Source organism: Cygnus olor, chromosome 23 (assembly GCF_009769625.2).
Source record: "Cygnus olor isolate bCygOlo1 chromosome 23, bCygOlo1.pri.v2, whole genome shotgun sequence".
NCBI lineage: Eukaryota > Metazoa > Chordata > Aves > Anseriformes > Anatidae > Cygnus > Cygnus olor.
The window spans coordinates 5,061,873-5,133,726 of NC_049191.1; the positions used below are offsets into that span (position 1 = coordinate 5,061,873).

Sequence of the window (71,854 nt, forward strand, 5' to 3'; positions counted from 1 at the left end):
GGGGGAGAGGGCAGGGGACCTGGTGAGCGGGGACATCATGGCCTTGGGGCCAGAGCCAAACCCAATGGGTGCCCCACCAAAACCCACCTCATTCCTCTCTGCAGTGTTCCCCGGGGCATTAGGTGCTCATGGGGTGTCACATTTGTCTCGCTGACAGCTGGCGTCACCATCAAAAGTTAATCAGCTGGAAATAAATGAATAATGATTATAAACCCCTGCCAATATCTATTAACCAGGCTATTTATACTTTTTTTTTTTTTTTTTTTTTTTTTTTTTTTTTTAGTGTTCCTCTTATCTTACAAAGAAGAGGGGGGGAAACAGCAAGGAAGATAAAAGCGTTGAGTAAATCCCGCATGGCTGGGTTACACTATTGGACCTGAGGATTTCGGTGCTGTGGAGCAGACATCTGCTTCATGCTCCAGGCTGATAGCAAGCACCGGCAGCTTTATCGCTAGTTTAGTTTCCAGGTAAATATTTTCCAAGTGCAAGAAGGGTCTTTCAAAGCTGTGCACATGCACACGCACACATGACATGCACAAATAATCTGCTTCTGCAAGATTTGTGCCGGAGTCAGGCTGGACAGAATTGGGGGGGGGGGGGGGTCTCCTAAGAATCGTTAGCAAGCTGCAGGATGATCAATAGTGCTGATGGAGGCACGGTGGGTTTCTGTAGTCTGGAGTTTATGGTTTTGTCATAAATAGAAATAATTGATTGTCAATTAGTGAACGTGGTTGGAAAGGGCTTTGCAGGTTCTCTATGGGCATTTGTTTTGTTTAATTTATCCTATACAGCAAAGTTAGAGCCACACAGGGAATCTGTCATAATACTGTGGTCAGACAAGAAGGTGATGCTATCAGAGGTGGTGGCACCTCCCTGCAACCACCCCAAGCTCTGCTAAAGAGCCGTGGGTATCGGAGCAGCTGAGCTTGGGGTGGGACGGTTCCTGGTGGCTGCAAGCACCTCCCCACAGACCATGTCTGAGGGACATCTCGGTGGCCCAGGGTGGGTGGGTGGCCATGGTGGTCCTGCTGCAGACCTTCATCCCTGCCATCCTGTGCTGGGAGGGGATGTCGTGCCTCCACTGGTGGCACAGGGCTGGCAGTTGGCTTCCTTTCTCTTCCCTAATTCTCATCTGGCAGGGATTTTTTTTGCACTTCTATCCTCTTTTTGGGGTGGTAAAAGGGGGCAACGGCTCCCCCTGACCTATAAAACCTCCCTGGACCACTCTCCAGCTGCTTTGGTGACCCTCCCTGCACATCCTGGGCCACTCTGGGAGATGGGACTTATCGTAGGCTCCTGTGGCCATCTTCAGCTTTAGCACTTTTCATAAGCAAAGCCCCATTTCTTAAACGTCGAGTGCAGCTTACTGTATTTTCACATAAATATCAACGGGATCTTGTCTGTTAAAATCCCATCTATTTGAGCATATAATTTTCCTGGAGTCAGAATCTATTAGTAAAATCTCACTCCGTGTGACAAGATAACAGAATCCTCAAATTAAACAGGGTTTCCACAATTACAGCTTCCCCCTTTCTTTCCCAGTATTAACACCATGAACGCTACTGTCAGACGAGATAAGATCTGAATTCTCTCCTGACAAGGCAAATGTTATCAGAGATCAGTTAATTACACCCTGGGTTTCAACAGAGGCAAATAAACCCCCTGCGGGTTCGTGTGAGCACTGCTGCCTTCCCACCAGCCTCTCGCTGGGCCACCAGGCACACGTTGCTCACCGCCCCTCCATCACCGCCGTGCTGAGGAAATGGGGTCTGCATTTTCAACCTGGTGTCAGCCCTTCCCTGGGGCTGGAGGAGGGCCCCACAGAAGGTCACGGACACTGAGGACAGCTGATTCAGGCACAGTTTGCAGGAAAGGACTCGCAAGCAGAGGTTGGTTGTGTTGGGAGGGATGCCCCGTGGCTCTGCAACGAGAACCGGGGAGTAACAGGGGCTCAGCAAGCAAAAAAACTTTGGTGAGAGCTGGGCTCAGCAAAGGTCTCATCCCAAGGTGGAAGATCCTTGGCTGACTTTGCTCTCTGTCTTAGCGAGGCTCTGGGATGCCCTAAGACCTGAAGCAAACACTCAGGTGCATTGTGCATTGCATTTAATTTTTGCCATCTGAATTGCACGCGGCTGTCTAAAATTGCCACCTAGACTCGTGCTGTGCTGATCAGAGAGCGATGTTTCTTTAGAGGGTTGTTGCACCCATCCCAAAGCAGCGCATGACTTGCTCTGTGAAGGTACCTCTCCCTGATGGTGCTGGTGGGACAGATCCTGCTCTCGCTGCTCCGGGCGGTGGCTGGGAGGAGAGGTGCTGGGTCTGACCGCAGCACCAAGCGAGGGAAGCGCTGGTCTACGACGCTTTGAGGCCAACTCTGCTGTGCAGAGTGGGTTTGCTGAGGGATTAAGCAGTGCTTATTCAGCCCCATATACAAATGCAATGTCTTTTCAGCATGCTGAATTTCATTCCGAGTTTACCTTGGTGTAATCCAGTAGTTACTTTATAAATGTTATAAATACTTTATAAACTCTATAAGTGGTATAAACTTTGGGTAAAATAACTGCCTTCTCCTGAACTCTGCAAGCTCTCCAGCTTTTCTGACTCTAACTTCTTTCTCTTTAGAATGTCTCGCTCTGAATTTTCTTTCTCCAGCTCAGTATATGCCTCTTAGCCTGCTTTCAGGAAGGAAGACCAATTATTCCTATTTTAAAAAATTGATTCCTTACAGAAATTGGCATAATGGACTCATGCCTTCTTAAATTCTGCAGCTGGCTCTCAGACTGTGTGAGTTTTTTTTTCTTCCCTTTCTTTGTATTTGTAAATGAAGTGTTTACACCTTATTTGGAGAGCAGCCTGTGTTGCATGAGCAATGTTTTGTAGGTCGGTGGGAGTTAGCATGGTTTTGTATTCAGGCCGTCTACTGCAGGTGGACGGGACACTCACTGCTGCTGCACACCAGGGGACTGCTGGGATCACGAGAAACCTACTGCCAAGGGCTGCCAGCCATGGCTTGTTATTCAATCCAAAGCAAGAAAAAAGGAGCAAATTCAGAAAATTAGATAGAAAATGAGAGGTTGTAGATATCGGCGCTCACTGTGTTAAGATTCGTGGTCTCTCCTGCATGATAACCGCTGTGAATTACTTATTTTTTGCTTAAACTCAGGTACAACCGATAGTGGTGTGAATGCAGCACATCATGGGGATTTACACCAGTTGAGGATATGGCCCAAATCATCTTGTCGCACTGGGGAACGGCTTTGTTGCTTCTCTCCTTATCGCCAAAGTCGTGCCCGTCTCTATCAGCCCCGTCCTTTCTCCTGTTCTGTTCCCTTCTGTCCTGCAAACGTATGCAGGGTGTTCCTGCGAATGGCAGGGTTTACTCAACCGCTGATAACTCCAATCTAGTCTAACAAAGAAGTAAATGCACAATGACATCTCTTGCGCAGAGAGCTGTCATAAAGTGTGGCTGGCAATCCAAGTGGTATAAATGCTCTTTCGATTAAGTGCCTCATTGAGGTAAGTTGATGATGCTCCATTAGGCTGAAGTGATAGACTTCTAGTTCTCGACACAATCGGTGGGGAGAGGGATTTGGTGCTGGAGCAGGCAGTGCAACACTCGTGCTCTCTGCACGTTCCTGCAATTCTCTTTACTCCTGGCTGATCTGATCTATTGCAGCTTTGCCATTTCTGCACCGTGGGTCAGAGAGAGGTGATATCTCAGCAACGTGATGGGACTAGCAGGGACACAGCACAAGGAAGGAAGGAAGGAAGGAAGGAAGGAAGGAAGACAGCTAATGTATGGATGCAGGGTGCAGCAATAGCTTAGGAGAGGTCTCCAGCTTCCCGTCGAGGTTTCAGTGTCCCTGTGGTTAAGCTTTGTCCCAAGGAGGTCCTCCAGCTCTGCACTAGGACTATTTTCTGTACAACCAAGCCCTGTCCAAGTCAAGCAAGAAATTAAAATTCCCATTGTTTACAGGGGAGCCAGCAGCATGAGAGTGAGTGAAAGATGGTTGTGCCCCCACTATTAATTACTTCAGTTTTACTTGCAGTTGGTGACAGTTATTGCCATGCCTGCTGGGACACAGGATGATCTCCATCCATCAAGGACCTGATAGTGGTACATGCTGGGAAAGGCACCACTGCTGATTTCTCTCTTCCATTTCTTGCAGAGAACGCTTTCTGTCCCTTATTAAAGAGAGGAAAACGTGAGAACAAAATTGCAATATGTAAAATGCTTGTTACTTGCATTTTCCAGCTGGCTGGGGTTTCCTGATGGGCTGTTTGTGGGGCATCCGTTACTGTTATCCACTACAGTCCTTCAGATAGCTATTATTATTTTTGTTACTTCCCTGTTGGACACGAAGGTATCAACTTTCCCGCCCACCTTGATAAAATAGGATGCAATTGCTTTCATGGTTAACAAGTCCCAAGCAAGACCTATACCGGCACGGCTTGTGCGACAGCGACAGTTTCTTGGCTAGTTGGTGGCTCCGAGGGCTATACGCAGGCAAAGCCATCGCTTCTGCTTTAGAGTGATGTAATTTACATTGAGGCATTAGAAGCAGCCGTAAAAAAGCAGCACTTAACTTCAAGGAAGAACACAGGGATAGGGACGTAAAACAGGTTTAGGTTTTATTTGCTTGCGGAAAGCAGAAGAGGCCGGTCACGGTCATTATTTGGCTGTGGAGTACCTCGCAGATCCGTTCCCTGGGAATCCTGCCCAGAATTTGCACCAAACTCTCTAACTATGCACTCGACCAGGACTTCCATCATGTCAAACTTGTCAAAAGCGGGTAATGCAGATGAAACACTTAAAAAGAATCTCATTTTCAGGACAAGCTGATCACTCTTTCCTTGAAAATAAAGCCCTTGTAAAAGATCTTAATTTAAGCAGCCAACGATTAAGCTGCCCAGAAAGATTGCCTGCATTTGCCGGTGAATTTACAGGCATTTAGCACGTCGCACAAGGCTGGTAATGGTGTGTCACCACGCTCCCATCAGGCTGAAAAATACCATGGGAGTGACAAAAATGAGACCACAGGGCAGGATGAAATGTGTTGAGGACTGGGAATCCCAGCGATGGACCCTTGCAAAAAGGAGGCATGCCCCAGTGCCACTGAGGCCAAGAGTGTTTGGATAGTGTTATTTTTGGGTGCTGGCTGATAGGTGAGCATCACCATTTATGGAAGAAGCCACTTTGGGAAAGATCACTATAAAACTAGAGGAAATAAGTCTTGAAGATGGCTAGAGAGCTCACGTACTGTCAGGGTGGATTTAATGACCTTAAGTATTGCTCTTCACCTGTAGATGAGGACCTTGGTCTGGTCTTAGGGGGAACAGACTCCTTGCATGACCTTGGCAGAGGTTATATCTCTGTCCTGCTCCCAGAAATTTAATGCTCCCAGTCTAGAAGGGAAACTGAATTTGAGCTGTTTTGGAGAACCGTGAGCAATAGGTGAGCTGGGGCTGGTCCAGCTGGAAGGGTGTCATTTTTTTCAGAAGGGCATAATGTCACTGCAGACTGAGGGCTGGGGGACAAGCTTGTATAACAGTGGAAAGCAAGGAGATAAAAGGAGTAATCAGAGGAAGAAATCAAGCAAACAGAGCCCATTTCCTTGAGGCATTTGAGCTCCTGGTCAACCCCAGTATCAGCATTCAGCAGGAAGCCTCATTTATATATTACTTATTTTTGGCTTAAAAAGAAACATTCTCTTGTTTGACAGCTTCTGCCCGGATTTTTATGCCATTTTCTTTTCTTTTCCCTGCATTTCTTTATTTATTTGGGTATCTTAACAGAGGCTCTTTGTCTCCATTTGCTTTTGTAGGGGCTTCGGGGCATGACCTTGGCAGCAGCACTTCTGTTGGTGGGAGCTGGGATGGCCCCGGGCTGGGCACGGGTTCTGCCTTGCCCCTGCCTCCCCTTGGCTCTGATCCGTCTGGTGCATCGCAGCACTTTGTATCATAGCCTCGCTGTCGAGGGATACTTTGTGCTGTTGATGTGTTAGAGGTAGAATTGAGCATGTTGGTAGCTGTCCCTGGAGGATAACTTTTCATTATTGATGTGGAAAGTGGAAAATAAAATAGACTATTACACTTTTTATCTTCAGGGAACATTTTTTTTTTCTCCCCATCCCCCCTTCAGATATGAGAGCATTTCAATTCAGAGAATCATTCTGAGTACAATGAAGAGAAGTCAATTCTGAGAGCAGCAGGAACATTTATTTACAGTGCAGGTGACTTGCAACATGTCTCTACCATATATGCTTTTATTATTCCCTGACAATCCTTGAGACAGGACGTCTTGTACCTGGAGTGCCACAGCTGTGCTGCTCTTTACAGTCATTAAACCTGACTTTGAAGTCGTAAGAAAAACCCAATTCCTCAAGTTCAAATAGGCCTGCAGAAATGGCACATAAAGGAAGTTAAACAACATTCCTTGGGTTGAACTGCGAGCCAGAGAAGGATCAAAGGACAGCAGGGAAGAAAATACAAAAAATCTTGCTGAAAGTGTGTCAGAAGGGCTCCCTGCCTGTCCTCCACCCGCTCCAGCTGCTGTGTCATGCGAGGAAAAGCATCCTCTGATCCTCCGACGCCTTGCAGATGGCACAGCCCCTGGGCAGCTGTGCACAGCTGGCAGGCAGTGGTGCTAGCGTTTGCCAGCTAGCTGGCCAAGTGGAAAATGGGTATTTGTAGGTACAAGCCCTTTGATTTTCCACTGGGAGAAGAACACAGGCAAAGATGGGAGCGTAAATCAGAGCTCACTGATACGGATCCAAGAAGGCTTCCAGATCAATATTTAAAAGAGTAAGCTAGCAAAGGAAAACCGCGTTTCCTTGCTATCCATCAGCTCTGCACACAAGTCCTTATCTCATCTATCTGCTGCCTCCTCCCAGGCTTCTCTTTCCAAATCTGCAGCACCATCTAGCCCTCTAATCATTTCGGGGTCTTCTACAAGGGAAGAATCAGGGCTTTTGGCATCCAACAGTGAGACCACTTCGCACTACTTACTCATGTACAGGAGGCCTGGGAATGAAATGAGGATAAGAGATGCTGGCAGTGTGTTGCTCCGGCACAGAAGGGTCACTACTAGCACAGCTGGTGGAATTTACTGCAATCCACTGGGAAAGACTGGGCAATGGATTATGACCAAGTTGGTTAAAAGGGTTCCCCCAGCTTTGCCTGGAATTTCCTACACTCCTAGCAGGCAGCTGAGATTTCCTCCTTGCACCCTGGTAGCTCCAGGTAAGGAACTGCTAGTCATTCTCCTGTTTGCTTTAGTAATTGCTGAAGTCAGGAAAAGAAAACATTTGGATGTTATTAAAAGGGTCACTGCATTGTTAAATGTCAGCACTGGCTGGAACAGCTACAGCTGTTTTAGCCTTTTGGGAAAATCACCCTTGGTGTCAGAGCTACTGTCCCTCTGCTGAACTGGGGTGTTGCTACCTACAGTAATATTACAGCAGAAAAAAACACCTCTAAAATCTACTCAAAAATGAAGGATATGTGAACCTAGCAGGCAGCTTTCATTTTACACAGTTTGCCTTTGCCTACTGGGCCAGGGATTTGTAGCTGAAATGCCATCAGTACTTGCTAGGCTCTTATCTCTCTGGTGTGCTGAGATAGCACCTGATTGCCATAGTATCTGAGCATCTAACTGCCTGTGATGTATTCATCCCCGTAGCGAGCCTGGGGATAGGTGAGTGCTATTATCTTCCTTGTACAGACTGGGAATGCTTCACTATGGCCTAGATCCTCACTTCGAGGTACAGCGATATTGAGAACAATATTTATTTATTAAAAATGTAATTGTTTGTGGTTGGATGGGCATGAAATTCATCTCACCTACCTTCATATAGCTGTCTCCATAGGTGCTGGCTGTCAGTCCTTGTGTACCTGGAGAGAATGGAGCACTTCTAAGGTGTGGAGCAGCTCAGTCAGTTGTGGTTACCCAAAACAGCCCACATGAATATTGGGCTGTGTCTACCATCAAGGTAGGACTGACATCTACCTTAAAAATACCTAAAGCTGGGTAAGATGAATGCCTTTGACATTACTTGAAGTAACAATTAGAGGTATTCCTTGGAGATTTTAGGTCTAAGTGACTTACTTAGAGCAGGTTGATGGCCAGAGTTAACTCCTTGCAGACAGTAGATCCCTTGCCGCTAGGCTGTCATAGAATCCCAGAATCATTAAGGCTGGAAAAGCCCTCCAAGATCATCTGGTCCAACCGTCCCCCTACCACCACCATCACCCACTAACCCATGTCCCTAAGCACCACGTCCAACCTTTCCTTGAACACCCCCAGGGACGGTGACTCCACCACCTCCCTGGGCAACCCGTCCCAATGCCCAATTGTCCTTCATGACCGCGGTGCCTGCTCAGATGGGATGAGTTGCTCTTTGGAAGTATGTTTTCATACCATTGTCTGATAAAGAGTAGCTTAATTTAGAGGCCTAACTTTAAGGTGGGAAGTTTACTTTAATTAGATAGCAAGCTCAACTTACACATGTTCTTCTCTTCCTAGAGGTCACTCCTCATGCTATCAAGTTCATGGTGGCCTCTTCTTGCAAGTGTTTTTGGGCACTGTTCTGACACAAGAATAGTGAAGGACAGCTGTGTGATGGTGGGTGGAGGGTTCATTTGTGCAGATGTGTGCGGTGCGTATTTGTATGAGAACTTTGATGTCATTCAGGCAAGCTTTCCCAGGCAGCAAACTTCATATTTATGTGCAAATGAGGAGACAGTCACACCGAACTGGAGGCAGAGGATGTTAATGAATGTTCTTCTAGGCTTTAAGGAAAAGATATTGCCCAATGCTGTGGAAAATTAAAATTTGTTTCTAATATGTATGGTAAATTTAATGCTAAAGACCAAAGATAAATGGGAAGGGAGTTTAATCCGAGCTGACCCCATTTTTGCTGGAATGTCATTTGCTATGGTTTTTGCTCCCTCTCTGAAAGCAAGACACACACTAATTAGTTCTCGCATTCTGCACATAAATTATTGCTCCCAAACATTTAAAGTAGAAAGTAAGGGATGCTGGGAAAGGCACTGAGGGAACTGTCCCAAATCCACAGAGGGTTTGCGTGTAATCATAAATCGAAGGAGTGATGCTGTAAGGGCCACTAACAGCTGTCAGGAGGAAGCTGATGGCCTCTGAGTGTGTTTAATGGCTTGTTGAGGTTGCTGCTGACAGATGTGGTAGCAATAGGATAAATGGGATTAAATTCACTTCAGGATGGAAAGATCTCCCTAACTAAAGAGGATCTGAACTGTACAGGGCTTGGCGGGTCTTAAGGTTCCTTGAGATGGACCCAACTTGCAGCTTTTCAAAACTTTTCTTGTATCCCATACACACAGATACAAGGATCCCTTTTTGCATTCACTCGTATGATCACCTAAACCGATCCAGCTATCTGAAAGGGTGACTTGCAAAACTATCTTGCAGAGCATAAGATGAAACCAGACCCCTTCTAGGCTTTATACTTAGCAGAACAGATTCAGAAATGACATGGATTAGGAAGTTGCCTAGAAAAAGATTGGAGTTTGAGCTTTATCTTCCTTAAATAGTTCCTGATGGCATTCAAGAAAGTTGTTCTGACACCCTGGGTTTTCAGACCTCTGCTGAGAGCCAGGGGACAGGTTCTTCTGAGGCACTGAACTTGCACAGCTCAGTAAAATGCAAAGGGCAGCTAAAACTGAACTCCAAATGGCATCTCAAACATCGATGCACTGCATCCAAAACAGCGCGCCCGGCACCGAACCACCGCATCTGTCGCACCAACCTTCTACCACCTGTTCCCTTGTCAGCCGTTCAGTTCTCCTGGCCGGTGAGATGGAGATGAGCCTGTCTTCGTCTGACGGGGGCTTGACGGAAACTCGCCAGCAGATGATCAAAGGTTAGAGTTCAGCTGAAAGGCCTTAAAACTTGTCACAGGGAGGTTCGGGGCCCTCTGTGTCCTGTCGATGGAATTTCATTAGCTTGTAACTGTGACAGGTTATAATCAACCTGTCCAATTTTAATCTCTTCAGCAGCTATGCTGCAGATTTTTAATTTTTAATTTTTTAAATCATTTGCTTTATTTAAATTGTGAATGTGCCCTGCTGAAAGAGAAGCCTCCCTAGCACCTTTCCTCCAAGCAGCTGGAGAAATTCCCCCCACAGTTGGCCAGCAAGTGACGTGTTGAAATGTTGGTGCAGAAGAGACAGGTGTTAAGGGAAGGTGGCTCACCACAAAGGGTTAATTACTCTTTCGTGGACTACCTGCCAGAAATGGCATTAAACAGTCAGGCTGTTTAATATCTCACAGGAGCTACAAAGTGTAAGCTTGCTTTAGCCCCTGATGCAAAATTTGTCGCTCTAGGAGCTAGAAAAAGGTTGGCTGTGCTTGGCAAGAAGGACCCTGTCCCAGGAGAGCTCTCAGCTGGAGCACAAACCCTTGCAGAGAACACAGGAACCCCACTCAGGCACAGGAGGTGTTTCAAGGACTTCACTGGGGCCACTGGGCGAAGGGACAGGAAACCTCAGGCACCCCAATTTCATGAGTGAGACATCACATTTCAGTTAAAAATAGCTTTAGAACTAATTAGAATTGCTTTCTCTCCTCCATATGACTTTTTGGGGAGACTATGCTTTGGGAAGACTTTTTGGTCATTTTTGCTTGCTTGTCCTTCCTCTGTGGCCATCCTACAAGCAGATATTTTTAAGCAGCCATGCGAGTCTAGGTCTAACTATTGCATGACTTTTCCTCCCTGGAAAGAAAAGACGATAAATCCAGTAGTGCTTTGGTGCAACGTGTCCCCACTTGAGCTCAGCCCCCTGCTCACTGAGGTGAGAGCAGAGGGGCTGGGGGATGAGGGCAGTGACCAAGCCCCAGCTGCCCACGACCTCTGCGTGCATCCCCTTGGTGCCAGTTGCTCATAAATCCCCTTGGTGTCCTGGCGAGAAGTGCCAGCTCTCCGGGACACAGCTTTGCAAGTGATGATCTGGAACTGTCCATCATCATTACAGTGCTTTGCTTCCAAAACCCAGTCTGACGGAAGCATTTTGTTCTGGGGGCAAGGAGATGATCTGAGAGGACATCTCCTCGGGGCTCACCGTGGCTGTTCCCATCCCTGGTGTGGCGAAGCTGGATTGCGCTCTATGCAAATGGAAGTGAATAATTCAGCATTCCCCCCTTTTTGGAAGACATTTGCTGGCTGCGGGAGGTGGAGGCACGCGGGATGTACCAGGACACTGCTTCAAATGGCAGAGAGAGCAAGGGAAACCAGCACGACCCTACGGTTTTTATACCAGTATAATTACCTCTTCTGGGCATGCAGGATATTTTTAGCTTGCTTGCCTGAGGAAATTAAGCTCATATGATCATGTAATGAACGCGTGTGCATTTCTGCATGTTTATTTTGACCTTAATAATTTTTGAACCCATTGGCGCTTTCAAGCAGATTTGATGGGGGAGGAAAAGCAGTCTTGGATACAAATAAGTTTTTATACATACTGTGAAAACTGGCCAGGTGAAGGAGAGAGAGCCTGTAAATGCTCCAACTCAGCATTTATTGCCCGAAAAACAGGCCGCAGTGTGGGCTTCTGCCTTACCAGCCATCAAAGACTCCACACCAGGGGAGAGGATTTAGAAAAATCCATTCAAACTGCAGGAAAAGATGTGATCGGAGCCCGCAATCAAGCATGAAATGCAGATCTTAGGGAAAGCAGGCTTTGTTATTTCTGGTGCTGATGGGACTGCATCTTAACTGCTTATTAGTTGTACCAGCACAAAGGCAAGCGTGGATTTGGTTAGAAGGTAGAAAGTCGGTGCTCAGCAGCACAGCATGCTCCTCTTCCCCTAATAAGTGCATTTTTGTCAACGAGGCTGCTTTCTGCACTCAGGGAGTTAATGCTGCTCCACTTTGGGGCATAAATAGGGCTTAAAGGCCCTGAGTGCCTCACGTGGAGACTTCAGCTGGGGTGAACCAAAACAGCCGCTGGATTTGGTTCTCTGCGGTACTAGCAGTGACACAGAATAGGGCTGGAGAAGGGACTTCTTGTGGCAAAACTCTGCAAATCCTCTGTGCTGTTCTTCCTCGGAGACTGCAATGGAGCCAGGCTGCTGCCTCCAGCATAGGTTACAGACCGGGCGTGCTCAGCTCCTGGGAGCTTTCCAGAGCAACACCTCCCCAAATTCGTTACCTCAGGACCAAACCCCACGGCCACCAGGCTTCTCCCCCAGGTTTGTCTCAAGAGGCATATCCATGATAAGTAACGTGTTCTTCAAACATGCATGGGAGCACTCTTATAATTAATGCAGTCTTAATTCCATCCAGCATAATCCACATCGAAGTTTAATACAGTTTTGCAAATCCTTCGGAAATTCTGGCTTTTGCTTAATTCAGATTAATTCACCGGAGAGTCCCTGCATGGACAAGCCTTCAGAGAAGCCTGGCAGCAGCCGAGGTTTGGCAAGTTTTACTCACAGGGACAAAGTGGTTGGAGTTGGCCAAGAGGGGTTTTGTTTACCCTCTTTCATGCCACAGTGCATACTCCTGGCTAAGTGCTGGGCAAGCAACAGTACAGCTGCATGCGATCCCTGCCAGCCTCCCCATCCTCACATCCAGCCCCGATTAAAGCATCAGCCCCCACCTGAGATAACTGGGTTGTTTGGCTGCCCAAAACCCCCAGAGCAGCTGGGGTATGGGAAATGATGCTGCGCTCTCAGCATGGCGAGCCAATCCGCCCAGCAAAGCCACGAGCCCTCCGAGGGGACAAAGCTGCCATAAAACCCAATGTCTGCATCTTGCTAGAGGGGATTTCATGGAGAGATGCTGCAGGTCCCAACCCAGAAACAATGGCATCTCCAAAGAAACAAGCCCCTCTGCAGGGCAAGGTTTCTTTTCCCAAGGCTCACCTCTCCCAGGTCTGCGAGATGATCGGTGATACCTTTACAGCTTTACGGAGTGCCTTTAATTAACGGCCCTGCAAGGCTCTGTAAGTCTGTGTTAGCACAGCACTATGCATCCTAACAAAACAGCCCGAGAGCCCATAAACACATCTTTTCCCATCAGCTTGCCAGCTTATAGCAGCTGGAATTAAACTGATGCCAACACAATGACTCCGAGATCATTAAAGCTTTCCCAGACAAAAGGACTATATCTCAAGGGTCTACTTGCCATAAACAAGCTGGGTGAAAACAGCAGGAAATATTGAGGAATAATATCCTTGTGAACAAAGTCCTGCTCTGCTGAAACGTGCCAGAGGGAATTGGGGCAGATGGCTGAACAAATCCTCCACAGGGCTGTAAACCAACGCAGCCTGGGTATGGGGCTGGGGGCGGCGTTGTGCGAAGATGGGCTCAACACCTGCAGCTTCCAGTGGTTTCTGGAGAAAAAAAACACCAAAAAACAGCTTCTGCAGGTGCACAGGACTCTGGAAACACCATAGCATCCTGACTTAGCTGGTGCTTATACCGAGGCAATGGTGGGGGGGCCCACATGTAGTCAGTAGGAGAGGGGAAGCAGAAGCCATGGACAGCGGCTCCCCATCATCCTAGGACCTTCCGGAGCTACCAGGTGCTCAGATCAAGGCACAAAACCCCATGGATGTGATATGCATTAGCATCATTGCTTTCCAAAGTGAAATTCAGAGTACATTTCTTCATGTTGAGTCCCTGAGTGGGTGGGGATAGGACCAAGGTGCTCAGAGGTGAAGTTGCTTGGAATGAAACTGGAAGAGATGTAAAAAATGGGGAGGAAGTCCCAGACTTCAACACCATATCCAACATAGAGTTTATTTGTCACATCAAGTGTTGTGCTCCTGTTGGGTTGCTGATCCACTTTGAAATGTTGTTTGCTTTCTCCAAGAAGGTTGAATCCTAAATGACAAATGTAATCACAAAACATAATGTGAAAAAATCATTTTGAAAACACAAAACAAATGTGATTTTGGGGTCTTGTCCAGCATTTTCATCTGCCAAAACAGTTGAATCCATCCTGATGTGAATCCAATGAAGAGTTCCCATCCCTAATGCCAACTTTTGGGAGAGGCTTTTGATAAGCAAATTACAGATTGATGTCTGCTGCATCTACCATGCCCTGCCTGAGAACTCCTGAAATTGGGGAAAAGTTTTTGTATTCAAAACTCAACAAACGATGTTCTCGGTCAGCTATGGTGATGCCTGTAAGTTGGATGTGCAATTCCCACTGCGGATTTAGGTTCGCCTACATTGTCCTTGCCTACTCCCCAACTTCAACACCTCTTTTAAGATGGAGAAATCCTCTCCCTGGAGGTGCTGTTGAACCATGCATCCCAGTAGCCGTCTATATGGCAGACTACCCAGGCTCTTCATGCCCTGAGCCACTTGGGTATGTGGCAGTACCACACAAGTGCTGCCACAGAGGGTGGCTCACCCAAGCTACGCACAGCTGCAGAGAGTCCAGGCATTTTCCTAATGGCTCGGCTAATTCTGCAGTGCCCAGCACATGAAGGACCTGCCTGCTTCCTCCATGGCTCCAAAGAGTGAATTAAACGATACGATGAAACATATTACATTTGCATCTGGCTCAAAGGGAACATAACAGCATTAGGCAGCCCTGGTGCTCATTAAATGCCTCTGACTAGAAGGATGTAATGAACCAGTTTTATTACAATAGTAATTTCTTCCTATCACATTTGGTGGTTATATATTCATGGGGGATGCAGGGAAGGGAGGTAGATCAGTACAGACTGGTGCATTAAGATATATTGCATGTGGAAAAGTTGACACCAGAGCATGTGGCTGACAGATAGGAGAGAGGCAAGCAGACAGCAGAATATCCCCAAGTCCATTATAACTCCATCAAACTGACCTTTACAAAATATATATGAGAACAATAAAAAGGGACCTTCCTGGCTTTGGATGCAGCAGTGGCACCGAAGGTGGTTTAATGCCCTGTGTGCTCCTCATCTCCCAGCACCTCGGTGTCCTGGGCTGACCGGGGGGGCTGCACATCCTGCGGGGTGTTCGGGCATTGCAGAGCTTCTGGATGCTGCAGGACCATGCAGGAAGAGCCAGCAGCATGGCACCAATCCTGCCAGGAGCCATGGCAGGGGATGCTGCATGCATGGGATGCTGCAGGCACAGATGGAGGCACTCACGGCTCTCCCCTCCAAGTCCAGGCTGTAACCAAGGTAAGTTTTCTAAATTTGTACAAAGAGAAAATCCATGATTAATAGTAGCTCTAATAAATGGCTAATCAATTTATATAGGTTGCTATAGAGTCCAATAAATCAAAACCAGGTTGCTTATAACCATGGCTTATAGCCATCTTATAATACCTTCCACTGATGTGCTTATAATAATCTGTAACATCCGCTACTGCTGTCGGTAACTCATTTAAAACACCCGTTAGTATTTTTTTAACCTGCTAAAAGCACAGGGTGAGTAAATATTCCTCAATACCTGTAAGCCACGTGACCTTTCATGGTTGCAAATCTGGGGCTGAATCAATGCCCATCAAAGGCGAGAAAGGACTGCTGTGGCCTGCAAAAGGAACTGGAAACATGCTATAATCACAGGAAAGGTGACACTGAGACAGACTCAAGTCCTTTCTTGTCTGAGAGGCCAGAAGAGGATGCCTCGGAGGAAGGGCATTGCAAAGAGGGCAGCCAGATTGCCCTGCTCCATTTCTCCACCTTGCAGCAATTACAGAGCTGGTGTTTGCAGGGAGCTGAAGGTTGTATTCAGGTCCTCGAGGCCAACAGCCGTGGGTGCATTTATCCCTTGTGAAGGTGCCTTACCCCTGCTTTTGCAGGATTGCAGAGTGGTTGAGCCTGGAGCCCAACTGCTCCAGCCCTCACTCAAGCAGAGCCACCTTGCTTTAGGTGATTAAAGCGTCACCCTTTCATCTATTTTGCCTCTGACCCTGCAGCTATACATTCCATTTTGTAATCACAGAGCACGGGAAAAGCACAATTAAGTTAACATTTATCCAACTAGACACATACAGACACACGGAAATGTCTTTCTCAGAACCCCGATTTGGCCATGAGCGCCGGGAGCGGTGGCATTTTGCAGCCCAGACACTGCAGCTGGGTGCAGCTGCCCCCGGGAAGCCTGGGGCTGTGTGCCCAGCCTGCGAGGACAGCCCTTTTCCAAGGGAGAAATAGGAGCTTAGCATCAAATTCAGCCCTTAGAGGACCTACACCAGAATTTCTGTTCTTCTCCAGCACCTCTGTTTTCAAAGCCTTCATGACAGCAGAGAATAATGAGAAATTAAAAAACCTGTGAGCCTGGGTGTTTTAAGAGCCCACAGCCAGTAGGTTTTGCATTTTTGCTATTCCAACATATATACATTTTTTTTCTTTCTGATTTGACTCATGCAACTCTTTGGAAGAAGCCCCATCTGCTAAATATAGCCTGGAACCTGTAGCTGCCTGGAAAGAGGAGTGTGGTGATTTCTGAAAAACTCAAGCCTATAAAAGCTGACACACAGCCCCTCACACTCTGTAAAAACCATCTCCTGGTGGATTTATTAGTCTTAAGCAACAGCAGTTGGTCTGAAAAGAAAATGTATTTAACCTTTCTTTTTAATTGTCGCACTGTTAACCTGTCAGTTCTACATGGGGCTGTTAATAATTCTGCTTTAAACGTCTCAAAAGGAACTTTCATGTTTAAATATTAAACATTAAAACTTGGGTACAGTTAGAAAAGAATTGATACAGCACTTTTGGTAGTAATGTGTCTCAATCCAAAGTCTGCTGGAGTGCCTGGGAATTGTCACGCTGAATTAAACAGGCCCAGACATGGGGTAGGCTGCAAATCCAGATCCTGGGGGCAAATCCTGGGAGCTTTAAGCAGGGTGAATAATAGGGGCTTAGCCTCGAAAAGGACCGAGTTGTACCTTTAGAGCTGGTCTTCATCTGCACCTTAAGGTAAAATGCTCAGTGAGGGGGAGAGAATTAATTAATTGGGCTCAGCTAACGAAAATTTAACTAGCTGCAGCAAAATAGAAGTGAAAGCACAAAGTAACAGGGCTCTAAAGGAGGTTTTAGCTTGGAATCAGCTCCAAGTTTCTTCACAGCCATGTGTCATGCATTAAAGGCCATATTGTTTTTGTCTTCACTCTGATTTTAATCTTTTTTTTTTTTTTTTTTCCAAGTATGTTTTGAGATCTACCCTGACTCATCCCAGTTTGTTTCCGTGTCGGCCAGCCCACAGAGCGGGAAGTGCCAGCATGGGCAGGAGGGGACAGGGACCTTCACAGCCTGCTTTGAGGGGGGGATGGAGCAGCCATACGGGATCCACCAAACCTCTCAGATGGCCACAGGCACAGCGAGCTGCTGCCTGCAACACCCCAGCAATGCCCTACAGCCTGGTGGGTCAGACCTTGGGCATAAATCCCTCCAGAGGCTGCAAACTGCAGCCAAGGAGGGGATTTAGGCTCTTACTGGGTCACTGCCAGAGCTGGCTGTGTCCAGGGCTTCCCCCTCGCTGACACTGGGGGCTGAGGCTTTCTAGATCCCCTTGTGGACAGTCCCCCCTAGAAGGATTAAGCATTAAAAGGGCTGGAGAGATGGAGCGTGTAACTTGGGCACCGGCTGGGAAAACAGGGTTACAGCTCCTTAAACCCAGGCGTATCACATGTCACTCACACTTTTCTTTTTGCAGGCAGGGGTGGAAAGGTTAATGAGCTCACCCAGGGCTGTGATGAGCTTTGTTGGCAAGAGGAGAGCCTCCAAAGGCCTGGGGTGGAGTGCTCCAGCACAGGGTGGACCCTCAGCCCCTCTCGGTCCCTGCCCAGCGGGGAAGAGCCCTCAGGAGCTCAGGCACAAGCAAGACTCGTTCCTCTCTCCTTTGCTGCATAGCTTGGGTCTGGCTCTAATAGCAAAATGATGGCTGCAATCCTGTATCCTGAAAAACCAAAGGGATTTTCCAGGACTGGGAAACTCCCTGGGACAGTAGCAATGGCAGGGGCAGAGCTTTTCAGCACTAGAGAAGAGCGTAGCAGAAACCAGCCACGCAGGGAAGGCAGGTCTGCAGTGTTGCCGCCGCACTACGGGGAAGTGTGACACGTGGGCGTACCCTTAATTCGCGAGCGTTTCCACCCCGATGTGCTGCGAGCCGGGGACAGCAGGGAGCTGGGTGCGTGGTGTCTGCGCGGCAAAGGGGTGCAGCGAGGTGTTACAAACGCCGCCTTCCCCTCCCTGCTGGCTGCCTGCTCTAAGGGCTTTAAGAAGCAGAGTCAGTGCAAGCCCCCAGTTCTGATTCCCACCGTAGTGCTGCTGGTGCTTACATGCATTTGGGCAGAGAGCTTGCTTCATCCTCCAGCCCTGCTGCAGCTTTCATGCTTGCTGTAGCCAGCTTGTGAGCATCCATGCACTTGCAGAGCTGCCTCAGCACCCTGGTCTTGAGCTGCTGCTCCAGTTTGTGCTTTGCTGGTGCAAGCAGTGGTTGGAGAAGCCCACAGTGGCTGTGTGATGGCTCTGCCTTGGTGGCATCTCCCTGCTTCCCTTGGCAGGAGTGCGACAACAAGGGGACAGCCGCTGTCTCAGTGCCATCTGCCAGGTGAGCCCTACCGAGCCCAGGTACAAACTCCCTGAGACTCCCTGAGTCTGGCCATGACATCGTGGACCACTCGGAGAAAGCTGATAGCCATGCCCATTTCACGTCTTGGTCCTTTCTGTCATGATGCTTTCAGCAATGTGGGACGCCGTGGGGCAAATTCAGTGGTGCTGGCTAAGTTGGCATAATTTAGAGCCTCTCAGCTTCACTAAGGCTCCCTGGGCACTCCGTACACCCTGCCTGCTGATGCATAAAGCTACCTAAATAAGTGTAATTTATGAACCGAGGAAAAGGTGCTAGTTAAAAAACCTCCCAGCCTAACATAACCTCTAAGTGAGGAGAGGGAGAGGAAGGGGAGCCTTGGCTTTATGCCCCATAGAACAGCATCTCCGAATTTGGCCCTGGGCCTCAAAGCTTTTAAAAAGAGAGAGCAATTTCAGTTTGTAGGAGGTCATATGTGGTCTTGTGCACCTCTCCCCTACTTTGTTTGAGAGTCCTGGCCCAAGCAAGGCACATCCGAGCAAGCTCAGGAGCGAAGCTGTTGGGGAGGCAGTGCCGGCTGTTGGTGCTGAACAAGCTGATTTTCCACCTGTGGCTCCCACCCTGCGTGTTTGCACCTCTACAAAGCAGAGATAAAACAAGGCCCTTCCACTTGGTAACTGCTCCACACGAATGCACCTGCCCAGCGATGAAGCAACTGCCCCTTTGCCTCCCGGCTGTTAAGCACACCCCAGCTCACTGTCTTTTTCTCACTTTGACGCTCCTTTTATGCACAAGACAGGCTGTTTTCCAACCAGGCGGCTCCTGCTGGATCAGGAACATGTGGATTTATTGCCATCAATACTTTGCAGTGACCTGAATATTTCCAAACTTGTGTCATCCTGCCCGGCACACACTTAGTGCTTAATTGTCGCTAGAGGCACTGCTAATATCGACACTCTGTGACCTGTCTGCAACCCAGGCCAGTCGATACGGCCGTGATGAGCGCTGGTATGGGAAGTGCCATTGCTGATGCCTGGCTGATAACATTATGTGCCTGTGACATGTGAATCAACCGCAGGGTAAGTGAGCTGATTTAGAATATAATGAATAAATATCCTCGGGTTTGAGGAGGGGATGCTGTCAAAGGCTTTCTAAAAATAGTCGGTAATTGGCTTTGTATTAGGCTTATTATTGCCTCTGATGGTCTCTCAGAAGTTTTGAAACTGCAGATTCCTCCCTGGGCATATCCGTGTGCTCCAGAGCCAAGCCCTCAAGGCACAGTGCTGTGTCTTGGGGCTGCAAAAGCCTGTCAGAGGATAACTGTTGGCACTGGGCAATTCCCCACTGTGCAGGATGCAAACAAAACTCCTTAAAAACATGTCTGGAAGTGCTGTCCCCTGGTGTTCAGGCACTTGCTTGGTTCATCTCTGAAACAAACCTGGCTTTCCGTGCATGGAACAGCTTTCACTACAGGAACAACACTGCCCCGTTCCCTCCAGAGCAGGTTCTCTGGCTCCTGCACCTCCTGGAGTCCTCACACCCCTTAGAGATGCTGGGCAGCTACGAGTGCACATGGTCCTTCCAAGAACATCCCATGAACAGGCCACTGCCCGTAAAATAACACATTACTATTAACTGTCTAAGGGCAGTTTGCTGGGGGCAAATCTCCTGTGTGATGCCTGTTTACTGGAGTTATGAAGGGGGAGAGGGGGTAGCATCCCTGTCCGCCACCACAGCCATCCCACTGCCTGCTGTATCACTGCTGTGGTGCAAATGAGCTTACGTGCTTACATCTGCACAAGGCTAACAGCCTGTTCTCATCTGGTTCCTGGTGTCACCTCTTTGGCAGCCCCTCGCAGGCTGACGGCACTGTCAGAGCTGATGCTGCTCCCTGGGAAGGTTTCAGATGTCCCCTCCTGCTCCACAGGTGAGTGCTGCTCCACGCAGACCCTCGGCAGACACGGCTCGGTGGGATTTGCAAACTGCAGGCTTCAGATAGCAATCACCTCCCTGCGGCCGAGCAGGGATGCTGCAAGGATGCTGCTAAGCAGTCGCACTCAGATTTTTGTGTAGCCCCACAGAAAGACCAAGTCCTACCTTGTGCTTTCATGCAGAAGCTGCTTTTTTTCTTAGATCCGTTGTCAGCTTCTTCGGGACGTGCAGAGCTGAAGGGGGACTTGTAATCTTCAGGGGCAGAATTCAGGAGCATTCACCCTCTTTAATGCAAGTTGCCTCTAAAAGACCCTTTAAAAGGCACAAGCCCTTAAGTTATCCACAGGCAGTATCCGAAAGGCATAAAATACATCAGAAATCACACCCAAAACGTAAGAGTGCTTGCTGTCTGTGGAAGAGGCTGGATGGGTGCAGCTTCTCAGACAGCGCTGGGCACACCAGCATCATGGGCTGGTTTGCAGCCACAGCGAGTTGTGGAGGAGAAGCTCCTGCAAACCAACTTGAACCTCCTGGATGCCCCAGGCTGAGCAGCCTTTTCCAGCTCAGTCCAAACCATAAAGGCAGCGACGTCCCCTCCTCACCCCACCTGAAGCCACGCCGCTGTCTTCTGCTCTGTGATCAAGCTCCCGCTGCCTTTGATCAGATTTAGATGAGGTGTTTCTTCTGCCACCTCCTGCATGAAAGCACACACGTATCTTTAAGCACATGTGGAGGAAAGCCTTGAGTGCTACAATTCACCCAAATCATCATGATTCCTTTTATTTTTACATTAAATGTTTTTGCTTTATGAAAGGAATAAAAGAACTATAACAACCACAACGAAATAAGAAAGTGAATGCCCAGAGGTAACTACAATATAAAATCATATTCATCATATCATAATATTTTACATTTGCTTGTTTTATGTGGATTAAAAACCCCGCAACACACAGTCTAGCAGCAGCAAGGAAAGCAGCAGGAGAGGAAGGGCAAGGAGGGAAAAGCAATGTGCATGCCCAGAGGACTGGGGCCTGCAAAAAAGAGTCTCTGGCTCAAGCAAGCCAGAATTGAATCCGACTCAAAGTTTTGCACCAAGCGGGTGGCCCTGCCTGATCTTTGGCCCCCTCCTTGGCCATGGCCACTTGTCCAAATGTGTCTGCTCTGCTTGCAACCAGCCACTTCGTAGCATGAGCAATGTGGCCACGGCAGCAGGGCACGAGCTAAAGGCAGCGTCCCCCTCCAACACCCTCTTACAAGGCTGCCAGCACCAGGTTGGGCGGCTGTTGAATTAAGGGGGAGAGAGCGGAACAAATGGCGTGGGATGCAGGGCATTCTTCATCTCCTGAAAGGCTTCAGACCAAGATTAAATGCCTTCCTGGAAGCTGTCTTTTAATAACATGTGCTGGACGAGGTGCAGCAGTGGAGAGCCTTGCATTAAGTAGCCTCTTACACAGGGGCTGGAGGAGATGCTCGGATGGTCTGAGCATCTCGGGATGCAGCAGCATTTATTTACCTGCTCCCTGATGCCATGGGGGCAGCAGGGAATGGGCAGGGTGTGGGCACTCTCCATTGCCTGAGTGGGAAGTTTGGGTGCTCTGAGCAACAGCTGAAAAATATTCTCCAAATTCCTTCTGTTTTCCATTCAGCCTGTCTTTGGCTGCAAGAAGTTTGGCGATTTCCTTGGTGGTACCATTCCCATGTGGTGGCACAGGGGTTTGCCAGCCAAACACTGAGCACTGGGGCTCAGCAGCTCCCGAGGTGTCTTTGTCCAAAAGAACTGCTAAAATCCTACCTTCTTGTTTGTGAGAACTGGGGCATGTTTGCTTCTGGAAGGGAAGGGACTAAACAAAGATGATCTTGGTCCTCAGTGTCCTCAGCTGTGGCAGCCGCGGAGGCAGGTTTGGTGTTTGGAGGACAGCACAGTCACTTCGAGTTCAAGAAAGCAACTTCCACCAACTGCAGGTCGCATGCCTTCTCCTGCATAAAATCCAACCTGACATTTACTACCCTTCTTACAATGCTTTTAAATTTATTTCCAGATGCTTCCAAAGAACGTTTTAAATTATCCATATGCCATCTGTCACATGTGGCATACAGACAGCGCACTGTCTTTGTGTTCTGTAGGGCAGGTCAGAACAATGCTTTGTTTGTCTGAAATGAGTCTGGGTGGCAAAAAAAATAAAAATCTGCTGCATGTTGATATCATTGTGCAACTTCTACAGCCAGAGCTTTTGCAATGACAGTTTGCAAACATGGTGCTAACATTAATTAATCATTAGAGCCTTCCTGCTGTGCAAGCATGCACGTAAAACTGCAACATGAACTGCAACCTGGAACGGGACAAATGATCTTCCAGTCCCCCTAGGGAGGTCTCAACAAAATTAAACGCCCACATCTGACCGTGCAGGATGTGGTGGGTTGCTCTTCTCCCCCACCCACAACTCACATTTCAGAGAGAATAACAACACTTCGTTGCTCTCGCCCTTGCCCTTGCCCTTCTGTACTTTTATTTCTTTCTTTTCCACTGCACTATTAGGATGAATTCCCAGCCCTGCAGATATAACAAACTGTGAAACTCCTCGTGGACCTGAACTCTCTCTCGAGTAATTAAGAGAAGACACTTTCCATCCCCAGCTACATCTCTTTTGTGTCTTACCAAGCTGCTGGGACAAGATTTTCCATTTTTCCATTGTCCTGGCTTCAGCTGAGATAGTTAATTTTCTTCATAGTGGCTGGTATGCTGCTGTATTTTGGATTTAGGACAAAAATAAGGCTGATAACACACCGATGCTGCAGTTGTTGCAGAGCAGTGCTTACACCAAGCCAAGCACCTTTCAGCTTCTCATACCTCCCTGCCAGCGAGGAGGCCGGGTGTGTACAAGGAGCTGGGAGAGGACAGAACCAGGACAGCTGACCCCAAATGCCACAGGGATGTCCCATGCCATGTGGCATCATGTGGGACAATAAAACTGTCTGGGGAGGGAGGTGGTTGCTGCTCAGGGTCTGGCTGGGCATCATTTGACAGGTGGTGAGCAATTACATTGTGCATCACTTGCTTTATTATTATTATTATTACTATTACTATTACTATTACTATTACTATTACTATTACTATTACTATTACTATGACTATTTTCCCTTTCTTCTCTTTCCTATTAGACTGTCTCTATCTCAACCCACCAGTGTTACCTTTTTCCAATTCTCTTCCCCATCCCACTGTGGGGGCAGCGAGCAGCCGGTGCTTGGTGCTTTGCTACCTGCTTAAACCACAGCACTCACTTGGAGCACGTAACGACCCGGTGCTGGTCCCGGAGCCTTTCTGTGCCCCGTATCTGCTGGATGATTGCAGCAGGGGTGCCACGTGCATGGGCTGCTCGGTGGCTGGACTCAGGCTTTGCAGCTCCCCAGGGGCACCTCGCTAGCAGATCTATTTAATCTCTTCCTACAATCCCTGGTCCCTGTCTGAGACGCCACAAGGCCACCTTCACGTCTCTAAATTCAGATCTCTCTACCTGTTTGCTTTCTATAGCTCCACGTTACTCTACAAAATGAGCCCAGCATTTTCCCAAGACCTCCTGCTCCCAATTGAATTACTGCAGCTCTGGACCTCTCATGCTGGTCCTGTTTCACGCTTATTGCTCGGGAGCTTGGCTGCAGTGACTTCACTGAGGGCATATTTAGCACAGCTCTGTTTCCCTTTTCTGTCACAAAACTATGAAGATAAGGTTTCATTACCTGTGTGTTCACAATGCAATGAAACATTTACCTAAAACAAGCAGGGTGTTCAGAGGGAACGGCCCTGACAAAAAGCACAAATGAGCTCTGCTCGGTATGCTGCCTCCTTTAACTCGCCAATACCTGGCAGCACAGAGCTCGCTCCCTTGCGCTTTCTTAGGGGAATCAATCTGGCAATTAGACCATTCTTAAGGACAGAAAGGAAATGACATGTTGTGGAAGAAAAGGTGGATATTTGGATTTGATATCTGTCTCTAGCTCTGTGCTCAAGACGAAAGAGAGATGAAAGCATCTCCACGAGCGTCCCTCTGTGGACATGCTGATGGGCGCCCTATCCGCTGGGGATTTTGGCTTCTCCCCTGCCTTACAAACCTGCAGCAGGGTTTTGTGAAGCTATTTTAAACATGCTAATTGCTTCTGGTGCTCTTCACCCTGTGAAAACGAGTGTGTTTAAGCTGCCAAGCCTCCTGGGTCACATCCGTGTCTCCTAAGTGCTGGAGAGCATCGGGGAATGCAGTTTTTCACCCGTGCTGCCCTGGCATCTCCCTGCTGACCGCTTCGCCCCGACTTCCAGCTGCCCTTGTCCTCCTGCCCAGCTGGAACCTTGCAGAGCCACCAAGGGGCAATCTGCAAAAAGACAACTCAGCATCTCTGTGCAGGTTTGCTGTGCTCAAAGTTAGGGTGGTTTGGTAGAAGGGCACTGTGTCCTTGCTCAGGGCAAAGCAGAGGACATCAGACTTTATCTGTGTCCCTGTCTGCCTTGTGTGTGACAGGGGACTTGCAGGGCTGAGCTTTGTGGGTCTCCAAGGCCCTAAGCAGTGCTTTTCCCACAGTATCCCCTTGTCCCTGAGGGCACCTTTTGGCAGATTTTGTACCTCGTGCATCATGTAGGGTCCCAGGTGGGACTGCTAAGTGCTGGCTCAAAAGGAAAGCCCATATAGAGCAATGCTGATTCCCATCCCTGAGATGGAGGTGGGGAAAAAAAATCACTCTTCCTGACTTCAACTGCTCTTTTCTATCCAAATGAACTCAGTGCCCACACTCTTCCTGAAGCAAACTGACTAAGACAGACACACACACGATCCCCTTGCCCTTCTCCGGTATGGCCGGCCCATCACTGACTGCTTGCTGCTTTGCCAAATCAACACCCGTGCCACTACAAAGGGTTTCAGCTCTTTATCTTTCGAGGTCCAGCCCATATTTTATCGCCCCTCTCCTGCCATCCAGCCGTGATCCACAGGAGCTCGAGGTGGGTCAGGGAGCGGCAGCCCACCGGTGTTTTAATCATGCCGCGATTTGCCTGCCTGCCGCTCCTGTGGCAGAGTGGGCACGGGCACTGGGGGAGAGCAACAAAGAGCAAATAAAGGAGACAAAATGATATGCGGTAATTAAGTTATTCTTCATCTTGGAGATTGCTGCCGAGGACAAGATTGGTACAATGAGCCCGAGGCGCTTCTCCCTTCACTCCTCTCCATCTCGGTGCCTGTGACATGGAAGATGAATATGCAGCATTTTCTATTTGTGCTACTAAAACGCCCATTAAATGCCAGCAGGGAAAAACGATACATAAATACCAGAATTCTGCTACCCTGTGTGCCTGAGAAAGAGACAGAGAGAGAGAGGGCGTGCATCCTCCTTCGTCTGGAGGAGAGGGCTGCTTGTGGATGGGGAAGGGGCTGGTGATGGGCAGCGAGGTCCTGTGCTTTGCCAAAAGACAAGGAGGTGCCAGCTGGATTTTTTCTCTACAAACCTGGTAACTTACTCACTTATTACATTTCTGAATGGCATTTCCAATCAGGAGATGACGGTAAAGGATTTACCTTTACTTTTAATGCCCTCCTGCCCCATGATCTGTTCCAAGAGCAGATGTAAATGTTACAGGTCTTGATAGCCTGAGCTCAGGTAGCCTTTAGCTGGAGAGCAGTAAACCGTGTGTGTGTCTGCGCTTACATCACTGCAAAAGGCTCCCCGTGATGGATGGGATCATGTGGATGTCCCCCGGGTGGGACAAGCAAACGTCTCCTCCAGCTGCCATCGAGGATGGGCTGCCCCTGGTGCAGTGCCGGCACAGCTCTGCTCCTGAGCCAGAATCCCAGGTGGCTGCTGGGGAAAAGAGCAAACAAATACATAAACAAACAAATACATAAACAAACGAATACATAAAAGCTTGGGGTTTCTTGGTGCTTTGAAGTGGGGCCAGGACAAGCTGTTCTCACCTAGATAACACGAGACAGATCCTCACAGGGTCGGCAATGTCCCGGGAGCCCCCCAGCCCTTTGTGTACGCTGTTGGGGGCACAGCCTGGGCTGCCATCCCTTGCCCCCCGATCCCTTACAGTCCCCTTCAGCCCGCGGGTGTTTTGCAGCAGGCAGGAGCTTGTCTCCAGCACCAGGGCCGGTATCTCCAGCCTCACACCTTGCAGGCTGCGCGGGTTGCCAGCCGACACTCATTTCCATCCGCAGCAATCTTGGCAATATCTAAATAAAGAGAGCTGCCGGTGAGAGCTCCTGAGGAAGCCATCGTGGAGCAGATAAGCTGGGACTCTGTTGCTGATGTGTAATGCCAGGTTTCAAGCAACGGGGGGAGATTAGGATCATTGTGTTATCTACTGTTATCTAATTCAAGGAAATAACCATGTGCATGGCACATATTATCAAACGCACAGAACTCCTCCGAAAATGATATTAAGCCAGGAACTTCACAGTTCCAGCTGCCACTTCATCTTTAATTCACTTCCCCGCCCCGACGCACTCCTGGATTGCTGAAATCGCTGAGCAGTGGGTGGCCGGGCTGCCATATGTGCTCCATAAAGCTAGGTGAGTTACAGGGGGATAAGAGCCTTTAATTCTGCAGCACTGCGCTTTCTCTGTTTAAGCAATAAGCAACGTTATTTTAACAACATTTATTATTATTATGCTGCCCAGAGGCAGGGGGAGCAGGGCCAGGCGCTGCTGTATGTGCAGCACACTGGTGTTACTGGCATCACACCGGGGGTCAACGTGAAATGGGAGTCAGTCCCTGCTCAGGCACATTTATCATTTAAATAAACAAGGGAGAAAGATGTGCTCTGGGAGGTGAGACAAGACGACTTGCTGGTGGTCACGCAGCAGGTGGGGACAGCAGCAGGGAGCACCCAGGTGGATTTGCAGCACCCAGTTCTGCACCCTGCTACCCTCCTGCGTGATGCAAGGCAGGTGCTGATTTTGGTCTCCTGCTTGTGATCCAGCAGGGAAGGCTTTTTTTTTTTTTTTTTTTTAATAGCAGGGGAACGGAGGTGGTGTTTAAGCACCATCTCTAGTGGCTGTTCTGCCTGACGCGGCAAAGATTTAATGCTGTAGCTTGACCACCTCTCGGGAAACCTATAAAACTGCCCGCACAGCACAGTTTCTCATCAGATAAAAAAAAAAAGATGAAAATTTTAATGGGGGAGATGTTTCTATTCATTGTCACTAGAGACTGAAGCTTTAGTCTTGGAAGCTGCTATTTAACTAGAGATGTAAATTTAAGGTTTATATAAAGCATGCTGGGGAAGAGATGCCTCCTTAGGGGAATTGACTGCTAAAGGCATGGCATAGCACCACTGAAGAATGAAGTTTACTATTATGTTTATTCAAGGCTCATTTTGTTTAGATGGAGGTGCTGGAATAATATTACCTTGAAATAACCAATAACAGGGCTGACGTGGAGGGGATCAGCTCCCAAGAAGCAGCTCACAAGCATCCTATTGCCAGCCTAGCCCTCTTCACTGAACAGTCCCTGCTCATTAAAAGGGCAGGGATAGGGTGAGTTTGGGCCTGATACTACTGAAGCACAGTGAGGGACAGGCCCTATCCCCCAGCACTCACAACCTGACCGATAAAACTTCTCTGCTCCCCTGGGCCATGGGCAAGGCGAGGCTGAGGGTTTCCTGGTAGAGCCTGGATCCAGGCTGACCAGGTGCGGTGCTGTGTCCTGGCGCTGGCCCACCGAGGGCACGGATATGAAAATGGCCCAGCCATGAAAAGGGAGCTTTGAGAGGTGAACTTGAGGTCCAGAAGGTAGACAGGTGTTTTCCAGATGTTTGCTCTGAGTCTATGGATGAAGTAGCTGGGACTGGGGCTGGAGCTGGGGCTTCCCACATGATGTTAAATAAGGTACAGCTTGCTGCGTACCAAGATCTCTCCATCACATGCAAAATCTGTCTAGGAACCTTTACATGACATAAACCCACTCCTCTCAGACCAACTGGCAGCCTGTGAATGGGTGAGCACAGCACCGCTGAGCCAGGTAACCTCTGCTTACCCCCCCAGCATGAGCAAGAGGTGAGGCACAAACCTCAGCCTGAGACTGGTGCCTGTGGCCAGGGTTGTGCCACCCAGCTGGGCCACCCCAGCGTCAGCTGGATCATTGTCTGAGCATTATGGCCAGCAAGTGCCACCTCGTGAACACCCCGCTGTGCACAAAGGCAGCAAACGAGCCCTGTGACAAATGGCACCGGGATCCCCCTCTCATTCTGTGACTCCATCCACATAGGACAGCCAGAGGCACTGCTCAGACTTCATATTTAAGTGATGGAAACATCTCTCAGGCATCATTTTGGGATCTATTTTGAGATATTTCTCAGAGATGGCTTAAATACAAATTCACAATTATTTAGCTGATGCACAAACTGCCACTGCTGCAGTGGCTGCGTGCCCATCCTCGGTTCAGGCTGCTGCAAGGACATCAGATTTGGGCTCAGATTCCAGCACTGAGTCCTGGGCGGTTGCTTGTGCCAGTTTCAGGTCACGGTCCTCATTTTCAATGCAGTTCATGGCTCGGACTCCAGCTCACGTCGAAGAGAGGATTTTGATCTGCAGGCGACCACGACAGCTGCGCTCCTCTGGGACAAAGCCGCTCACAAAGCCAGGCAGGGAAGGTGACAGAGCTGGGGACAGGGAGCGCTTTGTTGAGGGGACCCGGAAGCCTTCCCAAAGTGCGGGGTGAGCCAAATGGCTGACTGCAAGAGGGAAAACTGCAAAGTATTTCTCTTGGAAAACGTGAGCTTGCTACCCAGGACCTGCACTCCTCACTTCAACTGCTGCACCCAATGCTTTCAGCCCGCTCCCCAGTATTACAACCACAGACTTGAGGGAGGGGAAAATCACCAATTTCCCCCCTAAAGAAGGGGATGTTTGCACCATCTCTGGTTAGACACAGAGCTTTGCCAGCTGCATTAGCTCTCCTGGATCTGCAAATGTTGTTGCTGCAGAGGAAAAGTCCCACCAATGGAGAAACCAAAAAAAGGAGCCACCAAACCCCCCTCCCTCCCAGCTGGGTCAGCGCAGAGCGCATCCCTGCATTAGAGAGGTTCTTTTGATGTCAGCCTGTTTTCTTCCTCTTATTTTTTAAGCTGAACTTCTAAATGGAAATTAACATTGACCCTCAGAGAAAATATTTTCATTTCAAACAGGTCCAAAAGGGTTATTTCAAATGTTTCACACACTCCCTTATTTTTGGAGGGAAAGATAAGCCGAGATTGACTCTTTGCTGTGAATGGTTCTGATGTTGAAAATCAAGCAAGTTCTACAGGAAGAGAAGGGAAAGGTCAGCAACAACCCTGAGTAGCTCTTCTTGGTGCTCCCAAAGCCAGCCCCGTTACCTCCAGGCTGGGGCAAGGCAAGAGCGGGGTGCATCAGAGGGTGCACCGTGAGGTGTGCGCTTCTCTGGAAATGGAGAAAGCAAAGAGGGGGACAGATCTGGCACACCTGGGACATGGCAAAGCAATGAAAGCAGGGAGCATAATTAAAGCTAAATTACCCAAGGCTTTATTTATTATTTGTGGACTGCACAGACACAAATAAAAAATGCAGCCTTTCAGCCAAAGCGCTCTGTCCAGAATAATGGCTTTTATTCTTGGATGGTTTACAAGTGATGAATAAAATCCAGGAAACCCAGCTTGCAAAATGACAGAGCAGCGCAGAAGAGAGGAACCACTGAGGGCCACAGCAATATCACAGCCCTGAATTTCACAATCTGGCAAAAAAAATCCCTGTTGTTTCCCCACTTCTGCCTTCTCACTCCCTCACCAAACACAAAGAAGTCCCATATGACTATTTTGGGTCTGCTGGTGTTGATCCAGACACATAATCACTCAGTGGCACTGTAAACTTTCTGAGTTTTCATCTAACACAGAGGTCAGGGACATTCAAAATTTCCTACCAGCTACCTGCTTTGGTTTTCAAACATGTACCCAGCAAGTGATGTGAGAGCAGCCATCAATGCCTAAAACCCACTGGGACGTGTAATAATTGAGAAAAGAACAATTCTTTTCTATTTTTTTTTTAATAAGAAAAATAAGAAAGGAAGTCAGAGCTATTGAAAACTAGGCTTTACCTATTAACAGTTGAAAATTGTCCAACTCACGACAAAAAGAAGATAGAACAGAGTGGGTGTTCCGTCTTGCTAAGTAATCATTACTACATTATGCTGTTTTTTATGATTAATTGCAAGACGATATTTCTGTATATGAATTTGTCCTCGTCTTTGTTCATATACAGATTTTTGAATATGAAGAGCAGAAAAACTTTCCTTCCCTGCCTTGAAGAAGCCACAACTGGGAGAGTTTTGCTGCCTGGAAAAGGAAACATGAAACAATCAGAGCAAACGGGGCTGGGCAAGCAGAGGTGCCCGGTGTAGCAGGGAGGTGCTGCTGACTGCTGGATTGATGACTTTTGTTGTTTTGTGATGCTATTTGGGAAACATTCCTTTGTCATTTTGTCTCCCAGATGGTCCAAGTCCGGGAACATCCCTGGAGCACGTTCCTACCTCCCTTCCTCACCTAGGTGCCCCAAACAACAGCCAGCTCCATTCCTCTGCGCCCTGGCTCCAACCTTTCCTGCTCTTTTGAAGCCTGCTGCAGAGGAATAACTGCTTTGCTTCTGCTGAATCACATCACCAAGAGAAGGAGAGGAGATTCTTGGCAGAAATTGCCATTTAGTTGTCATCATGCCCTGCCTTTCCCCTGATATTTGCAGATGGGAAACTATTCAAAGGTGAATGAAAACATTAGGCTTAAAGCTGCAAAATTGAAGACCTAGAAGTGTTATTACCCATTCAGCTTAGCTGGAAGTTGACCTGGAGGTGATGGCAGACCCAAAGGACCCTATCCTACATGGCATTTGCAGAGAAATACGTAATCCCAGGGCTAGGATCTTCCAGAGTTGTTCCCTCTTTGCTGGCTTTCAAAGCACAGTGAGTGTCAAGATCCTGTGGGGCTGATCTCATAGTGATCATTCCTAATTCTGCTGCAAAACAATTACTGCATATTTTTCCATGAGAGTTTCTATAATTCAAGGCTGAGTCTGCAGTTGTGACAAAATCTCAGCACTCCTTTTTCTTTTCTTACTGGTTTCTAGCTTTCTTGTTTGGAGACAAAAGATGATGATAATAAAAAAGCAATCTATTTGCCTTGGGTTTCTCAGGCCCATATAACTCCACCTCAATGCATGATCTTAAGTTCAGTCTCCTGACTTGGGCTCAAACACATCAGGCTGCTGGATTTATGTTTTTAGATTATTAACGTGTTGGTTTGCACTCTAACACCTTGAACTGCACCTTTTTTGGGGGGATAGATCAGTCTCTCCCATGGTAAAATTGCCAGCAGAACTGGGGGTCTGGGGAGGGGATGCTTGTTACAGTGGGGTTAGAGGGTGAAAAGAGGGAGTGAGAGAAGCAGAAAACTAAATGTGCAGGGAAAAGCAACAACACTGCTCGCCATCCTGAATGGATATGGCCCTGTTAACCCTTATCAATAATTGATGTCTCAGAGCATGGATTTTCCATTATTCTGATGAGACCAGCTCTGTTACAAATATGTTGTTTGGCACCTAAAATTAATTGAGCATTAAAAATTTACTCTTTTTATTTTCCCTTTTAAAGACAATCCCTCTGCATTTTCCCCCTCCACTCATACTGTTGAAGCATCTTACAATGAGCTTAATTTTCAGGTAATTGAGCATGGGAGAAAACCTGGAGAAAAGCTGTGAGTGCTCCTGGTAAGGTGAGGACTCCTCCGAGCCTGCTCTAGGACTGTGCCTCAGTTTTTCTCCTGCCTAATGGACACGTGCCTTTAAAATCAACCTTTTTTCCTTCCTGCCACCTCCCATAGCTCATACACCTACCTCCATATCTCCCACTCCTTTTTCCTCCTCCTTCAGCTGGAAAGGTAAGGGAATATATGCAAATGAAGAGAGCACTCCTGCCAAGAAAGGGAACTGAAAGGGCTCAGAAAGCCCTCAGCACAGTCTCCAGCATGGCATTAAATAGGATGACACTAAGCATTGCTCAATCCAGAGCATGGGATCAGGTGCACTGATCTGGGTTATCTCCTAATCCACAACATCTGCCAGACAAAACAAAGCTTGGAAATGGGCAGACACTGCATTATGCCATATTCTGAAGAGGTTGGATGTGAATTTGCACAAATATTTTGGCAAAGCATTTTTTTTTTTTTCTGGGAAACTACAGGGTTCCTGTGCAGAAGGAAATGATAGAAACCTTATAGGATAAAATAGTGTCCTATCCCTCCTGCATTGGTCCTTCTGTGACTCTCAGCTAGCAGAGCCGACCACAGCTTGCAAACTATTGCAGCGTACAGGTGCGCTCACTTGGTCACTGCAGTACTCGATGCTGATGGAGAAGTGACACCAGCTGGGGACCTACAGCTAAGGTGTGACAATGCCACGCAGCTCCAGGAGCCACAACCCGCTGAGGGGGGAGCTGCCCTTGCTTTGCTGGTGACTTGCAGCTGGAAAAGCTGGGGGAGCTGCACCAGGCAGCTGGTGCACCCAGAGGGAAGCGAGCACCAGGATCTGCGAGGCTGCTCTTTAAAATCCCAGCCATGCACTCTCTGCATGAAAATTAATCCTTGCTGAGGCCTCGATGCCTGCTTCAAAAGTCTCATTTTGGTTTGGTTTCCTGTCAAGAGTGTAACTGCTTGAATTTATGCAGATTATGCATTCCTGCCAGGTGTTTATTTTATATGCTTTTCTTCCCCCCTGCTACACTATGAAAGAAAAATTGGGTAATATTCGCTAATGAGGCAAGTGGGATATTCCAGGGCCCCTTTAACTTACTAGGAATAAAACATTTTTAAAAAACTGCTGACCCTTTAAACCTCAACAGTTAGTTTATCTGAGGGACATGCTTCTTAGTCAGCAAAGGGTCTTTCCTGGAGGAGTTATTTGTAATTCATTAGTGCAGGGGTAATAGCCGTGCTCCTAAATAATTCCAGCGCTTATAAAATACCATCTGGTATCAAGCACCGAGGGCTGTACACACTGTCGGTGTAAAACCGGACAGCCCCGTTGCCTTGGATGAGTCCTGGTGGCGTTACATCCACCTGCCTCCTCTCCAAGGGCTCGTGTACCCGGCTTTACAGGAGCTCTCGCATTGCCTCCACGAGCGCCTCGCTGACGTCTGCGCTGCCGGGAGCGATCGCTGCTGCGCGCTGGAGCACGAGGCTGGGCTGCAGAGGGAGCGAGCCCGGCTCCTGCGAGCTGGATTTATGGTGTTTGTGTTAGAGCAGGAGGCACGGCCCCTGTGCCGGTGAATAAAACCTGCCAGGAAACCGAGTGTAAGAGGAAGAAAGGAAAAGGTTTGATTTTGAAACTGCTCTAATCTGAGGTTCGGTTTTATTCTCAAGTACATGGCAGGGATGGATTTGCATGTGTTAAAGTAGATGTGCTGGGGCTATATTCCACTTTTTTTCCCCTCCATAAAAAAAAAAGCAAGAGGCAAGAGATTTACAGGACACATCCAATGAGAAAACCCACAGTTCACACTAATCTATCCAAATTAAAAGCACTTCCCACTCACGAATCCTCCTTACAGGATCTGAAACTGCTTTAAAGCCTCATGGATTTTTAAAGAGCAAATCCAGGCAACCAAAAAGATGGACCTGGACCAGCCATAAATAGATGTGGACCTGGGACTTGTGACCCTGTCAGTGCCAAACAGGCCCCTGAGGCTTCACAGGAACCAAATGCCCCAAACCTCTTTGCAGGGCCAGCCCCAGGCTTGCTGTATGCCAGCTGCTTTCAGGAATGGAAAAAACAAAACAACAACAAAAAAATCCTTCTGCTTCTGGGTTTTCTCCACTTCCACTGGGGTCCAGGAACAGAAATCACCTCTCCTTTTAGACAGGGATAGCATTTGAACAACAACAACAAAAAAAAACAGAGCAAGATGGCATCAAGGCTTTTGTCTGTAGCACAAACTACAATGCCAGTAAGAGCTCGGTGCCCTGGAAACTCAAAGAACACAGAGGAGGCACTCAGCATTTTGCAGAACTGGGTCCTTTTCACTTTCCTGCAGGTATCAGACACTGAGCCCTGATTTGTTTAACCTGCATCTGACCCTCCTCCAGTAATGAAGCAACAAAATTTGCAGGCAATTTGCACACTGCAGTACAGGAGCCACCCAGCTTGTGCAACCCTCCCCAAACACAGCACCGTACATCACACATGTGCAAAACAAGGGCTTCAAACCAAATAATTTCAGTTAGGATTTCTAGCCCAGATCTGTCCCTGAAAACTTCTGGCTGACGGATTAATGTCTAGAGGGTCAGCCTGCTTCATCCAGGAGTGTTCATCACCACCAGCGGCACCACGTGCGGTATTCCTGCCCCAGTTCACAGCAGGGCTGAGAGGCTCCTGCCATCGCAGCTTTTATTCCTATTTTTGTTAAAGCCTTTTGTCCCGCAGTCCTGTGACTGCTTGCAAGTTTTTAAGACCCAAAAAGGGACAGGATGAACTCGAGCCCATTTTCTAAACCCGAGTGCTGAGCTGGTCTGGTTTGTGACTTGTGGAGCTCAATCGTGCTGCCCAGACCAGGTCCCAAGTTGTACCCATGCCGTGTTCCCAAGCTGGGACATTTCCCACAGCTGAGCAGTGACCGGCAGCTTGGGTACTGCCAAAGGCACCTCGAGCTGGGGCAGGGCCCCGAGAGCTGCTCTGGGGAAGGGAGATGGCAATATAGGAGAAGGGAGGAGGAAATGCACAGATGAAACACTGTGAATTTCTGCAGCACCCAGCTCAAATGAATTCCCAAAATTAAGTTTCTTAATTAAAAATTATTAATGGTAATAACAAACAAGTGAGAGTGGGAACAGGACAGAAGGAAGGCGAGCAGAAAGTAGCAACAGCATCAAGCAGGGGCAGAAAAATAAAGGCTCTTTCATGTGCCATTGTCACCTGCAATGAAGCCTTGCAAGCCTTGGAAATTTATCGGGGGCTCACTCTTTCTCTGAAGCCTTTCAAGATGCTGATATTTGCAGAAGGTGCAGTGTAGCCACTGGATAAGGCAGAAGAATGAATCCATCATGGCTTTCCCCCTCATCCCCTGACAGCTTCAAGTCATAAAACTTGGGGAAGGCACAGCTTTCCCTTTGAGACAGGCAGCCCGGAGACGTGGTCAATATAGCTTTGTAGCCCATCACCATTAAGACAAGCTTATCAGCAGGGTACCAGGAGTGCAGAGCACACCAGCTGACAGGAAAATCAAAGTTTCATTCTCTTTGCAATTCATATCTGGGCTACCCTGGCCTCCTGGCTGGAGCAGGCTCCCACCCTGACTTTCACACGATATAGCACGTGTTCCGCCTGGCTGGGCATCTCTGATTTTACAAAGGTATCTTCTCTTAGACAAGGCCCTGTCCCACACAAACCCCGTCCCTCCACACAGAGATGATTTCATACAGAAGCAAGAAGACAGCCTGCCGCTGAGATCATGAAGCCGGAGGTGCAGCAGAGGCTCTCTGAAAGCAGCAGGTGAGGGCTCCCAGAAGGTCATTTTACCTTTTTGATGCAAGATGAAAGCCTGACCTACATCAGGGCAGCTGAAAAACCAAGGCACACAGAATGGCTCATGCCTGGCACAGACCCATGGAAGTGCTCAGGCTGCAGGATGGTGGCAGGGCCTGCCAGGAGAGGGGACAGTAGCTGGCCGGGCCTCCCAGGAGGCTGCCATCCCCCTCCCAGCTGAGGTATTTCTCACCTTTCAGCTTTGCTCCAGACACTTCTTGGCAGCGGGGTGCATGGTGCTGTGGCCATAGGGTCTTCCCTGAACTCCCTCATGAGTCAGCAGGGGTAAAACCTCCGGAAAGAAGATGAGGATTGCTTCGCTTTGTCTCTACACATCCTCACCAAGCAGCTGGTACTGCATGAAATGCTTGGGACTGGCAGTTACAAGACAACCTTGTTGGAAGACAAATTTCTTCTTAAGGCCTTGGTTGATCCCTGGTCCTTGGGGACATCCATCCCTGACCACGCAGCTTCCCAGGGAAGCACCGGGCCAGAGAAATGCAGTGCAACAGGCACAGTGACATTAAGCTGCACTGGCAGAAGCACAAGTCAGAGACCACCAGCAGGAACAAAGCACCCATCAAAATTTAGACCGTGAAGCAAAGGCAAAAATCACATCCTGAACAATAGCACCAGAGTCCCTGATAGCATTAGACCATCCAATAGCAGACAGAGGCACAAAGCTGTCCCCACCTCCCTCTCCCTTTAGTCCAAAGAATAGCACCCTACACATAATAGATTTTATACCGCAGCTCCCTGCAAATGCACAAATGCAGCATTCCACCAAAAGGCCTCTTACAAGTTACTTTCCAGTAATTAAGAGGCTTTTACAGTAACACTGTGAATAAAAATAGTCATGATCAAAAATACTGTTCTTACGCCCCGCCTGGCTTCATTGTGGCCTTACATGAACTTCTGCGGCTTGCTTGACCATTTTCTTTGTTCCCCTCAGAGCTCTCCTGCTGGGCCGTAAGGACTTGCCACATGCTCTCACCCAGATCTGTGTACTCAGATGTGCCTTTACTGGAGCTGGTGGAGCTGCAAAGGAATAAAAGTGGCCCAAGAAGGTGCGTTTGCAAGTGTTTTTTTTTTTTCCTAGCTCTCCTGTTTCTTGCTTTTCTCTACTTCATACAAATGTTTCAGAGTGACGGCCAGAAATAGAAATGGCAAACGGTAACGTGGAGTTCTACACGCAGCTTTTGGGGCATAACAAACCTCCCCTGGCTTCCTGGTCTTTGTGATATCATTGCTGGAGAGTGCAGAGACCTTAATTTCCCCTGCACACAGCTGAAAATGTCTCAGCTCTTGGTTGAAATGTCAGGTCTCCATTATGTCCATAATCCAATATAAAACCTGAGTGCAACCGCATGCCTGCTGCTTGCCTTGTCCTGGAGGGATGGGCTGCAAAGGCAGCCCCCCTCGGGAGCTGCTTCTCTGCACTGTTTGAGAGGGAGAAGATCCCCAGCACAACGGAGGGATGGACCTTGACCTGTCCTCACAGGACTGCGTAAAGCTCCCTGTCAAGAATAAGTGAGCTCCAGCTCCCTGCACCTTCCTTTGGAGGAACATCACACCGTCTGCTTGGGAGAGAGAAGAAGCCATGGAGGAATAACGCAGCTTTTTTATAAACGAGGTTTCCACAAAGATGTATTATTCATTATGCAATAATTAACCACATTTACAGACACTGCCTCAGGAAGCCTGATCACGCAGAACCACAGCTGCACCATCCCACACAGCCGGCATCGCTCAGCGTGGCCAAGGCAGAAAGCCAGCATAAGGGCTGTGCAAACTGAAGCCAGAAGCTGGGGACACCAGGGTGACAGTGGCTCAACCCTCAGGAAAGCTGCTTGTTTTAGTTCGAGTGTGGCTGGATCCCTCAGTTCCCTGTGCTATTGCCATCAATTCTCTTAGCATCTCTTCTTTGCAGGGCTGAAGACACCACAGAACATAGCACTGGCCCCTCCCTGCTGTCAGGGTCTGACCCTCCATGGGTCCACCACATCTCAGGACATTAGTTGGCTTTTTCTGACAGCTACATTCCCTTCCTCAGTTATCAGAGTGCCCATCACTGTATGGAGACCTACTTGTCCCCCTCCAGGCTCTACAGTGTTAAATCCTTCCTTAACAAAGGCATTAAAGCCCATCCAATTCCAACCCCCTGCTATGGGCAGGGACCCTTCCACCAACCCAGGCTGCCCAAAGCCCCTCCAGCACTGCCGGGGATGGGGTACCCACAGCTTCTCTGGGCAGCTTGGGCCGGTGTCTTAATATCAAGGCAGAACAGATCATGGTGGCTTCAGCAAGAGGTGGGAGAAGAAGCAAACAAACTAAGAGCCTTGATTAAGGTGTCCAGAAGACCCCAGGGACCTGGGATCAAGCCCCAGGCCTCCAGCAGTCAAGGGCTCTGCTCTGCACATCCAAGCCAGTTGGACAGACCTTAGAAGAAACCTAAGAGATCTTAACCAAAATTGTCAGCACTCTGAACTCATTCTGCTCTTCAAGGAGGTGGCAAATACAGTTATTGCTAGGAAGGTAAAAATATTAAAGCAGAAATAAGACCTTTGTTTCCTAAACTTTGTATTGCATACATATATATTCATGTTATATGCACGGTTTTGCACAGCAGTCGCCCCCAGTCTTTTATGGAATTGTCTTTCTGTTTAGCAACGTGCTGAATCAACAAAGCTATTTCCCTTTCATATTTCTGTAATTAGCCTGTTTTAAACCCTTCAGCAGCTCTTCAGAAGGATGCTGATTATTTACAGTATGTGCAATTCAGATGTCACTGGATTATTAACCTTGGCTGTGTAGTCTTAAATGTCTGGATTAGTGGATATGAGTTTGTTTCCTCCATTTCAGGCTAGAAAAGAAAATTGGGCAAAAATGGCAAGATAAACAGGTTAGAAAAGCCAGCTGTCTACTAGCACCTTGCACCCAGAAGGCACAAGGAGCAAGGCTATCAGCAAGAGCTCTGCTGCATCAAGAGGTTGGGGATCTGGCATTCCAGCCCTAAAGCTACCATGGGAAATGGCTCTCTGGAAGAGCAGCACAAAATGGCAGAAAACCAAAACCCTGCTTCAATGGGGAAAGGGCTTAAGAGGGAAGATGGAGATCCGAGTGGAGGGCAAAGCCCTGCAGTGGCCTGGGAATTCCCTGGGCACTGCCCATGGCCATTTCTCCTGCATCAGAGCACCAGGAGCTGATTTCCAGCCCTTCCTCTGCTTCACTGCAGGATTTTGGGACAGCTACTCTCCTATTCTTTGTCCCTTTGCAAGCAGAAGATGGGAGTGTGCTCAGACAATTCTGCAGAGGCAACAACTATCTGCTGCTCTGCAGGCAGCCCAGCTCTGAAACACAGCTGCTAAAGCAGCACTGGAGGCAGGGAATGTCAGACAGATCAGCCCCAGCTGTTCCCCCTCACATGGAGCATTAAAGTGGCTAAGAAAGGTAAGGAAGGACTGTCCCAGCCACCAGACCTGCACAGAACAGGGCTTGGCAGGACCTCCTTGGGATTTCCTATCCCTTTTGCAGCCACCTGAGCCATTTGCTCTTACTACAGAGGTGGAAGTGAGCACCCAGAGGTGTCCCAGGCTCTGGGAAATGGGAGTTAAGGGAGCATGGCTATTTCCATCTCACTCGAGGACAGTTATCAAAAGATTTCCATAGATGCTGAGTGCACAGCTCTGGGAAGGGTGCTACAAGGTGTTGGGAACCACAGACCTTGGGGTTTGGCGTGTGCAGAAGTGAATGGAGGGGCAGCAGCAACTGTACATTTGTAAGTATTAATATAAACATAAGCATCAGACTGACTTGAAAGCATGCAGTTCCCAATGCACTGGAAGTGTCAAAAACGCCCTATGCTGCCTCAAAAATATTTCATTTTGATCCTTTTTAGACAGCTGTTTTTATAAAAAAAATTTGAGGGGAGTGTTGAAATGGAAGGCTCCTTCACATGAAGCCTCCCCAAGGTTTTCAGCTCTGCATGGGTTTTTGTTTGTTTGGGGGATATTTTGCAGAAATAATTTTGCAAACTAACCCAAATGTGTGAGCGTGTTCTGGCATTGCCACTCTGTGGTTTTTGCTAACAGTAATCCATTTTATTCCAGTGAGGAGCAATAGGAAGAGTTCCTGTCGCTACAAAGGAAAAATAAAACAGTTGAAAAAATCTCCGTGGAAGTCTCAGGAAACTCCCTTCAGCTCCAAACATGGTGAAGAAAATGCCATCAGTGATTTTCCCCCTTGTAATGAGGTTTGCAAAGGTTGACTTGCAAGGAATTAAAGCATGGAAACATTTAAAATATCAGTGAGTTCTGGCATCCTAAGTAATGTGACATTTATATGATAATTTGGCAATTAAATATGCAAGCAAGGATGCTTTTTCCTTTTCAAACATGCAGGTACGGCACTTTCACAAAACAGCTTCCAGCATTTTACAGGTTCACCTTCTGATTTGAGTGGAAAAATATTATTTGCAACGTGTGGGTGGGAGATGCTTGCAGCAGCACCAGTCCACACCAACTCAGCAGCATCTCACAGCACACCACACCACAGTTCTGCTACGCAAATACCACTCGGGGAGCTCCAGGTGGAAACCCCATTTCTTGCTCTTTGAGAATGGGGACATTTGCTCTTGACAACTGGGGAAAAGAGCATGGGTTCAGAGCTGTTTGTGCAACCCAGCAGGGAGACCTTCGCTGCGGAATAAGCTTCCTCCAGCATCCCTAGGTGAACAAGAGGAACACCAGCTGAGCTGTCTGGATATGGGTTCTATGTGCTCACAGAGAAGAGCTCATAACCTGGCACAGATCCCAACCCTATAACACTCAGAAGAACAAAGCATCACCCACCAACAGGGTCAGGTTCAGTTATCACCTGGGCTCCTCCTGGTAACTGAGGCACCAGCTCAAACCCAAGATACCTGCAGAAACAAAAAGTCTTTCTCCAAGCTGCATGACTGGACAAGACCCCAGAAAGGGGCTGGTTGGTCTGTGCTGGGAATGGGCATTAGGTGAAGTAAAGTTCTCCCTCCAGCAGGGCCCTGAGCACCTCACCCCCCAACACCAACCGCATCCCTTCCGTGCATCACAACAACTCACTTCCTCTGCTGATGAATAATTTGGAGTGCTTCAGCCATTATTAAATAACGGATTTTTTCCTTGCAGAAATAATTGAATATTGGAGCTGGGAAATTGAGGTCACCCTCAGCTCTGCTCCCTTTGACAATGCTGCTCTCACCAAGGCAGCAATCCTGCATGGTGCTGGTGGAACAGAGCAGTTATTGGAGCCTTGCAGCTCAGCAGCATTTGTCCTCTCACCTTGGGCTGCTCAGCAGGAAGATCCCAAAGCTGGCATTAAGGCTGTAGTGACTTGAAACTCTCTCTCAAGGGAAAAACGTAGCTGAAGCTCAATGGATTTGACTGCATCACCCAACAGGGATTCTGCTGCTGCATGGGGCCAGCACTGCACATCTGTTTTTTTCTTCCCTACTGGAGGGGAAACGCAAACTCGTTTGGGTATAGTGGTGTACAAGTCCTGCTACTGGGGAAAGAATCACCAAAATCATTAAGTGCTATGGAAGTTCTTCCTTGCTATTGGAAACCACTCTCATTTCAAAATCAAAGACTTCTTCCTGCTGTGCACAACCCCTGCTCTTATCCCCCAGATTGGTTTTGCCCACCACTGAGGTCAGATCTGGAGAAGTTTAAAAAAAAGTTACTAACAGCAATGCATCTAGGAGAACTCCAGTTGCTTCGCTTCAAGCCCTCTCCCCTCCTGCTGCTTTCTCTTTATTGCTGTGCTGTCAGCTGGCTGCTCTCAATCACATACTTGTGGAAATATTTGCTCCAGGTTGATTTCAAGTGGGTGGAAAGTTATGGCTGAAACATGTCTGCCTGTCTCCAGGTTGGTTATGCACGAGGGAAGAGAAAGCCTGCAAGAAACCCCCTGGCAGAACAAGTCCTGGAGCCAGCCCACCTTCAATCTAACAGTGATTTTTCCCTTCTGTTCCCCTTCAATCTCACAATTTTTTTCAAAATCAGGAAGGAAACAACTTGGGTAACACAGCTTTCTGCCTTCACATTCCTGTACATGCACTGATAAGTGAAATTCTCATTGACTGTTACATTAAAAACCAAATTATCCCAGGAGTAAAAATCCTGCTTGTAGAGAATCCAGCCACAAAAAAAAAAAAACTGTGGCTTTAGAGAAGTTACGCCAGTAAATCATCCAGTTCAATACTGAATGAGATCCTTTCTGTAGGATCGTAGGATTTTCCTGAGCTGGACAGAGGACTCTATGATGTTCCAGCCCACAGGGTAAGGAAATGATAGTGCAAACATCTACTCAGGGGAAAGGACGATTTGCAGAATCATGAGAAAAAAACATGATAAAAGCCAGCACCCACAAATAGAAGAACTTAAAATGGAGTCACAGCCTGCCCTAAATCCCAAAGTCAAATGCTCACACAACGATGAAGACATTTGGAAAGACTTCCAGAGCCAAACTTTCTGCTTGGGGACTCTCTGGACTAATTAGGTACAATTACAACTGCTTAAAGAGCGCTAATGCATTTGCCATGCACTGAGAATTGTCATCTGCTCATAAATACATCATGTTGGATCCAGTGTTTGTGGCAAGGGGATGACTAACTCCATCAGGCTGAAGTGAGAACTTCCCTGAAGACCTGGGCTGAGCAACCTGCAGAGAGCAAAGCTCTGCCACAGACAATTCTCCCCTCTTCTGACCCCTTTCAAATGCAGAGGGGGAAGAACAGGATCTCTCTGAAGTCCCATCTCTCTTTCCAAGGGTGTTACTGACCTTGATCAGTTGGGTCTAGGTGCCTGTTATTTTGAGCACATCACAACACAGTTTAAAAAACAAAAAGCATGTAATGTATTTCTATTCTGTGGAAAAAACACCTGGAGACCCAAATTTTGCAGGCTATTACCTTTGCAAAGTGTATACACAGAAACCCGAGATTTCTCTGGGGAAAAAATAAAATAAAATTTTTCCAGACGTATACTTGGATTTTTATTTTACTTAGACTTCAATCTCTTGTTCACTTGCACAGTGGGGACAGTGACAGAAGAAAGCATCAGGAAGTGCGTGCAGCAGCGCTCTGCACAAAAAGCTTTGAGAACCTTCCTTGGCAAATTCCCCCAAAGCAGAGCACATACATTTCTTTATTCTAAACAAGATAATTCATAATTAGAAGTAAAGCCCAAACTGGGAAGGTCTGACAGATTTGAACTTTTCCCCTACTCCACTTCCACAGAAAGAGAGTTCCATTTACATGAGATTTTCATATTTGTTCCAGCTAATACGACCTTGTGGATAAAGGAGACAAAAAAGGTGGTTGTAGTTTATGTGTACATGCATGAGGAAAGTCTCTTTCTCCCCCAGGAGGAAAAAGCACAACAGAACTGGAATTGTTCTGGGGCTTGTATGAACTTCTGAAAATTGATTTTAGCATTGAGGAGTCTGTGCTTGCCTCGTTCATCGTCTCTGCCTGCCAATGTGCAGCATTTTTGTCTCAGTTGATAAGGAAATTTTTAATTATTGTAATTATCATTTGAAAATTGGGTTCCTGCCACAGACACTTGAAATTAGATTCTGTTACTTTTTATCTTTGTTAATGTCTTTTAATCTGAGGTTTCATTTCCTATCAGCAATAAAATGTGTATGCATGCATACGTGTGCTCAGTTTAAGTACACACACAGAGACCCATGATCTCATAAAATATGCAAGTATATTACACATGCTAGACAGATTTTGCAGTCAGAAAGGACTGTTACAATCAGCTAGCTCAACCTATTCTGAAACAAGGGCCATGCCATTTCACCCTGTAATTTCTGCATCAAGTCATTCCTTCCAGTAAAACACCCAGCCCTGGAGGAGATTGGCACAGAGGAGCATACCCTCACCTGACCAGTGGGCAGGATTTTCATGGGGGACTCCTGATTCAGGATTTGTAATCTGCAGCATGCAACTTGGAGGGTACACACGGGTGAAAGGGTGGAAAGGTTTGTGATCCCATTACGGTCAGCCCATACTTTGGTCCTCTTCTGCCAGCACTGCTCACAAAGCTGCCCCCAGCTTTGAGACCGAGATGTTTTCACTAGGAATAGGATTGAGAGCTCAGGAACTCATTTGACCCATAGACTGCTGCCATACACCCGGGAGTAGGTGAGAGCCAACCATCTCAGCTGCACAAAGTGACCTTGGTATGGAAGTAGGGACAGCAGTCTTGATGCTGCTGCTGTGTCCCTGCCTAAACCAGCCTCTCTTTCCTCCTCATTGATTTTCAGCTAAAAATCCACCACTGCTGGCAGGATTCAGCCTCCAGGTGGTGGTGGGCTGCACCCAGACCTCCACTCCAGCCCTGAACATCCACCACAGTCAGTTGGGCTGCTCGGGCACAGCTTCAGCTGACAAACTCATGTAGGATTTGCAGGCAAACCCTCCTGCGCTCGGAGCTGCAGAATGTGGCCAGGAAAAAACAGCTTAAGCAACTGATTTTATTTTATCCCCCTCTTCCTTAAGGGTTTATTTTCCTCTCCCACTGACCATGTTCCTCCGAGTCTTTCAGCCTGCCCAGATCTGCACAGCTGTCCCCCAGAGCCCAGCACACCCCAGGACTCTTTCACCACTATTCCCACAGACAGACATCAAGATCCAGCAGCTGCGGTGTCCTACAGGGCACAGTTTGTCCACATAGACCTTGCCAAAGGCTTTTGCCACCCCAAAAGCTCTGAAGTGTGCTGTTCGGAGGCCTGACTCCTCTTGAATGTGCATGGGCTTCTCCTCTCAGGGCAGGACAAGGAAGCCTTGGTCAGTCTGCACATGTCTCCATCTCAGGGGCACTGGGGGAACCTCTCCCAAGCACAAGTGAGTCTCTTCTGTGTCTTGTTGCTGCTCCACAGGCACACTGGACACATTTCCTTCCAGCCACAAACCAGCACTCACCCCTCTGGCTGGTTCCACCACCCACATCCCCCAGCCAAGGTAAATCCTTCAGGGTTTCAGCCAGGCTTCAGATGCAGAAGCTGTGAGAACAATGCCAACGTTGCTCAGATCATATAGTCATCCTTCCACCCCCCCCCCCCCCCCCCCTTCTCTTTGGTGGATTTATGAATCTCTACCCAAATTTCTTCTTCCTTGGAGCTCCACAAAGGTCAGCTCTTTGAAATATGTGGATCAGGCAGAGCCTAAAGCCAAGAGTGGTGCAGAGCCTGAATCCCAGGTGGACCACCACAACCCCACAGCCAGCCTGTGAGATTAGATGCTGACCTGGTTATAAACTACATTAAAGGTAATCAAGACATTTTATTTCATTTTTATAGAAAAAGGAGACTTTTCTACTACTTCTCATCCTCTTTACCCATCTGTTGTTGCTTTTGTTTCAGGTAGGATGGAGTCTTGGTACAGAAAAGTCTTCCAAGAGGAGACTAAGCAGGTGTGAAAGCTATTAGCTAAGAAATGAGCTTTGGAGCAACAGTACTCATGGGGGCACATGTGCCCTGCTTTTTAAATCCAAGGAAGAAAACTGTAAAAAAAGTTTCTTTTTTTCCGGATTTTAAGAGAAAAAGCTGAAGAGTTATTTATTATATGCTATATGATGAATTCCATTCAAAGCAACCCCGCACTCTTAGAAGTGGTGAAAAACTTTCCTGGTTTAATCTGCCTGCTCTGGAAAGGAAATAATCAGATCCTGCCTTTTGCATAGGCAGAGTTTTAATTACCTCTGAAACTCGCCGGGTCCCATATGAGCAGCTTTTCAAAAGCAATCTATTAACAAACAATAACCCCGCTGCTTGCTGCCTGGTACAAAGCAGATGCTATCGCTGCCTCTGCGCACGCCCGCTGCCTCCCACCGCAGCGCGGAGTTCAGGATCTCCGCTGCTCGCTCAGGGGGAGTGTGGGGAGGGGGCTGCCAGAGCCCCCCTGGGTGGCCAAGGCCACTGCTGGCAGCAGGACGGGGCTGTCACATCACACGCACACCAGGGCTGTGAGCGCAGCTCCCAGCTTCTAGTCCCAAATATGATTCTCAGCAGAAGAAACCGAAGTGACAGGGGAGATGTCCCTGGCAGCTCTGGGACTACCAGCCCCGATAGCAGGTTGACTCCAGGACCAAGATAATGAAGCTGTGAGCCTCTGTCCTCTATTGCTGAGGACGAAACTCACATCGGGTGTCCTAGACCCTCTGCCCTCCTGTAGGAAGGGCCAGAAGGATTTTCTTTTATCTCTAGCAGGAAAGAAAGAGGGTATTGGCATTCTGGACTTGCAGCTAATTGGAGACCACAAGCAGCCAGATCTGCACATAATGACTGAGGTGCCCCAAGTAGTGTGCAGCTCCCAGTAAAAGGGGAAGTTACAGCCTACAGGGCCTGGGCCCCAGCTTTGGCAAAGGAAAAAGGACATTTCACCTCACACCTTGGGTATGGAGAAGAAAATTAACAAAAACACCAAGAGCAGGTAGACGTCAGCTTGCAGCCCCACCGGATCCGAAGGCTGGTCCCAAGCCTCACGCACCATGTTTTTCCCCATCCAGATGCTCACTCTGCCCTCGCATGGTCTGTGCTCATCCCCATGAGACTTGTGGCTCCAGAAGCTGCGCCCAGGTGCAGTGGTGGCACCGTGAACCCCAGCAGAGGCCGAGGTCCCACAGGTCCCAGCACTGTGCAAACATGCTGTGAGAGAAAGCCTCTGAGCAGCTGCTGACATTTTCAGAGCACCAGTCACTTATCGCAGCATTTCCCCATCTGCTGCTTCTCAGGACAGTCAAAAGCCTTATGCCAAATGCCTCCAGTCCCTGTGGCTATTCCAGTCGTGCGCATAAAGCTGTCATTGGTGTTGAACAAGGTTCCATGCTATATTTAAGAGAGATGTCCCGCAGGGTATTGCGACAGAATTGGAGCACTACAACCCAAACCTTACTTTCTGCAGTCAGAGCTGGTTTCTTGGTTCGGCTCTAATACACCATCAGGCCAGCCACTCCACTGCCTTATTTCTTGCTAGCTCACACAGAAGGATGGGAAGTCTCCTCAAAGCCTGGGGTAAAAGGCACCAGGAACCCAAACCACTGGGGCAGCTCTACTGGAGGCCCTAACCTTGGGCTAGCAGGTGGCAGTAAGGCCCCTTTGCACCCTGCCTGTAACATGGAAGGATTCAGGAACAGCTTTTATTAATTTTATTTTTGCTGAAGCATTTCAGTCATCAGTCTTTCACACCAAATACACACCTGCCTCAGACCTACTGCTGTCACATTCATCATTTAAATCTGCGTGTCTAAAGAACCTAAAATGAAGTTCCCTTGATGCACCATTAACCTTCTTATGTATCTGCTACTTTCAAGCAAGCTGCAGTGAACCCTTCACAGACCACTCTTCCTAAGCAAGAAACACCCAGATTCCTCCAAGCAAATAAGGTCAAACATAGCCAAGAACATTTATTCTCCAAAGCCAAATGACATAGCACCTCATGATACAGCACTACCCCATTTCCCATCCTTCTTACCAGGGAATGTAAGCCACAGAAGCAGCCTCAACACCTCCCTGCAGAGCCTGGATGCTCCCCTTCTCCATCACCAGCTGCCACTGCCTCCAGCCAACCTCATTATAGAGACCAGCAACCCTTTATTTAGTCTCGTTAAGAAAGACTAACGGGGCACAGATGGCGTGGGTTTGCTAATGGCACAGGGCTGGCTGCTCTCTGTCCTCCTGGCCCTGGGAAGGACACGCTGCAGTGCTCCACCGGGCTCCCAGGGGATGCAGCTCTGCAGCAGGAACACGAAAGGGGCTGGAGAAGCCAGGCCATCCTGGCTGCCTGCCCTGGCCACCAAAGTGCTAAAAATTCTGGGCAAAGCTCGGGAGTGTGAGCTCGTGGGGGTGTAATCCCTGGGCTGCCCCTTGCCTGGGGACTGCTAGAAGGAGAACAAGAATTTGGGTCTATGGTTGCTTCATTTCCCTTCAGGAAGAAAAAAAAAAAAAAAAAAAGCCTTGTGAGGTTCTTTCTTTGTTCTTTTTAATGAAAAAAACATTTGCCACATGAGAGCAACTTTTAACACTTATCACCTCCAGAACCCAACACTTCTTTGGAAAAAGGAGCCAACAGCCAATAAAGACCTGCCTTTCAGCACCTTTACTGATGGCCTGCGCCGTTCTCATTGGTAATTAAATGCAGAAGGTCGGGGACCCTGCTCGATTCCAAACTGTTTCTTTGGTATTGCAGAACTGACAGGCCACGATGGAAAACAAAAGGGAAAGAACAGTTTAATCCAGCCACCGGCAGCAAATAAATCACCCTGGCCAGGCGCGGTGCCGGAGGCTGCTGCAGTGAGCGCGCTGTCGTCTCCCTGCGCAGATGCAGCGAGCTGGCTCTCCGTTTGCAGATGCTGTAGCGATGCTGGCGGTCCTCATCAATAGGGTCTTGTTAGGATCCTGATAACAAGCAGCACGCAAAAAAGGGATGTGGTGGTTGTCTCAGCAGACTGGTAGTGTTGGTGGGGTGTCTGCCATGCTGATGAGGCTGAAGCTGGGTTTTCCACAGGAGCTGAGTTCCTCCTGTTTTTCATAAGCCCCTCCCTGCATAAAACCACCCTGTGGTTGCATGAAAAGAATCAGCAGCATTTGGAAGTGCCTGGAAAAACATCATCTCCCCATTAGCTTTGCTGCTGCATCCTTCGCTCCTGTACCTGACGAGCCCATCTTATAACTGGTGCAAACTGGCCCCTGTCGGCTGGCAGCAGCGAAAGCCCTTGCTGCATTTCCAGCAGCTCAGGAAAGACTCCCTGCTGCTCTCCGGCAGTTTTGTGGTCCTGAAGGAGCAGAGCCAGAACTGAGAAAAAGGAAAGGAAAGCAGTGGCCTGGCTAGGTGTTAATGAGAAAGTGATTTGTCTCTCCAGGATGCCCTTGTGCTTCCCGGGAAAGTTGCAGAGCAGAATTTCTGAATATTTAATACAGCTTCTTAATTAAGGAAAGGGTAAAAACCTGAGAGACACCATCCCCTACTGCAAGTTCAAGGCCAAAGCTTTAAATACAGGATAATCACTCATCTCAAGGAAGCAGGGGGTAGCCGATTAAAAGAGGTGGCCTCGCAGTTAGACCCATTTGGAGGGTTTCCAGACAACAGCCCCTTCTGCGCTTGCTAGCTATGTTGCACTCAAGAGTTTTCCAGGTTTTAGGAGTTTTTTCTTCCCTATTTTGTCCTGAAAAGGCTAAAAATCTACAGTAAGGCTCAAAAAAAACAGAAGACTCTAACAAAGTAATTAAAAAGAAAGCCCTGTCTGGTTTCACAAAAATGTCTCAGTTTGGTAATTTCCAAAGGTTTCATTTCCATTTCAATCTTTCTTTTCGTCCTGTAGCTGAACTTACATTTCAAAGTGAAAAGCAAATTTGAAGCAAAATATAATAGTTCCATTTCTGGGAGTCACGGTGACCTACTGATAATTTTAAAAACTTTTCTCCATTTTTCTCCAAATGTAAAATCTACTGAAATTGGTCCTTCACTTTGAAATATTCTGGCTTTGATGAATCAACATGTTATGACGAAATTTTTTTTGGCAAATGGCTTCTAGGTACACTCATTTCTGACGTTAATATACCATACCGCAGCAGGAGGCAATATGGGCTACAGGACTGGCTCAAATTTAACGCATGTCACTGCTGCTCCTTCTTTTGTTACCCATTTTCTGTGATACCTGTCACAAGCTTTGGCTCTATTCCCATGGACAGAAGCAATTGAGACCCTGCCTCTCAGTCACTGGCCCTGCACACACACCAAACTGCATTTCTTTAAAACAGATATTTGGTCTCTTTAATTAACATCCAATTTGGCATCGCCATCCATACAGGAGCACATGTGATTTGCTGCTGCAGTTCAGCTGGCAGGTGGTAACTTCCTACGCGATGATATAGTCATTACTGGTGACTGCATTAACTTTGTTTTCTCTCTTCTCTCCTTTTTTTTTTTTTTTTTTTTTTTCCATGCATACTGTAAGCTCTTTGGGCCAAAGATTTAATATATGCAAAAGTTAGGCTGCAAGGGCCATGAGGTCTGACAGAAACCCAAGCGATGCCTCAAATAAATAACCTTTGCCTACGTACGTGGCCCACCTGAACGCTCTGCGGTGTCAACAGTGGTGATAAAAAGATGCAAAATCAAGGTTTTGATCAATTTGCATGAGGAGCAGTGGGAAGCAAACGTGTTGTACTATTAAGGGAAACATTAGAAGCTGAACCGATTTGTGTGGTTGTTTTCTCCCAGCAGCAGGCACACCCAGGGGGATTCAAAACGTCCTTCAACTTCGGGAGTAAAAGGAGGAAGAAGGGAAAAAATAATAACAACATGATCAGTAGCTGCAAGAACATCATCAGGTGATTAGAAAAATCGGAGGGAGCCTAAACACACCTTTTTATTATAAGCAGCAGTGCCTAGTCGACCTTGCCTGATTCAAACAAGGCAGGATAGCAGAGATTGAAAGATATGCAGCCTCGTGTGCCAGCCCTCCCCGCCTGGAATTTAAATGACAGCATTAGTATTCAGGATCTTTGCATGTGTTTAAATATGGATTAAAAATGCATTAATTGGTCTCGTTTTAACAAGCTCTTCTCTTTGTATATCAAATATTTGAAAGATTCGGTATTATCACCTCTTGTCTGTGCTGGAATTGAAGAGGAGAAAAGAAATGTAATTGAGGACTTAAGGAGTGTCTCCTCCTGTTTGCTCAGCACAGGGCTATCTGATTGAAAGCTCGGGGGAAAATGACTTTGATAAGTATATGAACAACATCTAAAGGCAACACTACTTGGCAAATGAGTGCTGACATCCAAGCAGAGGCAATTTTGGCAAGGAAAGTGGCTTTCCAGTAAGTGCTGTATCAGAAGAACTGCTGGAGCTGTTTGTACCACATAACCTGTCCCTAGCAAGTGCCAGCATGAAGGGAAGATGCTCTGTTTGTTACGGTGTTTGCCTGGGATTTGCAAAACACAGTTCAGCTCTTTTCTTGGTCTCAGCTCCCTGTCTGACCTTGGGCAGGTCGCTCCGACCAGGAATGGATGACTTTGTGGACTGAGCCCCTCCAGCTCTTGGTGCCTTCTCCTTGCTCCCACTGGAAGCTGGGAGATGCTCAGACCTGCTGTCAGTGAGGCGAACCCAGGCTGTGACCCACACGGCAACGTCTGGTGAGAAACCAGGTGGAACTTGGCCTGCAGCGCTCGGTTGCAATACTCCAGAGAGCTCCAGCAGGCCTTGCAGACTCAGGGGGTTCCCACCTGAATGAAAAAATCACTTGGAGACCTTGACTGAGATACAAGCCTCACACAGATGACTCGGTTAAATGATGAGGATAAAATACCCAAGGGATGTGTCCCAATTACAGGAGATACACAGGGCAAGACTGGCAGCAAAGCCCTGATCGCCCCACAACCTTGGGGCTGTCCCCCCAAGACATCAGGGCCTGCTGAGGAGGGGAGCGCCTCCCGGCCAGCTGCACAGGCCTTAGGCCTGAGGCCAAACCTCGCCTTTCAGCTCACCCTCATGTGTCTGCTGTCTCACCGTCCAGGAGGGTGTCTCACTGCTTATTCTCTTACTAATATTCATATAAATCGTCAAAGAAAAGCGGAGAGTTAATCCTAAGGAGGCCTGGACTGATGTGGATTTAAGAAATTACCAGGAACTTCATTAAATGTTCAAGTGCCTCTTGGGTCCTGAGCACTGATGAGTTTGAAAACCTTCAGTGATCTTTACTCACAGGCATACTCGCTACCATCTCCCTCTTGCCTTTTTATCCACAAGTGACAAACTAATAGCCATCGCCCTCATTACTGGTGTTGAACCTGGGCACTGGGGGATGTGGCTATGGAGCTCTGCTGAACCCATGGCTGTGGCCTTACTACAGACTTCAGTTGCTGATGTACCCCCCGTTCTTCATGGAGGCTGACCAAAATAGAGCCAAAAAAATACAATTTTTGTGGTATTTCAGTAGGGAATCTCACATTGAGAGACTGCGGCAACACGAGAATTTTTACAGAAGTTTAGCCAGTGTTTGAACTGCTTGCACAAGTTTGAGTTAAAAGCCTGAGTTCAGAAATGGGCTGAGCCTCTAAACCTGAGTTTCAGCCACTGATAAATACAGCACCTCTCAGCATTGCCACAAATACTGTGCTGAAGCTTGCTCATTAAGAAATTCCTACGCATCAAGCTATATGCTGCTAGGATCTGTGCAAAAAAAAAGAGGTCTAGCAATCAGCATAAAAACTTGCTGAAGTGGAATTTGCATGTTAATCGCCCTTACTTAGCCATATGAACGCACTTCGTAGATAATCCACACTTCCTGGTAGGCAGAAAAGCACCTCTAAATGTGCAGGCTAAGAAATGCTCCCATATTGCCTGTATGGCTGCAGCAATGCTGTGGGAGCAGGTGCGTGCATGGCCGGCTATGCACCGCGCTCGGTCTCTGCTGGCTCCGATAGGTATTTAGAGTTGTTGGAGTTCTGCAGAAACGTGGTACTGCTTGGCTGGGGCTTGTACAGGTTTTGAGGTTGATAGCCCCTGCTATCATTTGCAGGATCTGAATGCCCGATTCTTATTAAAATTAATGTGAACTCTGCTGTCCAGCTTCCCTCTGCAGCTTTGCAAACCTCAGCCCAGCTTTGGATTTGAGTCGCTGAGGGTTGGTACCTTTGCAGAGTTTCATTTTCTGCTGCAGGCTGGAATATTTCCAGGCAAACTTTATGTAAAATTCACTCCAAACCCCAGTGTGGGAATCCAGGCTTATAGAAAATGCTATGAACTTTTTGCTCGTTCCTAAGCTGGAGGCATTCTTTTCTTTCAAAAAACAAAAAAACAGCTGGAGCTTGCATTTTCTCCTCGTATTATCTATTTACATACCCCATTTTTTCCTAACATCTGAGCCCCACAGAAAGCCCTGGTGAGGCTGGAGGGGTCCACGATACCCATCTTGCACATGGGAACTGCAGCACAAACTCATTTATTTAAGCTTCTACAGGAAGAACAGAGACTTCAGGTTTGGCTTTGACAGTCAAAGGCTGTCTTCTGCTACCAGGAATTTGTCTTTCATGGTACAGCAAGAAAAGCAGGTTACACACAGTTTGCATCACCCCTGCTACAGCTTGGAGGCCCATGAGGACATCACCCATTTCCTGGTCCATGTTGTCACCTGTTTTGTGCCCACCTGAAATATTCAAATGCCTTCCAAAATGCTAAAAAAAATCACTGATGTGGAAAGGCAGTGAAAGCGAGTGAAACTTTTTTTGTTGTTCTTTTTCCTTCCTTCCTTTTATTTATTTTTTTTAATGTGACAGATTAACAGTGGAAGAACAATGCATTTTGCAGTTTGGGTGTTAATCCTTAGTGTGCTGTGAAATGGAGAAGACACTCTGTGCCTCAGAAAACAAAGACGTATCGTGTAAGGGATATAAACACGGCAGGTCTCCCAGAGTAATGCGCACTCAGAACACCGCTTTCTTGCACAGAAGATGAAATCATAATAGCATACACTTATTTACTTTTAAAAACCATCAATAACAAGTGATGTATAGCTGAACTCTGGGCTCTTCTCCCATGCACTTAAAAATGAAATGAATCTTAAGAAGAAACAGAAACATATATAGATGTATATATAAGCAGTATGAGTAAGCTACAGTACAAAACAAACTGAATTATCTACGTTTCTTCAAACTACCTTCATGACTATTTGCCATTATTAGCAATTTGTATCCAGAGAGCTCAAACTAATCACAAAAAATGGGTCTATATCACCGTGGTGTTTTCACAGATGGGAAAACTAAGGCAGAAATAAGGGCTGATGCCAGCAGAGAATGGCCAAGAGGAGAGCAGTTCTCTGGCGTTGGGGCACAATGCCTTCCTTGCTGCTCTGGGATGCTGAACCAAGGTGGTAAATGCATCAAAGCCTGCTCTGTCGGGCACCCCACCAAATTCCCTCTGGGCATCACCCTGGGACTGTGCAGGTTGCTGCGGTGCTGTCTCCAGTGACGGTGGGCTGGGTGCAGGACATGCATCCTGCAGAACAGACAGCGGGACGGCTGCACCTCTGCTGGCTCTGGAGTGCAGGTGCAACAACTGCATGACACCTCCAGTTCGCTTTGATTTCCAACCTCCACCGCATCCTGGGAGATCTTGCTGGGGGCTTTTATTTTCCAGAGACTCTTTCATAGTAAAAGGGTGTGCAAATGCGAATTCAAATCAGTCATCAGCTTCCCACTGAGTTCAAAACACCTCTTTCACCATTTTAAATGATTTTTAAATGGATGCAATGCACTCGATCTTCCAGCTGAAATAACTTCTGTATTATCCTCCAAGCCTGAATTCCTTTCCCCCCTTGCTCTCTGTTCACTTCAGATAATTCAATGGGAATTTATTTGAAAAGAGGTGGTGGGTCACAAATGAAGTAAAATGCTGACAGCAGGAGTTCCTACCCAGTCATTGCTTATGTGAAAGGCAGGGAGCCAGATTTAGGGAGCTGTGGGATAGTTATCATTAGGCTGGTTGAAAATATTCCATCTCAACTGAGGTTTTTTTTTTTCCTTTTCCCATAAGAATCGATTTTCTTTTGATTAAATGAAATTTTTAGAGAATGTGTCTTTTCCCTTGTCTTGCTGGAAAAAGTCAAATACCTGAAAAACTAAACTCTAACTAGCCCTAGCCATGGGCCTGCCTAGAGGCGCTGCCGGGGAAGGGGCCTTCTGGGAAGTGTAGTTTGATTTAGGAAATCAAAGGTGCTGTAGGGAAGGGTGGAGGCACCCTGGAGCCAAGCTGCACCTCCCAGGCAGGATTTGTCAGTTAAACTGCTCTGGCTTGTGGCTGAGAAGAAAAGCAGCTTCTGAATTCAAACCCATAAAAGCTCTGGTTTTGATGAAAAACATACGAGCTTAGTTGCCGGCTCTATTCCTGGTGAAATCTCCTGAACCTTACTCCTTACTCCAGAAAATGCAATGCCTGCATGAAATATTCATTGCTCCCCACGCCACCACGATGCACAGATGCCAGAGGATCTAACTAGTGCTTTAGGTAGGTGCAAGGTGTTACACGAGGTGGGTTTATGGGGAGATGACGCAAGGGATACATGGATCTATCAGTCCCTTGGGGATTAAGAGGAGGATGAGCTCTCTGACTCCCTAAATCCTTTTGGAAGCCTGCTGTTTTCTCTTGATTTGAGAACATCTTCCTTTTATCAAAGTCTGCATGAACAGATAATGCCCACTGCATGCTGCAGTAATGAAAATTATCGCTGCTGTTATCACTGATGGGAGCACAGCACTTCTCTGCATGAAACCCAAGCTGTCAGGGGTTTCTGTGCCCTACTGTAGGGTTACCTACACTCTTAAGTGCCTTGGGATGAACTGAGCTGCATTTGAAACTCTGCAGTTCAAATCAGAGGCAGCAAGACTTGGGTATCTGCCATCTGCATTAGCTGTGCTAACCCTCTCTCTCTATTACAAATGTTTTTTCTCCTCTAAATCTTGACATCCCTTCCAGCCCCACAATTGCTTGTTCACATGCTGGTTGCTCTATTAATGGCTTGTCATTGTCAGAAGCTTCAAAGAGATCCCTCATTTTAATTGCCCTGGGGGAACAGCATCACCTCATGCTGCTGCCGCAGCTCAGGGCTCCTAAAAGTGACCTATGCAGCTTTGTAAATGGCATTAATTAACAGAGCTTGTCGGCTGGACTCTTTCCAGTCCCACCATGCACCACGCAGCACCTCTCCCAAGCCTTGCCAAAGCCCTTTGAGATCTGCCCTTCTTCAGTTGACCAAAAAGTCTGCCTGGATCCTGACCCCCACTCAAGACAGGCCAACAAACCTCAGTGCTGCCTTCCCAGAGCCACTTGCCAAATTTTATTTCCCCCATATGAAACCTTCTCCTGAAGGTTGGCTTGAAAGTCCTGCATGAGGGGACATCACTGATGGCTGTTGAGGAGCAACATCAGAGGAACATCCCTGTCTCCTTTCAGCTGAGTGTGTCACTGGAGGCTTCTTCCAGACCCTTCATGAGGCTCACCCCAAGCATGGTGAAAAAGAATGAAAAGGGGTTAAACTTCGCAGAGCAGAGTTGCTTTTTTTCCTTTTTTTTTTTTTTTTTTTTGAAAAAGAAGTTCTGTGGCTCCCTCTCTAGATGGAAGAGGGAAAAAAAATAAAGTTGCTTTCTTGTGGTCTGTTTAAGAGCTTGCTTACACGGGGAAATTAATCCAAAATTAACTAGTGGTGTGAATTGCAAGTGGATTAGTTAAATTACATTAAATCCAGGTCTGGATACTTTCATTTAAAATTAAAGTGGCCTTAATTCAATTTGGCTCAAGTCACTTCAAAAGTGAATTAAGTAAAACTTAATTACAGACCCCTTAATTCCAAATGAGTGTGTCTACATAGGTTGTTTAATATGCTTTCATTTATCCATTTTAAGAATTAGTCTTGATGAGCTTCTCGAAATCTCTCCTAACTAGGCAGACCCTCATTTGTTTACTAGAAAGCCTCCAATTCCCTCAAAAACAGAGAGGAGAGGAGAGGAGAGGAGAGGAGAGGAGAGGAGAGGAGAGGAGAGGAGAGGAGAGGAGAGGAGAGGAGAGGAGAGGAGAGGAGAGGAGAGGAGAGGAGAGGAGAGGAGAGGAGAGAGAAGAGAAGAGAAGAGAAGAGAAGAGAAGAGAAGAGAAGAGAAGAGAAGAGAAGAGAAGAGAAGAGAAGAGAAGAGAAGAGAAGAGAAGAGAAGAGAAGAGAAATGATGTGTCAGTGTGTCCTCCAACCTGGAAGCAAAATGTTTCTGGTCTAGAAGCCACCACCAAGCCAACACTAATGAGCCACGATGCCATGGGTGATGTATCTGGCATCAAGATGCTGTGGAGATGCAGCAATGAATCACTAATGCCAAAAACTCCCTGAAATGAGGTGAGAAACGCAGTGCTGAACTTCCTGATTTTCATGCACAGAAAATTGGTGTTAACACTGAAGTTGTCCCCACAGAGTGCTTGGAATTTTACAGAACTGGATTTTGGCCCCAAAATTACAGCATGGAAATGTTTTTTCTGGCTAACCACACTACCTGCCAGTGCTGTGGGCTGTGCTGTGTTAGCTCACTCCCAGGCTCCTTGTGCTTGTATGCGTGATGGAGAAAAGCAGCTATTCCTCACTGAGCAGCACAATTCAACCTCCGTCACACGACTGCCCTACCCACGACTCCTCATTCCAGTACCTGGATCCAGGCTGGATATGAGCCCAAAGAAAGGGCAGATGCATCCTCAAGCAGCACATCCTGCCACACCTCATCCTGGATCCCGGATGGGAGAGCTGCTCCCTTTGCCGCTTCATCTATTGTTTCAACAAGATTAATTTCAGCACTTCTGAAGTGTGTTCAAAGCTGCTGAGTTTCTGCACATTTTCTAAAACCGATTGGCAATTTCTTCCAGCTCCTAGCTGCAATGCGTGGGGGGCTGCTGCCTCTTGGGCTGTTTGCTTGTGCTGCTGTTGATCTTTTCTTCTTTGTGCTTGGAGCCTGGAAATGCTTCTTGCTGTTTTCAGGCTGGCTTCCTAAGGAAGTTTAGTCATGTGGGATCACCCTTTTTTTGGGTGTCTCCTTGTCTTTTCAGCCTTCTGGCCGTGTTCAGAGAAATTTGTCAGAACTACAGGATGTAGGGTACGTGGTGGGAGGAAATGAAGTGCAGGAGGTATTTAATGCACACTGTTGCTCTAGTCCTATCTGTAACCAGGTGCTGGAGAGCAGGATGTTCCTAAAGGTGAGGGCCGTTTAAAATAAAGGAGGTAAACCTCATAATTTCTGAAGTCAGTGCATCCCCTCCTGACATGTAAAATAAGGGTAAGAGGGGCTGCCCTACCACAGAGCTGCCCTGAGGAGAAATGCATTAAAACCGCACCGGTGGAGATGCAGGAGTGATAGGCAGAGTTTATTATATCTCAGAATTGTGTTAGATATTAATCATTTTGCGTCCTTAAAAGGTGTCTGAGGAACTTAATTTGTCGTGGAAATGTCAGATAAGAGAGATGCTGCATCTCCAGCTGAGAATAAACAGTGAATACTGTGGAATGTTACTCTAAGATGACCTTTTACTTTATATTAAAGCAAACAGGTAAAAATCAAAGTCAAATCCCCAGCAGAGATCACAGTGTGCGCATGTGTGTGCACACATGGCAGTGTGTCTGCCTTCTAACGGGCTGCAGGGACTGAGAACAAACCCGGCATGGGGCTCAGCTGACATGGCCGGGTCCTGTTGTCATCCCTCCTCTGGGTGTCTGAGAAATCTGGGCTGCCTACTGCATACCAAAATACATTCATTTATATTCATTTATATTACTGCATATATGGTGATTTATATAAATAGATGCATATTATGGTATGCACAATATTGATATTTATATGATATATTATATGATATTATTTCATGTATGATATAAAATAGTTTATATCTTTTTGTGCATACAATATCTGTATTTGCACTGTTAAATACGCTGCATTTTGTGATTCTTTCCTCAAAGTTCTCCTTATGGCTACTCCAAAATGCCCCCCTTTTTATTTTTCAACTTTTGAGAGAAATTTGATGTTGTGTTCAAATATCTGAATGTATGTACACGTGAGTATTCCACAGGGAAAACAATTCATTTGCACTGGGCATTGCAGGTGCTGCTGCAGGTGGCTGTTCTCCTTTCCATGCTGGTGGTCGTGGTGGTCCAAGACATGTCACCATCCCGTGGGGACCAGAAGAGCACCAGAGGAGCCCTGGGGGGGTGGGTTCCTGAGCACCAGCTCTGCAGGCCACACAAGCCAATGCTCACTCTTCTGAGTAATAATATTTGTGCTCCTAGCAAAAAAATAGCTGGGATTTCTGTTGAAATAGTAATATTTTCTGCTAGAGGTGGTTGGTCATTAAAAACCCAGTTCTGTTGAAAACATGAATTTTCCTTCAAAATGTAGTTTTGACTGATCTTTTGTCCTATTAAGGGTGAAGTCCATTTTTGAGACCAAAGGCAGCACAATTGCTCTACCTAATTATATCCCATTTAAGTCTGAACTGCTCTAGAAAGGGGTAGATTTCACCAGAAGGATTTTTCTTTGCTTGAATGCCTGTAGGAATGTTATTACATCCGCTCCCAAATTATATTTTTCATACTTGCATTACTGCCTTTTTTAAGAATCAAAAGCTTTTCAATTTCTTAAACGGTTTCACAGTCTGAGATTGAGCTAGATACCTAGAAGGATAGAGCTGACAGAGAATTAGCAGGGCTGAAAAAAAAATCCTGGCACAACTCACTGTTGCAACTTTGAATGAATACAGTGACAAGTGCTTCTTAGAATAGCATCTCTTAGTTGCTATTTGTGCTTTCTGTAAGGAAATGGCTTCTCAAAACCATATAGACTTTGGACTCAGTTCACGATTCAAAGTGGAAGTCAATGAAAGCACTTAGCAAACTCCTCTAGAGCAGTCCCTATCTACTTTTATTCCCTACTATTTTATTTTACTTTTTTTCTAATTTTATTTTCACTAACACCTCCCTGCCCTGAGTTTGACTGACGTTTCTAATCCTTTTGAGAGATTGCAAATGCTCTGATTGTTATCAAACTGTGTTCCCCTGCGTGACTCAAAAAAGAATTTGACTATTCTGTATCCTATCAGCTTCCCTTGATGCATTTTACCCTTCTAACCCTTTGAAGGGTCTCCTTTTAAAGCCGGCCCCTGGGAACATTTTAACAACCACCATCATGAAGGAGAGGTTCTCTACCTATTACTTATACATCCACCTGTAGGCTCATTCACCTCACAGTTGAATTAAATGTCCTTCCTAGCTGACCCCTCTGGGGGCTGTAAGCCCCTTGTTGAAAGGCTGGTTTTGCCCTGCTAGGGAAGTAGAAGCAAGAAGCTGTGGATGCAGATAAATATGGGTTCAAAGAGCTACTGGGCGAACTCATGGAACTGAAAACGTGATCGAGGTTTATGAAAAACAATGACCTTACATCTGGCTTGTGAAATCCCTGTGGGATGAGTTACTAGACACACGGATAATATTCTGGGGAAGCACCACGTCATACAGACCCTGTTTTGATGCTCTCTTTAGGCCCCTGCTGCTGACTCTGGGGAGACTTGGGCTGATCTTTAGTCTGACCCGATACAGAAGATTTTAAGCTCTCGCCATTGCCGTCCAGCCCAGCATTCAGTGCCAGCTTGTGTTGTCCTCAGCACGGGGAGGATTTCACTGCTGAAGACATCTGTTTCATTCTGTGCATGGAAAAACACAGCACTTTCCTACTGCTTGTGAGTCTCTTGGTAACGCTTACCAAATGCTAGCAATTTGGCCTGCTACCATGCTGCTGTGATGGGTACTGTAACAACTGAATGTACTGTGGCTGTATATTAAGGTTAGGGTGTTGAGTAGACTATTTACAATCCCATTACTTGTAATGCTACGGTATTTTGTTGTACAGCCATATATTGACCATGCTTTTGCTGAAATTACAATGTCATGAAGGTAGTGATCAAAAGTTTGCTCAGAATAACGGATGCCTAAACAATACTAAGTTTTGGTTCATGAATTACAGCTTCCTTGGAGGACTGGAATTGCCTCATCAAATTCCTACCACAAAATCCTTTAGTGATGGTGAAGCACAGGGAGGAACTGTGTTACAAACTATATGGTAGTTTCTCTGCCCTGTGTCCTGAAACAGCCTGAAACTAAGAAATTTACAGGCAAAAGAAATAAGGTCATAAATCACTTTGTGTTGTCCTGTTCACTGCAGAGTCAGCGTAGCCATCAACCTAAGCCAGACCAATTCTAGGACATGACTTCAAGGGGAGCAGTGCTTGAACCACACAGACCCTCCTAGCAGGGAAGCCCCAAACCAGAGCTGAGTTATTCATGTCACTGGGGATTTCCAGGAGCAAACAGGCTTGCAGAAAATGTGAGTTCTCAGTGAGTCTCAGGCAAGTCCTGCAGCTACAGGAAGGGGGCAGAATGAAGAGAATATGGAAAAATACAAGTGGGGCTGCGTACCCCTTCTGTACACGTAAAAGGTAAGGAATGACCTTGCTCTGTGTTTAAGAGGAAATTCTCCCACATGAACCAGTGTGAGACCTGTACACTACATGAGTCCAACAGATCCCTGTAACACAGAACACCCTGGGACATCTGTCCTCTGTTGTAGCCACAAGAGCTTACCAAAACTCCCTTCTAAAGTTTCATTGCAGTCTGATACGAGGGCAGGAGAATAAGAAACCCCCTGGGTTTGCCACCCCCCTTTTCCACCTGACCACACCAGATATGCGCTGCTGCAGAATACAATACGGTTTGACATTTCTTTAATCGTAACAAAAGGGACGAGTACAGCTTTTCATTAACGTATTGTCATCAGCAAATGAGGTCCTGGGGACTAGGAAGACGGGGAGATAACAATTTTAGATAACGTGCTGCATCTCAACAGGCGGTTTGTCTATCTGCATACCCCAGCAAGCAGAGTGAGAGGCTGGGAGGCAAGGCGCAGGCAGGGTGCAGGCAGGGTGCAGGCAGCGCCACGGTGCTCTGCTGCACCTGGGGTTCGTGGGAGAAAGCCTTAAGTGGGCTGCTCTGAGGAAAAAGGCAGTATTTGCTGAAAAAATGTCTTGCAAGTGAAAAGGGAGAGTTTAAACAAAAGGGCTAAGTAAGCTACCAACGCAGCAAAGCATGACATTTTGGGCCAAACAGCATGCTTATCTTGATGCAAAATAGGTTTTTGTGTATTTTTGCTAATAACCCTCAAAAATACATTTAATTTCCTCTGAAATATATTTGTTTTTCTGCATGCTTTGTTTGGCTGCTGAACCAAAGAATTCACCATTCCTTTAGGAGCTGAAGATGACAGATAGGGAGAGTTTGGGGCAAAAACTAATGGTGGGATTTGGAAAACAGCCCTGGTCGGATCAAAATTCATTAATTCTGAAATCTGAGCTCCTTGTATGAAGATTTCTCCCCTCCTCCACCAATACCTGTAGTGTGGTTCTTCTCCCCAAATGCTGCTGAGCTGTGGGACTGTCCCAGGTGATACTTGCAGCTACCAGGGACAGCCCATCATTTATGACGGTGGCAGGGGTGCAAGAGAGAAGAAGCAGGGGAGAAAAACTAATTTATTTGTATAAGTTTTGCCATAAGAGATGAAAACTCGATGCAACAGTGAGGCTTACAAGTGAGGTCAGTGCGAACTAGGTCTGATCCTGGCAGGAGCTAGAATATCAGCAGAAATGACTCAGTTCATGATGTAATTTGGGCTTGGAAATAAAGGAATAAAACAAGAGCATTTTTTGGTTTTAGTTTATAATATCCAAGAAGAGCTGTTACAGGTCAGACCAAAGGTATAGGTAACCCATGATTCTTTCTTCAAAGTGGTTAATGAGGACATGAAGAGATGGGTAGAATAACAGTGAGCACTTTGTTTTGTTATTTTCCCAAACATTTTAAGCTTGGAGTTGCCTATCAATGTTTTTGTACTTAATAGCCCTTCATGGATTCATTCCTCATTCATCTGCCCACTTGCTTTTGAAACCCACAATATTTTGTGACAAAATTCCAGGGAGCAAAAATAGTTAATTCTGGGTCTTATTACAAATGGATGTTTTCTGTCTATGAATCAGCACCTCCTACAGCCCTCAGACACTCTCCAATCCTCCCGAAGGTTAAAGCTGTCAACGTCTGCCTGGCCCAAAACAAAACCTCTTCATTTCAGTGTGAATTGTGTGATTATTTTTCCTCTTCAAACATCTAAGTTCATTTTGAAGTGAAAACAGTGTTTTGAAATAGTCAAAATGTTCCAGTTTGAAAACAACAGGATGAAAAAGCTTTCCTTTTTTTTTTTTTTTTTTTTAATTTCTCTTTTTCTGGCCAAAATCATTTGCAAAAGTTGACCCAGAAGGTTTCATCTTCCTTGAATCTGTGCAATTCCATGAGTTTATTCTGAGCAGAGAGCCTCTCCCTGCTAAGGGGCATGCATTCAGAGAACCACTTCCAAATATCCCACTCATTGCAGCTCTCCTGCCAAGCCGTTGCTTTTATGTATTTACTTTGCTCATGAAACCTCATCGAGCCTTGTTCTTCTCTCTATCCATCATTCACACCAGACAGCCCATTGCTAGGCATTTGCTCAGCTGTGACCATTTCTCTCACAAAAAACGGAGGGCTTATTTATTATTTTGCTAACTGCCGTGATTGCTGTTTTCTCTCAGCCTCTCGAGAGTGAACCCTTCCTCTCAGATTTGGTTTGCTTCACTGACCTTCTGCTGCTACTGGCTCTCCATCATCCCTGCTGCCCAGGACCCTCTCAGCACGGCGTGCACTCTCCCTAGCACTTCTGAGTCATGGCTGGATTTTTGGCAAGCACATCAAGCCAACAACTCCCTGGGGCTGAGTTCCATCTGTAGGCACTGTTGGCACCGGGCTGGAGACCACTTCAGGACCCACTTACGGGCTGTGCAATGTTCCAGCATGCAAAGAAGAGGATAGCACCCTTGTTGTTACTTCTGTTTTTTGGTTTGTTTGCACAAACAATTTGCTTTTAGATAGCTCTCAACAGGCATTCATTCCTCCCCGCTCATAACCTTTTTCAAACAGGAATTTTAAAGCCTTGAGCAGTTCCATCATGTTTTGGTGTGTGGGCAAATGCAGCAGCTCACAGCACTGCCAGGCCGTTTATCTTTTTGGCAGACTGGCCCCTGGAGAGAAGAGACAATAGTGGGACTTGGCTATTTGATAAATAAAATGTTAAAGGCAGTGGTGGGAAGGGATGTCTGGAGATCTCCTGTCCAGCCTATGCGACTCTTGCCAACTTGAGAAGGTCTTAGAAACCTCCAAGGATTCCTAAGCCCCTTACTTCCTTGGATTTAAGCCTGGCTGTTCCATATCACTACAGAGGACAGAGAGGCTCTAGCAGATACAGCCTGTACAATGGCCAGGCGAACTGGGATTTCTTTTTGGCTTACAGCTCAGTGGAAGCTGCATGGATGGCAAAGCCAAATATTTAGTACAAAGGAGACTTTGCCTCCAAATTGCAGGTTCCTTATCCAAATAGCAAGAGCTATTCAATGAATCATGGTAGGTATTTCTATAAAGCAGCAAGCCAATTTATTTTCCTCTGAATCCTTTCTCAGAGGTAGCCAATGTTACTTTGTACTTTTACTCCAATTTGTTTCCTGGTGCAAACAAATATCAAGGAAAACATGAGCCCAAACGTTTCAGATTTTCTGGTGCTCTAACAAGTTATGCAAAGTGGGATCTCTTAATGAGAAGCATTCAGCAACCAAAAGGAAAGGCAATGTTACCAGCTCCCACTGCCTTGCATGCTCACACAGAAGATGAATGTGAGAAATGGAGCTGCTAATGACTGGAAGTAAGCAACAGATTCCTGTTGTTTCAGGAAATATTTCCATAATGGCCATAGTGCTGTCCCTGTGGGCAAAATCTAGAGGGAAAACGTGGCTGCTGGTGAAGAAGAAAGTTGCTAATAATTCTTGCTGCTTGCAGGTGGTCTCTCTGTCTCCGTTTCTTCCATTTGCCTCTCTTTAAAGCTCCATCTTTCTCCTTGTCTTGCATTTTCTGCCGGTGCCTTTAAATGTCTGTGTATTTGTGAAACTGTTTCTCCGGCCAATTCCCCTTGCCTGCTTTAATTAGCTCCCTAGTATTTCTGAAGGTATCTCCCAGGGCTCCCTAATCCCCTCAATGTGCTGACTAACCGAACCCCAGGAGATCCTTACAAGAGAAAAACTGCAGGATAAAAGCAAGTGATTTCAGGCCTCTAGTTTCTTAATTAGAAGCCTGTACACCAAAAGTCCACAGGAGTGGCTGTCTGACAGGGAGACTTTGCACTTGTACTCAGAAATGAGCTCTCTGTGCCTTTTTGCATCCCTTGGAAACTTTCCTTGTCCTTTTCTCAGTGTTAATTACTCACTGTGTGACCTGTTCAGCATCAGCAGGATGTGAGGAGGAGGTGACGGGTAATCTGGTACCACCCATGCTCCCTGGTCCCACTCTACCCAGGCCTTGTCGATGCTCTCCCACTCCTTTGAAACACAAACAAATAAACTAGAGCTGTTAGAGCTCTTTAAACTATCACCATGACACTGTCCTCCCCATCCATAAATAAATACATAATGTGATGGATGAACAATTGGCTGACGGGTTGGGTCAAAGGGTTATAGTGAATGGGGTTACTTCAGGCTGGTGGCAGTCACTTGTGGGGTTCCCCAGGGCTCCATTCTAAGACCAGTTTTCTTTCATGTTTTCATAAATGACCTGGATGCAGGACTCAAATGTATATGAAGTCTGCAGATGACACTAAATTGGGAGGAGCTGTTGACTCCCTCAAGGGTGGAGAAGCCTTGCAGAGAGCACTAGGCAAATAAGAGGGCTGGGATGTCACCTACCACATGAATTTTAACAAGAGCAAGTGCTGGATTCGGCACCTGGGAGAGGGCAACCCTGGCTGTACATACAGACTGGGGAATGAGAGGCTCGAGAGCAGCCCCATGGAAAGGGAGCTGGGGGTTCTTGCTGACGGTAAGTTCAATATGAGTTGACAGCATGCCCTGGCATCCAAAAGGGCCAGCCATACCCTGGGGTGCCTCAGGCATGGCACTGTTGGCTGGTCGAGGGAAGGGATTGTCCTGCTCTGCACTGGTGCGGCCTCAACTTGAGTGCTGTGTGCAGGTTTGGGGACCCTTATATAAGGACATAAAGCTGTTAGAGAGAGTCCTAAGGAGGGCAACAAAGATGGTGAAGGGTCTGGAGGGCACAACGCAGGAGGAGCGGCTGAGGTCCCTTGGTTTGTTCAGCCCAGAGCAGAGCAGGCTGAGGGGAGGCCTCATGGCGGCCTGCAGCTCCCTCACGAGGGGAGCGGAGGGGCAGGCGCTGAGCTCTGCTCTCTGGGGACAGCGACAGGACCCGAGGGAATGGCATGGAGCTGGGACAGGGGAGGGTCAGGCTGGTTATTAGGGAAAGGTTCTGCACCCAGAGGGTGAAGAACTGCTGGAGACAGGAGCAGGGCCTGCAGGCTTTAGTGCTAGCTGCTGCATCCAACTATGAATCATCTAGCACAGCTAGTAGCCAAGGTGCAATTCAGTTGTAGTGTCAGAAGCCGTCTAACAGCAAACAGCATTTCATTTAGATATTCATACTGAGGCAACCAGTTTCCCAATAGTTTAGCCATTCCCTCCCAGCAGCCTTCTCTTATGCACAGCATCTCTAAATGCCTCCTTAGCCCTGCTTTGCCTTATCTGCCACGTGCCTTCGGTGTGCTGTAAATGACACAGCCTGCCTGCTCATGAAAGCTGACATTTTCAAACCTGATTTTTAAATTGTAAAATACATGGCACGTGTCTTGCCAAAATCAGATGAAATCAAGTTAGTATCTAAAATGTTAAAATTACCATTTACATTTATATCAGAAATTAAAGCAGGAGGCTGCAGACTACATACTTTGCAAGGATGCTAGTAAAAAAGCCACAACCATTCTCACCCAAAAACACATCAGTCCAGTAAAGATATTATTTAAATGCTGTTCGCTTGGCATCTTAGCGAATTTGCAATATTAAAAGTGACATTAACATCACAGGAGTGAAAGGTTTCAAATCACTACCAACAGAACAGCAGTGAATACATATCCATGCAAGTATTTTATCTTCCTTTATTCTGTTAAGCAAGTAAGGCTATCCATAAAACAAAAAGACAATGCTAGTAACTCAGCATAAAGATGCTGTTTCAACTGGAAATTCAGCATCTTCATGCTGGGGGGGATGATAATTCTTCTTACAGTTTCATGTTAGGGCTTTGTTCTCATGTTAAGCTTTGCTTTAGTTTGGCACCCTCAGAAAATACATACATAAGGTTAGGTAACATAGATGCCTATGTCCTATTTCCAGAAGAGATACAAACCTTTAGGGACACACATGCAAAGGTATCAAGGCACTTAACTCCTACACAGCATTGGGGATATCATATATAACCATACAGCATAATAACTATAAATCTCTTCAGTAACTGTAAAGAGTCTCTTCAGAAATAGCTAAGAAAAGACATTTAAATTTCAGATGATTGAAGAAATGTAAAACGAAGCCCCATACCAAGTGCCTGAATTCCCATTAAAATCATTTTGTGTTTAGGTGTCTATGTAAGGTCAGATGCCTGCATACCCCTGCATCTGCAAGCCACATCTGGAAAGGAAATTGGATATCTAGGATGCAAATTAGTGCTTCCAGACTTTGAAATGCTGACTAGTGCCTATCTGCTTCTTTTGGCATCAAAATACCTTGAAATATCTGCAGTGTATTTGGTTACTTCTAGACAGGGAATTTTAACAGGCAATTTAAGTCAATCTGTCATACTTTGCACCAAAATGGATGTCAGAGACAATGTCCCAGCTAAGGCAGCCGCAATTTGGAGCTGAGAGCAGGTAGCTTCTTAAATGGCTAAAAATATATTGCAAGCACTCATCCGACAATGCCCTACTCTTAAATCAAGCTTAGGTGAAGTCCACCAGATGGTTTGGAAAATTTCACGGTGTGCCCAGAATTGGGCACAGAATAACCAGTGTGGTTGCAAACAGCTTTGGTTTACTTTAAAGAGGTGTTACGCTGAAGTAGGCATCCAGATTGCCACTTTCATTAATATGGGTTAAAAACTGAGTAGTGCGTATTGGCCTGAGTGCAGGTCCACATGGTCCTGACAATCGGCACGTTCTGCTTCAGAGCAGACTCTCATCTGCTATAAGCAGGGGCAGAACTTTTCTGTATTTTTTTTTTCAGAAGTCACATAGACTTACTGTAAATCTGAAGAAAAAGAAGCAGTTTAAAGTGATGCCCTCTCTGCTCTCTGTAGAGTTACCTCTGGTCAGAGCTAAGACAGCTTCTGCAGATGGCTGAAGATGGTCCTACGAGTTCATGAAGCAAGAAAATGAACTGAGTATCATCTGAGCCCTGCTGGTATAACAGGCTGGCTGAAATGAAACCTCTGTGATCCATCAAATACTCTGGAAAGCTCATAAAACTGGATTTTCCAAGTGATTTGTACTTTTATCCAGAGCGAACATGCCATAAGAAGAACTTTTCTCAGCAGTCCCAAGCCAAAAAGAAAAACAAATATATGCAGAAGAATGTGAATTACTAAGGCAGAAAGCCAGACAAGCTATTTCATACAACTAAAAGTTTCTGGGATGAGACTTGGTTTGAATTTGGAGCCAAAAGGTTCAGGTTACTGTGTACTTTCTCCCTTTTCAATACAAGGAGCTCTGGAAGTATTATAATGACTTGAAAGAACTCAAAAGCTGTTGACCCTCTTTGATAACCTAACATATCGGCTTTCCATTTGAGAATTGCTCTTTGATTGAGGTTTTCGCTTTTTTATTATTATTATTTTTTTACAGATGTCAGATCAGCTACTCTGCTTTGTGACTATAGAAAATAAAAGATGATGGCAGATCCTGCACTTCCTAGCTAAGTGCTTTTGATCAGTGGTCAACACAGTGATGAATGTTTTTCCATCGCATCCTTCATCCCATGCATTTTCAAGGCTGGTTAGAGGTTGGAAGGCAAGACGAAAGAATGCTGCTATCCGACAGAATTCAATTTCCTGAAAAAAATAAATCATATTTTTTTCCTTGTGACCTAAATGGAAAACATATTGTTCTGAAAGTGCTGTTCAAACAGAATTACCAAAACCTTTTATCAACAAAGAGACTGTCATATATCAGACATCTGGTGTGGATGTCAATTATAATAATTAATTAGACATCTCCCCAGATGCCTGACACTACATTCTATCAGCAGATTTTTTGACTTCAATCAAAACTGCTGCTGCATTATGCATGAAACTCATGGAGTTGTTGGGAGTCGAGGAGATCAGCTACAAATCACAGCTAAACACACTAAAGGCCTCCTGGTTCTGATGGCTTTTACCACTTTTGAAGGCTGCCAAGTGAAGGTCACATACATTGATTTCTTTTCCTCCCTTAACAACATTTTCAAATGTTTTACATTTTTTCATGCAGACGTTCAAACAAAAAGATGAGTGGGAAGGAATATCATATATATTAAAAAAAAAGGTAATGATTGCTGCTGTATCCTTGTGGTGAGAAAGAAAAAACGCATCTTAGGTTGCAATTTGAAGTGCAACCACAGTGGAGCATTTTTATTTCTCCCATGTCTGTACCAGCAACACTCTCCAGAACTGATCCTCAAAGACCACTGAAGAAGACAGAAAAAGGTGACCTCACTTCATTTTTTTTTATTCTCCATTTTTTCATAATTAATTTGAAAATAAAGTAATTCCTGGGCAATTTAATCAATTCAAAGCATACCTTTTTTTTATTTTTTTTATTTTTTTCAACAACATTTTCACATTTCCCAGGCAAAACAACTCAATTAGTTCTACTTGATTTAGGAAATCACTCCAGTCAACCCCAATATACATACATATACAGCTATACATATACTTCGGAAAATTTACATAAACATATCACCAATTTTACCAGTATTAGCAAGGATAGAAAATACTTTATGTTTCAGACTAAGAGCTAATAACTGTCAGGTATATGGGCCCTTGTATTGCAATTTGGTCTTATCTCCTTGATGGGAATTTGCTTGTATTCAATGTGTGCACACTGATAGAAGCCTTAGTTTGGAAATATTTTGAAACGGACAGAATGAGATTCTGGTTTAAATCCCTGGGTTTTTCCTGTTTTCACTGGGGCAAAGATTTCTGCCTGTCTTTTATTTGTTCTATAAAGTATTTAGCACATGTTTGAACAGCATGAAATGATAAATGAATATGTAACTACCATACACTTGCCTCTCCGGAGCTGGCAAGTTTCTTTTATTTGAAGGATTTGCCAATGAAAAATAGAATTACAAACAGTATGTGCATTTTTAGAAGAAAAAATATTTGTAGTAATCCATGTGTTTCAATATTTCATAAAAGTGTCTGGGTTAGTCTCAGTTTCAATACAAACAGAAAGAAAATAGATTTAGATTGACATGGATTTGCTTTGCAATAAAGAATTGAAAGAGGAGCAAAGTCCCAATGAGTAGAGTATGAACAAATTGCAGGAGCCTGAGAGGCTGTCCAGACCTCCAAGTATGCTCCCCTACCCAGCATTTGAAGTAGGCTTGGGAAGACTTCTTTTGGTTAAACCCCCACACAAATTCCTGTTTTGCCTTTTGTGGAAAAAACACGACACCTCTGAAGTATTTTTTATTTAAGGCTCATCCCTGCAGGGGGTGCTCAGAAGTTTAATCTGCTGGTTAATAATTACAATTAATTAAGGCTGGGGATTTAAAGTGGGTTAATGCAACTGCATTAAACCACTGTGTAAACACTTTTAGTTAGGAGCAGAGTCACCCAAAGTTTGCTCGCTTGTCCTTGGGCTTGCTGGTATGCAAAGAAGAAGAAGAGGAGAATTTACAACTTCCTTTCCATGTGGCTATTTCTGATGTGTTTTAGAATAACTTTCTGCTGCTTACTCTACTTTGAAAGCACAAAACTTGGCGGTACTCTGGAGAGTCCCTACAGAGCAGATAATGCCCTAGAAATTCATGCCATTTGCTGCAATTTCACGGTAAAAAGAAAACCTCTGGAACCAAAGTAGACTGCGCTGATTTGCACCACTTCAGTTCTGAATAAAAGGGTTGAGCCAGAAGAGTTTAAAACAGTTTAACTAGTGTATTTGGCAGGTAATGTAGTCATTTTCCTCCAGGTCTTTTTTACCTAAAGACCTGCAGTTTCAGATGCTGCTAGCTGTGTGGCACAAGGTGCTCACCTTGATGGGCAGCGGTACTGGTCTAATATTTCTATTTTCTTCTGAAAAACAGAGCCCATATTGTAGTGTAGAGCAGGATTTCTTGTTCAAGGATCAAAAGGATCATCTCTATTTGGGCAAATGATGCAGAGCTCACAGAAATACATCATGAAAGAAGAGAAGAGAACTCTGAAGAAACTCTGAAGAGTTTCTAGGATGCACATTTCTGCGGTTAAGCAAATAATAAGTAAATAAGCAAAGCTTTGTGAAGTCCAATGACTTTGGCCTGCATTTCTTTAGCAAAATAGGGTCAGTGTGATTCACAGCACTGCATGAATGGAGAGATTCCTCAAGCATCAATGCTGCTGTGACTCCCGAGCAGTTCCCAAGCCTTTAGGTGCACTTAAAAAAACAAACAACAACTTAATAATGAGTTTTTCTCTGGCTTCTTTCAGCCCTGGCTCCCAAAGCATTTTCTAGCTTCGGCTGGATCTTGGCTGTTTCTGTGATGTGGCCAAGTAGAGGGCTTTGCGGTGTGTAGGCAGGGCAGGGAAAGATGCTGCTTCCACACGGACACCTGATTCCTTCGTGCACCTCACCTGAGGAGCCCATACAAGCAATTTGTGAGATTAAATATGCTGCATTTATCTCCAGAGTTCTTAATTGCTGAGCATTTTTAATCTTGCTTCATGTTCAGATAGAGAGCAAGAGCGCTACAGAAATGTCAAATATGTAAATAAAATAAAGCAGAAAAAAGCAAGGAAGAATTGATTACTTTGGATCCACTGGAGTAGTGAATTAACACCGAACCTAGAAACATTCAATAACAGCAATCACCGTACGCCACCACTGCCACTGATAATAGAAACAGATACATTTTTTTCTTTGCTTAAAGAAGACAATTCCCCCCTAACTTGTAGCCAAAATTTCACCAGTCAATTAACGACCTTTGCCTCCGACACCCCCCTTCCTTCAAGGTTTGCATGGCTATTATTTTCAGTACTTAATCTTTTAGAGTGATTTGTGTCTTCTAATAACTGACTGCTTGTTTTGCTATCAGTCA

At 46.5% G+C, this 71,854-nt stretch overlaps 1 long non-coding RNA gene across 3 annotated transcripts; it reads right to left on the minus strand.

Moving 5' to 3' along the window:
- Positions 1-30,517: 30,517 nt before the first annotated feature.
- On the minus strand, positions 30,518-47,605 carry LOC121058792. Of its 3 annotated transcripts, none has more exons than XR_005814354.1 (4): positions 47,522-47,605; positions 36,883-37,041; positions 36,197-36,295; positions 30,518-33,759 (listed from the first exon to the last, which is right to left on the minus strand). It is a non-coding gene; the product is annotated as an uncharacterized LOC121058792 (long non-coding RNA). The 3 variants fall into 3 exon arrangements; XR_005814355.1 differs by lacking the exon at positions 30,518-33,759 and adding an exon at positions 33,771-36,038; XR_005814353.1 differs by lacking the exon at positions 30,518-33,759 and having other exon boundaries at positions 33,771-36,295.
- Between the last annotated feature and the right edge of the window lie 24,249 nt (positions 47,606-71,854).